Source organism: Cupressus sempervirens, chromosome 10 (genome assembly GCF_028749045.1).
Source record: "Cupressus sempervirens isolate cs-2001-9-10 chromosome 10, ASM2874904v1, whole genome shotgun sequence".
NCBI classification, from domain to species: domain Eukaryota; kingdom Viridiplantae; phylum Streptophyta; class Pinopsida; order Cupressales; family Cupressaceae; genus Cupressus; species Cupressus sempervirens.
In genome coordinates, this window is record NC_143127.1 from 806,779,933 (window position 1) to 806,852,021 (window position 72,089).

General features: G+C 33.5%; 3 protein-coding genes, 2 long non-coding RNA genes and 1 pseudogene across 8 annotated transcripts; 4 read left to right on the forward strand and 2 right to left on the reverse strand.

Annotated features, from left to right (window-relative positions):
* The first annotated feature begins 21,757 nt into the window (after positions 1 to 21,757).
* Positions 21,758 to 28,541, forward strand: LOC149536380 (uncharacterized). Its single transcript, XM_089805465.1, has 8 exons — positions 21,758 to 21,887; positions 23,871 to 23,917; positions 24,126 to 24,173; positions 27,203 to 27,316; positions 27,400 to 27,462; positions 27,595 to 27,636; positions 28,234 to 28,275; positions 28,363 to 28,541. The coding sequence occupies exons 3-8, from the start codon at positions 24,162 to 24,164 to the stop codon at positions 28,408 to 28,410; spliced, it is 321 nt and encodes a 106-aa protein (XP_089661591.1). The 5' UTR covers positions 21,758 to 21,887; positions 23,871 to 23,917; positions 24,126 to 24,161; the 3' UTR covers positions 28,411 to 28,541.
* On the forward strand, positions 28,427 to 30,957 carry LOC149536381 (uncharacterized). The gene is made up of 4 exons (XM_089805464.1): positions 28,427 to 28,761; positions 29,736 to 30,335; positions 30,447 to 30,572; positions 30,655 to 30,957. Exons 1-4 carry the CDS (start codon positions 28,429 to 28,431, stop codon positions 30,895 to 30,897), a joined length of 1,302 nt encoding a protein of 433 aa, XP_089661590.1. The 5' UTR covers positions 28,427 to 28,428; the 3' UTR covers positions 30,898 to 30,957.
* Positions 30,958 to 31,316: 359 nt separating this feature from the next.
* On the forward strand, positions 31,317 to 32,087 carry LOC149536382 (uncharacterized). Its single transcript, XR_016356644.1, has 3 exons — positions 31,317 to 31,584; positions 31,719 to 31,810; positions 31,887 to 32,087. It is a non-coding gene; the product is annotated as an uncharacterized LOC149536382 (long non-coding RNA).
* Positions 32,088 to 35,736: 3,649 nt separating this feature from the next.
* LOC149536383 (S-adenosylmethionine synthase 2-like) lies at positions 35,737 to 36,943 on the reverse strand (annotated as a pseudogene).
* A 757-nt stretch (positions 36,944 to 37,700) lies between these two features.
* On the forward strand, positions 37,701 to 38,727 carry LOC149536384 (uncharacterized). Its single transcript, XR_016358205.1, has 2 exons — positions 37,701 to 37,885; positions 38,232 to 38,727. It is a non-coding gene; the product is annotated as an uncharacterized LOC149536384 (long non-coding RNA).
* A 94-nt stretch (positions 38,728 to 38,821) lies between these two features.
* LOC149536385 (jacalin-related lectin 19-like) lies at positions 38,822 to 41,110 on the reverse strand. Of its 4 annotated transcripts, none has more exons than XM_089806817.1 (4): positions 40,957 to 41,110; positions 40,231 to 40,271; positions 39,595 to 40,077; positions 38,822 to 39,491 (listed from the first exon to the last, which is right to left on the reverse strand). In XM_089806817.1, the coding sequence occupies exons 2-4, from the start codon at positions 40,249 to 40,251 to the stop codon at positions 39,231 to 39,233; spliced, it is 765 nt and encodes a 254-aa protein (XP_089662943.1). In that variant the 5' UTR covers positions 40,252 to 40,271; positions 40,957 to 41,110; the 3' UTR covers positions 38,822 to 39,230. The 4 variants fall into 4 exon arrangements, with proteins under 4 accessions (XP_089662943.1, XP_089662944.1, XP_089662946.1 ...); XM_089806818.1 differs by having other exon boundaries at positions 41,012 to 41,092; XM_089806820.1 differs by having other exon boundaries at positions 40,193 to 40,271; positions 40,957 to 41,075.
* Between the last annotated feature and the right edge of the window lie 30,979 nt (positions 41,111 to 72,089).

Below are 72,089 nucleotides of genomic sequence, written 5' to 3' on the forward strand. Positions count from 1 at the left end.
TGTCAATAGCATCCTTGACTAGTAAGGTTTCTGTAGGTGCGATGGTTACATGAGGAGGGGCTGCTCTTGCTACTTAGCTATTTCCATGTCTTCCCCCTTAGTTGATTCCTCCTTTTCTTTCTCTTTATTCTCTTCCTCTCATTTCTCTTACTCACATTTCTCTTCCTCCTCTTTCTTTTCTTCTTCTTGCTTCTCTATTTTCTTTGCCTCTATCTTCTCCTTGATACTGGCTTCTACCTTATTTGCCTCTTCATCTTTATCAATAGTTGGCTTGTAAACTGACTTCCACAATGTTGTGGATTTATTTACTACATGCTCTATATTTAGGTACAAATTTGCCACCATGTTTCCTATTGGCCTTAGTTATTTGACCTCTTGTTAGGTCAGACATCACTTGGGCTAAGGTAGATTATCTGATCTCCTTTTCCATTTTTAGGCAATAATGCCATTTATTTTCAACTATCTCATATAGTTCCTTGGGCATGGTATTGTCAAGTTCTAGAAGTGTGTTTTTGAATTTTGCCATCATGGCATACACTGATTCCTCTACTTTATTTTTCTCTTCTCTATTGAGCTTATTAAAATCAAGAGTCTTTAAATAATTTAAATCTGCATTCCTAATCTTTTCACAAAGTTTATCAATTACATATTTAGGAGGATGGCTTACCACTCTGAATTAGCTATTGTCCTCTTATTCTATTCTCTCCTCATCAAAATCTGGCTATGCTACATATTTTCTTCTCTTTTTTTGCACTTCACTAGTCTATTCAATGGCCTTCATTTTCTCTTTTTCTTCCTCCTTAGCCTTTTGTGTTGTTTCCCTTGTAGTAGCCCTTGTTTTGGGTTTCTTTGGTTTTGCTTGGGTGGGCTTTGTTTCCTTTTTGGCCTTGGGCTGAGCCGCAGGCTAGGTTTTAGCCTTTCTCTTCTTTTTCTCGGCTTGAGTAGGTTCTTTCTCAGTTTATTCTTCCTTGCCCCTTCCTCCTCGTCTTCTCCTTAGCCTTATGTCAACTCCATATGACCTTACCCTTGTTCTTCATCTTCACTCTCATCTTCTTCTTCTTCTTTTGTTGCAACTACTATTTCAATATCAACTCCAAAATTCTTGTTGATTTTCCTTACTATTTTTTTCCCTCTTTACTATAGGGGCTATCTTCAAGTTTGTCTCAACCCTTGACTTAACCACATCATATGTGCCAAAAGGTTTCAGAAATTTGTCAATCTCTTCTGCAAGTAGGGTAGTGATTGCAGCCAAGGCTCAGTCCATGTCCAACTCATAACATAGTGGCCTAAGCCATCTTAATCTTGGCACTGCAGCTTTGATGTATGTGTAGTCAATGTCAACCAAAAAGAATATGTCATTGACATGTTACTCTACCAATGAAACTAGTATTCTCATTCTTTGCTTCATGGACTTCTTAAAGTCCTCAAAATAGTTGGCCATCTGAGCCTCAAAATTATCTCCCATTTGCTCTATGTATTCATTAATTTGTGTGATTGTAGACTTGTTGGAATTCCAATTTACCTTCCCAATTTAAGGGAATTCTTCCATCACATAGAAAAATATGTAGACTAATACTAATCCAAACTTACATTGTGCTCCCTTAGATCTTCTTATAGCTCCCAAATTTTCATTGATTTGTTGAAGCATTAGTTCTGCTAGATCATAGGTATGATCTTTCTTTACCAGCTTGTAAGTCACATCAACAACTATGCAGGATATGATGTTCAGTCTACTAGATTAGTAGAATTTGTGTGAAATTACTCTTACTGCAAAGTCAAGCAGGGGTTCAGTTATAGTGTCAATGGTTATTCCCCTATTGTTCCTCTTTGCTCCTGCATTCTTCTCAATGGCCTCCCTTTTATCACTTCTCAAAGTCTTTGGCCGATCTAGGGTTGGGAATCTTGTAACCCTATGGACTATCCTCTTAGTAATCTTAATGGGTCTTATCTCTAACCACAAAGAAACATCATGGATTTGGCTCAACACAATCCTAATCCATTCTATTTTGAATACTATAGGGAAAACTAGGGCATTTGTCAAACCCTTCTTTTCAACGATTGAAAATTCATCCTTCAGTATACCATTATCAAATAGCTTGTCATAGGATTGGAAGGTTTCAAGGTCACCTATGGCACCTATTTTATAGTTATAGCACTTCCTAACATCTTGTACCATGACTACCTTTGATGGAATAATGGATAAAGCACCGACTGGGTGGTTCTTATATGCAACTTCATGTATGGGTCTAAACTCAAGTTCTTTGACCTTGTTGCTGACTAGTTGAACCTCATGACTCTCTTTTCCTTTGGAATTTTTTGGAGCTAGATGCCATTTTACCAAACTAGGGTTTAAATATGTAATAAAATGTTAACACTGCATAGCTCGACACTTTATAAATAACTTTAAATCGATGAGTTTGTGCTGAATTACTATTTAAATATGTGAAAATGGCTATTAGGTTGCTGCTTGATCACTTCTTCACTCTTCTCGTCTTTGCTTCATGTTTGAATGGTGTAAAAATGAGTGAAATTCAACCTTATACAATCCAAAACCTAGCATTTATTGTATAATGCATATAGCTGTAGACTTGGCACTTGAAGGTTTTAACATTATTCGGCATCCATTAAATTTCATTCACTCGGCAATCACTAACATTTCCCACTCAGCATCAACTAGATTTTCCAACTCGGTGGTACTAACTAATAACTCAATTGCTACTGTCAACTTGGTATGTATTGGGGCTTTTACTTGGCATCTAAGGGCAACTCGAGAACTTCTGAAAAATATTCAAATTTTGACTTGGCATCTTTTCTCATGCTGATTTCTTCTTTGCAGTACATCTTTGTTCTTGGGACTGATGTAGGATATAGCTTTTCATATCAGTCCCATATGCCTATCCTTTGCTTAGTTGGATGAGGTGTGATCACTTGAACTCTTGGGTGAAGTGATCCCTCCATTGGATGTCCTTGCTCCATCCCTTCTTTGCCATGTCCTATTCATTTCTACCCTGATGTGTTCTACATTAACCTTTTCTTTACCCTTATTGACTTCTGACTTAGGTGCCTTTTCCCTTGTTGGGAAATACCTCTTGATATGTCCAGTCTTCAAGCAACTGAAACATGTGGTTTAGCTTAACCACCTGCTATAGTTTCCTCTAAAATGTGTTCTTATGCAATTTTTAGGAACATGACCATACTCCTGACAATAATGACAACTTTTCCTAGTATTGTAATCCTTATTGTAGTGGTGTGCATGATTGTTTCTCCTTGTAGGTTGATTAGGTGTCAACATAGGCTTTGGTTTGCACTCAAAAGCTCTATGTCCATACCTTTTGCAGTTGTAGCAGTGACCATCAAATCTTGATGTCCTCATGACTTTGGTTCTACAATCTTGTGTTAGGTGTCCTTGCTTGTTACACTTGTGACAATGACCCTTGTTCTTGGATATGTCCTGTTGATTAGTCCTCCTACTCCTACATACATTAGTAGTGTGCCCCCTTTTACCACAAAAATGACAAGTGGGTTTAGAGTTTTTACCTTTATCACTCCTTTGTTCAACACTCTTTTATGTTTCTCCTTCTTCAGTACTAGTGAATCCTAGTCCTAAAGTGTCATTGCTAGATCTAGGTGATTTCAACAATTGTTCAAAGTGCTTGAAGGCTTCACTTTATTTGTTGAAGCTCTCTGCTATCTCCCTTTCTCTTTTCAACTCATTTTGCAATTGTTCATTTTGCATACTCAGAGTGGAGATCTCAATTTCCTTCATGCTTAGCTCATGATGAGCATTCATCATTTGGCTAAGTGTATCTAGCTACATGTTGGAGATCTTTGTGAGTTCTATGGATTTCTCCTCAAGTCTATTTGCAAGGTTTCTTTTGTCATCCTCAAGCATGACCCTATCCTCAATTTTTCTTTTCTTTTGCTCAGTTATCTCGCATAGCATCATGGCTTGTGATTCTTGCTCTATTTTAAGAGATCTTATCTCTTCTACTTGGGCTCTATTTTTCTCCATCAGTTCTGCTATTGCTGCATCAAATTCTTTGGAATCTCCTTTGGCAAACACCTATGTGGTATCAATCTCCTTGTAGTGTATGTCATTCTCAGCTATGGCTATTTCCTTTTTCAAGGATTTTCTCAGTTCCTCTCTGGCTTCATGTAACTTGTGTAGAGCAAGGTGCACATCAATCATTTGATTGTCTATGATCTTCCCAAGTTTGAAGACTTCCATCTTCTGATATTTTCTCTAAACTATTAGGCTTCTCCTTGTGAAAACCAGTGCTCTGATACCAATTGTTGGAATATTCAAATGGGGAGAGTATTTCTTGGGGGGGGGGGGGGGGGGGGGGGGGGGGGGCGCTAAATCAAAAGTACCTAGCTTTTAACCTCTTCAAGTCTTTTTTAAACACATAGTTGAAAGTAAACTGCATGCATATAAACAAACATAAAGTAAAAGCATGCATCAACACATAACACAAGGAATTTGGTAACCTAAAAACCCTCCAAGAATAAGAAGGTAAAACTAGGGTGGGGATGATACTCACAAAATCACTGTAGCAATAATTGTTTGACCACTTCTAATGGTTTGCCCTATTAAAGGCCTACCCTGTTAAAGGTGTTACACTATGTCAATAGTGACCTGGTTAAAGGATTTACAAACACTTTACAAGAATTTTTACCCTATTAAAGGATTTACAATAGGTTTTTAAACCCACCTAATTCAATAGAATTTCCATTCACCTTCTCCAAAGGTTCTCCCACCTAGTTGTTAAGCTAACCTATCAATATAGGATTTTCAACATCCAATACAATGGCAAGAAAGTATTAGAACAATTGATCTAATAGCATGAAATCTTCAATTGTTGGTTTTAGGCACTTGATCTATTCTCTCTGATGTGACCCTTGCTTGATCTGATCTTTGTTCTTATCCCTTGTCCTATTTTGATCAACTGAATGTGTAATTGCTGCTCAATTCACTAAGTCCTTGAAACCCTTTCTGCTTGCTCTGTTCTGCAGTTTTGTATCTGCTTGGCAACTTCCTTCAACAACTTCTTAGCAAGTCAAAATTATGGTGTCTAAGTCTCCTTATAAAGACTTTTTGGATTTAGGGTTTACAATGAAATCATGAACTCAAAATTCCCACTCAAATCCTTAGATTTAGCCCATTGGTTGCATGTTGTCTCCAATTTTCTGATTGGCTGCATGTTGATATCATAGGTAAACATAAAGATTCGATCTTATCTTCTTATCACTTTGTGAATCATTCAAAAATGGTTTTGCATCTTAGTTTGTGAAGGCACAAACTACTATTATGATTCTGTGTTACTCAACACATATTGTACTACTGGTGCTTGACACATATACTATCCTAGTTTACTTGGCACCTATTACACGCTGTCTTGCTTAGCACATGTATATTTTTGGATCACTCGACACATATTACATTCTATATTGCTCGGCATGAACTGTGACTCGATACCTTTTGAAATTCTAGCTTGGCACATACTATAACTTGGCATGTATGGTGTACTCGACATAAATGATGAAATTGGTTAAGTGTGTTGACACTCGAATGTCAAAACCATTCTAAGACTAATAAAATAATGTGAGTGAATCCTCACTTCTCGTTCAGGCTCCAATTGTATTATCAGTATTAGTATGAGATTCTAGGGTGTTAGAACAACCACCACCACCTTCGTTCTAGACTTTGTGCCCTACAAGAAAACTGACCAGCTCCTTCTATTGTGAGACACCTAGTAGTTATAGTTTGATCTTCCACATCTTCATGATTTGGCCAATATGATTTAGCTTTTTATCTTGAGCCTCCAGGTGATCAATACAGAGGATCGTCATTGAGTTTTCTCTGGTGATAATGGTCAGATCATGAACCAAAAACTTTGTTGTTTCTTGTAGCAGTTTGATTTTGTAGAAAAAGGTCATCTCCACTTCTTTAGGGGGATTTTCATTGTTGTCCTCATTTTCCATGATTTTGACAAAAATACATTTTATGTCAGCAACCAAGAAATTCTTTAGACACCCAACCTATTTAAGAAACTTAGAACACTCTTCTAACCACTATTCCATCACTATGCTTCTCCACTCCAAATTGGCACGAGTGATGAATAGGAAGTCAACATTGATTTGGGCTCTAGAGACTTCATATTTGAATTTTTCTACATTGTATTCTTGCACTTCAGAAATATTGATGATGTATTCATCCCACTTGATCCTCTCTGAGTCCCAAACATTCATCTTTGACTCCAAGGTTGTTGTCAACTTATCTATGCTGGCACTGGTATTGACAAAATGGGAGAAATAATGAGTTTCCTGAGTGTGAACAATGCTCAACCATTCGCCATAGGCTTGGACGGTTGAGTGTTCTCTCTTAACCTACTTGAGGAAGCTTTTATTCAAGGGAGATTCTACATCAATATACAAAATAGCATTGGGCAAGGCTTTTGCATGTGGGCTCTACAACTCTTGAATGTATTTATCCATCTTCTGCATCGATTGCTTTAATTTTTCTTATATCTTCTATCCTTCCATACTCATTGAGAGATCCTTGTATTCCCGACATTCCATATTTTAATATTAGTGGCACTTGAGGAAGGACCAATGATGGTCTTCTCTGAGCCACATAGTCTTAAGGCTGTATTTCCTCTATGCTTTTCCCAGTTGCTAGCTTCATAACCTCTGCAACACACTGACCTGTTTCATCATCAATGTTTAACATAGCCTCAATCTTTTGCCTTTTGGTCTTAGGGGTCTTCCCAAGACACTTTCTCACCATGTCTCCCATGTTTAGAGTCACTAGTACTAGGCTTTTCTTCTTGCTCACTGATAGCTCAAACTAGTTAGGTACTAAATGGTTGTCCTTGGGAGAAGGTGTTTGTAATACAACTGATGAACTAAGGGCCACCGCAATCAAAGTAGTGGCATCTTTCATAGATTATTGACACCCCTATTCCCTCTCATCAATGAGGGATTCCCCTACTTCTTCTTGCTCTTCTACTATGTCAAGTTCTATCATCATAGACTTGTTTGGAGGCACACTCAAGTTCTTCACTTATTCTTGCTTCCTCCTATTGTGTGATTTGGTTGAATTGATAGAAGTAGGAAGATGAACTAAACCTTGAACAGGAGGTTCAAATTCAGCTGAGTTTTTCTTTCTTGAAATGGAGGAATCATCAACCTTATTAGAACTAATAATAGCCAAGTGTTAAATTGAACTATTATGAATTCTTTGAACACTACAAGTCATTTATCTTGGTTGCCTTTTGCACATGATCCATTGATTTGTTCTAGCTAGGACAGGTTGGGTTCTTGTTTGTAGGTCATCTTCCTCTAACCTAGTCCAGTCAATCTCTTGTAAGGGATAAGATTCTATCTTGTCACTATAGGTAGGGTCAATGATCTCTTCATCCTTCTCTTCAGTCACCCCTGAGACATCTAAAGGGAGGTTGAAATCTTCAATTTGTGCCAGAGTTAGTCTAGACCAAAGCTTCTTTTTTACTTTGAAGTCATCTTGATAATTTTCCAAATAATCCTCTAAGTGGGGAATGTGCTAAGTAGAAGAAATTGCTTTAGAGTACTTCACAGAGAATTCCTGACTGTCAAAATTAGGTCTTGCAGGGTAAGTCAATAAGCTTAGGGATTTGATCTTGGCTCTGAGTCTAACGTTGTCTTGAATAGTTTTACATTTATAATGTCCAAACTCAATAGGAAATGTGTACCATGAACGTTTCCTCGTCTAACAATATTTTTCCACTTCTACCAACTATTTTCATATTTCAATTAATATGAAATGATCTAGACAATGTCAAAGTAGCCTGATTGGTTTACCTTCATAGCCTCCAATGCAAAGATAGGTGAATCAGGGAAACCAGGTGAAGTAATTGCCATAGATATCAATCAACTGGGTGGCTTCTTTCGTTAGCCTCATGTTTTCCTTTCCTTGTAATTCAAACACCAATTTGGCTAAAAATGTGTCTTGAACTATTTTGAATCCACTCTAGTTTTTGTTCTTCTGTAAGAGAGTGTAATGTTGATAAATGGGAATACTCAAGTTCCACTCTAAGTATGGTAGACCTTTCCATTCTTTTCCACAAGCTAGGATGTAGAACAAGTAGGAGGTCATGTAAAAGCCAGAGGTTCCAAAAGCTTTGGATAATTCTTCTTGCAACCTACTCGCTATTATATCAGCCCTATTAATGTATTTATCTTCTCCTAAAATAGTTTGAATGAATAAATACATCTAGTTTTCTCAGTGGAAGGAATGTGGATTTCCCTTTACTATGTTAAGTAACGTGATGAGATCCTTGATTTCGAGGATCATATTCTCTCTAGTCACTGGTTTTGCAAGATGGGAGCCCCCTCTTTTAGACTTGAAAAGCCAACTTTTAGCAATGTTTTTGATTAAGTAAAAACCTTTTAGCAATGTTGTTGATAAACTCTATGAAACTTATAGAGAATTGGGCATAAGAGGAATTGATGGTCCAATCTTCATAGACTTCATGTTGGGGAATTCTCAGAGCACCCATGACAATTAATTGACTTACATATACTAGAATATCATTGTTAAAAGGCACAAATGCATTTTTCAACATCATCATATCTATCCATGCATGCTAAAACTAACTCAGGATAGGGGAAAGCTTATGGGAAAGTGAACACTGATAACAAATCACTGTCTAAGACTTTCTACGGGATGGAGCCGAGTTTTGGATTTGCAAACCTAGCCAACAACTTGCTCATATCTTCCTTGGCAAGGAAAGTGCCTTCTATATCAAGAAGGATAGTACTAATAACTGACTCCCTAAATTTGTCAGGAGTTCAAGTAGAAGGGAGTGGCCATCACAGAAATAAAACCAAAACAAAAAGATATAGAAGAATGTACAAATTTTCAAGAAATGTAGAAGGAAAAGACACTTACAAAATTAAAGTTTAGAGACTCATCGAGTTGAGCACATGTAGGTTGTAGAACAAAGACTTAAGCTATCACCACAAAGCACTAGATGAGACAAAACAATTTTACCAAAGTGGAAATAGCAGGGGAATGAAAACAAGGAAGGCTTCATTTACAACATAAGACTTGGGCTTAAAACGTGTAGATGGATGACAAGACATGATTTACGATCATCAACAACTCACCCAAATTTCGAACGTATCGTGACATACTTCTTCATTATTTCTCTTAACTTCTCATTAATGCAAATTCTTTCCATGGATTTAGCAATATTGTGATGCTGTTGAGTTGTCCCCTATGATAGGCGACACGAAAGACGTCAATCTTTATGACCAAGTGAACATGAACAATTGAACTATAAAAGTGTTCAATAATCAAGTTCAATAGTCACAATCTATTGGAGACTATGCTCATGAATAGACCGAACATGAAAATTGACCCGTGAACCTTGAACCTTGAACAACATGTTCAAGGTTCAAGTTCAACTTCAATGATGAGCGTTAGTATCCCAACATGACTGACTTTCATAACTCGACCAAGATGCCTGATGAACTTATGAACCTTGAACCTTGAAAAAGATGTTCAATAATCAAGTTCACGGATTTGTTTAACTGAGAGGCCAAAAAAAGGAACATTGAAAGAGTTAAGCTTTACAATGAGACTTCAATAAGAGATTACCTCTTTGTATAATCAACTATTACCATGATTATGTATAAAATAAATGTGGACCATACATGGGTAACAATATTCACAGTCTTTGTCTTTCTTGATGCTAATAGTCACCACCAAACATCGTATCTTCTTATTTAGAAGTCCAAACTCTTAATCAAATTCGAACTCTTTATTGAATGCTCAAGTGATTTTTTCTGAAATAAATATTTTTATTATTATTATGGTCATATCTTTCATTTCTTCCATGAAAGACACAATGGAAGATCATTAAGATATTGCTTCTACTAAAGGTCCCTCAATTTTTTGGTCAAAGGAAAATGCCAGACATCATTACAACTACAACTTAGGCCAAAGGTTCTCATACATTTCTAAATCTAAGACTACATATCTCTATCTACACCTTCTAGATCTATTTCTCAACTGACAATGTGGAATTAATCAACATAATATTCTGCACTATGGTATGCATAGTCATAACATATACATTTCTGCAACTCATATTCTTTGTTTTGTTTGATTGTTTATTCCTTGTCTTACATTTGTAGCATGCTATGATATTATGTTAATTTTTAGAGGATCATTGCAAATGTAATAGCACTACCTGATGTTTGGTATGTGATTTCCAAATGTAGCAATCACTTACATTTACATTGAGTAAAATCCATGATGGTACATGTCATTAATTTGATTATATATACATATACATATACATATACATATACATATACATATACATATACATATACATATACATATACATATACATATACATATACATATACATATATATAGATATATATATATATATACATATACATATACATATAAATATACATATACATATATATAGATATATATATATATGTACACATATACATGTAGACACACACATATATATACATATATATAGACACACACACACACACACACACACACACACACACACACACATGTCAACACACCTAATCTATTGTATCATCCCACTTGTTCTCCTTCAATCCCTTATCTTCTTGTCTTTGATTAATTTCTTCATTTCGTCTACATCTTATTGTGATTCCACACTCATGAATTCATTGGTTTAAACATCATATAAATTGGACTCTATTTGTGGTCCCTCTTCTAGATCTTTACACAGAATGGGGCAAGGGAAGTGGAGTTTTTTCCCCATCACGAAATCTAAGTTGTTTAGAACTCCAAATCCAAGATTTACAAACAACATACTTGCAAATTTTGGCTTCTAATATTCTTTCTTCACATTTTTTTCATGACCCCTCCCACATCCCAAAAAATTAAAAAAATTCTCCTTTGATCCCAAGATGTTATATCCAATCTAGACCACCCTAAGTTTGATTGTTTGTAGAATCTTGCAAATAGTCACAATCTTCATTCTAACATAAATATAAGAAATTGCCTAAGCAATATCAAAATCAAGCTCCCCAAAGGTACCAAGTGTTCTTCCAATTTTCTCCAGGGCTTCTTCATGCCAATATTTCTTTTGGAGATTATGTAATCTAACCCACACTTGTTTATCATGTTGGTTAGTTTTGGTCGAATTGAAGTTCCTTTTCCACATTTGTAGATATAGGGGGATCTTATTCCACTCTCCAAATACCATTTTGGAAAAAAATATCCTACTTATCATCTAACTCAAAAATGACAATAAAGAAGCCTTTTGAGAGAAATTTTTTGATCTAAGGAAATTCCCAAGACTCCTTAATCCATTTTCTACTTTTCTTTCCTTCCGGCCTGATTCCTATACAATGATGTATGATTGCTAAATTGTGTAGGAAACTTAGGTCACTATCAATCTCCATTGATGAAATGATTGTTGACATCTCCTCCAAGCATTCACTAAACCTATCGATCACTCCAGTCGTCTAGCCCATGCCTTGGTTTGCCACCAATTTACCCTTAATCAAACTTGGCTTTTTTCAGTGTCTTCTATTGGATGCAAGTCACTCTACTATATCTCTAATTTTCCAAGACCCTTTTTTTGGTTGAATATTATGCTATATGATAGGAATTAATTTTTTTAATAAAATTGAACAATTAAAATAATAATATTGAGTCTTACTTAATGTAGTAATTCAAAAAATCATATCAGTATATAAATTATTATTTTTAAAAATAACACAAAAATATAATACTCTATTCTTTATAGATCAAGGAATTTAAGATCCTTTAAGAATTCAAAAATAATGGTACACAAAATGTAGCACAATAAATATTTTTGTATACTATATTAAAAATAAATCACATATTAAACATTTAATTGCAAATATAACAAAATAATAAGCAACACAAGATGTCAAAGTTCCTATCTATGGTGCAATGTATTTAGATCTTAAAAAATGTATAGGACTTCATGAGTTGAGCAAAGAAAATTGTGAGTAATTAGACTGCATTCCTATAAAGGGTTCTTAGAAATATGTCATTTAAACAAGTTGTAGATGCACCATCTCCATCTTCAAAAATAAATTGTTTACTTTATGTTTTGAATAATATATGTGGGTTAGATTGTAATTAAAATTTGTTAAGCTTGTTTTGGTCATGTCTTTAAAGAACCATTTATTAACATATCAATAGTAACATTATTAATTTGAAATCTTTTTAATAATTAAAAAAATTAAAAAATTTTAAAAAATAAATTAAATGTGAAAATTATGTAACACCATTTAAGACAATATCTACATTTACATTTTATTATTATTAATTATTATTAATATAATTTATTTTTTGTTAGTTTAAAAAATTGTAAGTTAAATAAAATGCCAATAAACTATATTTTTTCATTTAATTATGTTTAATTCTAATATTGTAAAAGTACACAAGAGTCAAAACAATTAAAAAAATAAATCTAATTAACTCTAATGTGAAAAGATAAAGTTGTTATTAATGAATGACATAAAGTTGTCTATGAAATCAAAATGATGTGTTAATATGTTGTAAAAAAAAATTCGTTAATATGTAGTAATTGTAGAAAAGTAGAATTATTATTAATATGTGATAATTATAAAATATTAGAATATAAAGAAAAGATGTAAAACATTTAAAATTTTATTGAACTTTTTAAATTTTAATATGTGAGTGGTCAATTAATTGAAAAAATGAATTGAATACATACATAGTATCCCTTTGGTAAAGAGAAAATATCAATCCTCAAAATAACTTCTTCAGTAGCCCAAATGCCCCTCCCACGCAGGCCTGGAGTTTAATGATCAATTTCACTTTTAAAGGGAAGATGTCAAAAGTCATCTAAACGACCAAAGCCCTGATAAAACAGGCCGTGGACCTCATCTAAGAAAATGCTTCGGCATAATTAACAAAGTAAACTACACAAATCATGATACTGGACACTGAATAGCATCATGATAGTAATGTAGACAATGACATTCAAGTTGTAATTACGTATGTAGAGTATTCATTGATCAACAAACAAAAACACATTCACCTTGATAATAAAGACAAACTTATTATCTGATGATTACATTTATGGCTTCATTTTCACTTTTGAAAATTGAAATGACACTACTACACGGCAGAGCTATTTAGGACGATAAATAAAGACAAACTTTTATTTTCGTCTAAAACATATTTCATATTTTAAATCATATTTTTTAAATTTTAATTGTTTTTGAATAAAGACAAAAACGCGTTTGAGTTTAATAAATTTATCATTATTATAATCTTCAACTCTTGAGCGCACTAAACTGTAGGTGTCGACGCTGGAACTCATCGTCTGCTACATCTCCAACGGCAAGGACTGAGGCTAGACGATCGCCTGATTTTATCACAGAGGCGGAAACGGGTCATCATGCAAGGCCGTGATCTTGTTATATGTAGGAGGATGCCATTTTTTATTTTCTATGCCCTAGTTGTATTCTTCCATGGTTCTGCGCTTGATTCACGACCAGGCAGAGGGGGCACAGAGTTAATCATATAAGGCAGAGTGAGGGGCACAGGGGTAACCAGGCCTTCCTTTTATGTAATGCGCCGGTGAATCAGACAGGTATAATATTTCCTTACAGACCTGTAAATCTCATGTGTTTTCGTTTTGTAATGTTACATTTGCACATGTATTAAATTTATTATCAGGGTGAAACCCCTTTTTTTCATTTTACAGTAGGTAAGTCAGAACAGTGGAGCTATTCACCGTGGGAAATCGTGATATTGTGGAAAGAAACAGAGTGTCGAGCAGTATACTCTGTGGGAACCGACTGTGGTCTATCTAAAGGTCAAACGCTGGCGATCACCTGTTCAGGAAGCTACATCTTTTCTTGGCACAGACATTTGAGAATCAGCGGGACATCTGCAATTGCTGGAAGATGGGTAATAGTAACCCTAGATTGGAAAAGGGAAAATAAACATCTATATCTAAAACAGGTCAGAACCGTAACCATTAAACTCTCGTTGAGACTTGATATCAATTTTTTCATTTGTAAGATGTCGGTAGCTGTTGACAGAGACTTTCCTTTGATTGAATCAAGAATTGGATGTTGGGTTTTTTGAAATATTACCTTAAGTGTTTTCTTCCTTTTGTATTTGGAGAACTGTGATCTGTTAAGATCTATACATAGTTCTTTAAATTTGTTTTGTACCCAACTTGACGACATATAATCATATAGAGAATTCATATTACTTAGTGTGGAACAAGGAGGCCCATTATAGAGTTCCAATTGTTTATTTCCTTTGCCTTTGATTTGTATATATTTATATGTGTTATGAGAGTAGAAAACTAATGTGATTCTTGGTGAACTAGATTTGTGTCAAATTGCTCCACTTTAGTTACACACGTCTTATAAATAGGAATATATCTACATCAAGAAGGTTGTCCTCCTTGATCAAAGCATCAGCGTTTTGCATTTTTGGTACTCTGTTTTTGGTCTTCTGAATTATTTTTCTGTCTCCATTTGTGGTTCTAATATGGCTGAATAGCAGAAGAATGTATGAAAGCCAGAAATACTGCAGTGTAAAGTTGTGAACATAATTCTATAAGCATTGATTGTCTCATTTTCAAGGGACATCCTATTTATATGATTAGCTCTGTACAGGATGCTCATGTTGGCTCCTCTCATGCCAAATCACATGTTTAGTAATTCACAAGATTTTTTTTGAAGTTAAACAACTTCTATATGCCCTATTTGCCCGAGATTATCGTGATTACCTTACAATAAGTGCTATGTTTTGTAATTTATACCAAAACGTTGCTTCTTCCATGCAAGCCGTGTCACCTGTTTTCTGGATTATTGATATGGGTAGGGTGTGGAATGATTAAGGCTTGATCATTGGGTAACTGTTTATTTATCATCTCTAAGTTTTTTAATATATCCTACTTTTGAATTCTTTTTTGATGGGATATCACTTAAATATGGAATAGTGGGGTTGGGAGGGAGGCATGGGAAGATACCCGAGGAAAGCAATTGGACATAGCTCATGCTTTAGAAGGATTGTGAGTAGATGTAAAAACTGGGGTCTAGGCTAGTTCCCTTAGAATAGTAAGGTGTTTCAATGAAGTGGGTGAGGGTAAGGCTTCCTAATTTGGATCGATGGATGGCTGTATAGACAGGGCTCAATAGCATAAATTCCATACTGTGAGAGGGAGGCACATCGCTCGACTATTTCATAAGCAACCCCCTATTATTCTATGGCAAGAAGGATATGCTACCCCTAAAAATTCTATGCAACCGCTAAAATATAGGAAATGCCACTTGAAGGTGTCGGAGAGAAAGATAACAGTCATATTCACTATGTACCCAACTCCAAGCATGCACTGTTTGTTGTATGGCAGTGCTACATTGGAAGGGTAGCCATTCACAAGAGTTGGGGATGTAAACTATGTAATAAGATATTCATGGAAATTCTTTCACAAAAAAGAGAAAAATATCTCTAGGAGGGATGTCCACAAGTACTTAATCCTGTCAAGGTGCTTGTGGACGTCCATCAAGTACTTGGTACTCTCAAGGAGCTAGAGGATGGCTGTGTCTTTCCCAGAAAAAGAAGGTAACTATTTGTAATAATAAATATTATTATTTTCTTTCTATGGCCCAGCCCATGAAGCTTTTCCAGATTTTTTTTCTAACCAAACAAAATTCCTATGTTTTGATATTTCTTTGTGTTTGGGGGTTGTGTCCCTTCTGTTGGTGATACTATTACCAGTAACATGAATTGTTTGGAAGGGGAGGGAGAGCGGTGGGGTTGATGGGGAACATATAAGGATCCCACAAAAGAATGGGGTCGATCTCTTCGTAGAAGATTTCTTGATTTGGTTGTGGTGTTGAAATAGTGGCCGGATAGATCTCCTCATACAAGATTTCTTCATTTAATGGCGCTTGCGGTGTTGGAATAGTGGGATATACAGCATTTTGAGTATCAAGAGATCCCGTGTGGAGGAGTAATAATATTTTATCATACTTGGAACGCACAGTTGTGAGCTCTTCTCTCATGTTTTCCAGTTGGGTTTTCATCTCAGCAATCTGCTTCTGCAATTGTTCGATTGCATTTGCAGTCCCACGAATAGGGTCTTCTCTCCTCGCTTTTGCTTCAAACACCATACTCTCCACTGCTTCTTCTCTTTGTTCAGCCTTTATACCCTAATATAACATTTCATAAAAACTGTTAGATACATTTTCTGATTTCACCTATTCTTGTAAATTTAAAGCAATTAGATAAATGAAAGAAAATAAATAATAACCATAGAATAAAAGATATAATTTATAATGGTTCGCCAATTGTTTACATCTATTTTCTAATAGTCTAATCTACAATGCACTCATGCATAGACTGCACACAGTCATTTATAGAGAACTCTTCAAATCTAAGAAATGAAAGAAAACTAATGATGATATGACCGTTGATTTTTACATCCCAACAATTTGGATACGTTTGCTGCAGAAGAACTTGTTTTTTTCCAGAGCTACAAGTCTTAAACAATCATATTACCATTTGTTTGTAGGAGAAATATATTATATACAGTATAGAAAGTTCTTAATAACATGAATAGGCTTTCTTTATCACAGCAGGTCAGAATAACTATATGAAACAGAACTATTCTATAAAGCAGAAGACGGCTTTGAATTGTTTTCTTAAAACAGACCAAACAGACCTACCATAAAAAGCGGAGATTAAATGTAGAACATAGATATGTTGTTTATCACAATATGTTTTGTTATAGACATATATATGTGTTTATAGTTGGAATAAATATTGGGACTCCAATCGTATGTGACATTTACATGGGGAAGCCGAGATCATTCACGATAATTAGTGAAGTCTTTGCATGTATAAATAAGCTAGCTGAAGCGACTCGTTGAGAAAAGTCTGACGAAATATTAAATATTAGGAAACATTTCTTTCTATATATCATGTAATGGAACGTAAAACATTAGTAAACATTCGTATAGTTCCGATGAACAAATTTATTGAAGTATAAAAAAGACTAGACTGAATGAAGCTTAAAAAGTGTACAAGTAGCTTGCTTTTTGAATCATCAGAAGTTTAAAACAACAAAATATGCTTCCAGTTGTTACTTCATTGTGGAATTGTGTGAGGTGGATTTAAGTAAAAGATATATTAATATTTTTGGATATTTCTGGAACATCTATTTGTTTTACAGTAATAAGTAACAAAATATAGCCTGAAATATTGATATTAAAACTTTTTAATACAATTAAATTTAATAATTAATTACAAGACATGACGACCTTACCCATCACTACTACAGAGTGGATGTACTTACGACAGTTGTTGGAGACAATATTTTATTTTTGTCTTTAACACATGTTTTTATTTAATGAATTTTTTTAAATTTTTTAAACGTGTTCCGTAAAGACAAAAGGAAAAGGGCACTATAGTTATGAGTATCAATAATAGCTTTCAAATAATAGCGGTGTCATTTCGCATTTTCCTCAGCTCACGGCACCCAAACTCGACCTCTTCTCCTATGACGAATTCATGGAACTGTTGCTTCTTCTGGAATCAGCGGCAAGCACTGTGGGATCATCGATGCAGGGAATTAAGGGTCATCATACAGCTGGTAGTTGTTCAGATTTTTGATGTGAGCACGGATCAATACAATTTTTTCCTATGCCCTAGCTACGTTCACGACCATTCTCAATGCAGGGGTCCTTCATGAAGTGGGTTTTCCCTGTAATCCTCTGACCGCGCACTTAACTGGTGGTTGCTGCCAGAGGAACTCATTGTCTGCAATTTTTTAATTTTAAATTAGCGGCAAGGTCCAAGGCAAGAATAGTGGCTGAATTTAGCGGCAAGGACTGAGACATAATCGATAGTGCGGCGGAGAGGATATTAATCATGCAGAGCCTTGATCTGGCTATATGTAGGAGCATTTCAGCTATAATTTTATATGCCCTAGCTATATTTTTACATGGGTGTACAGGTGATTCATGACCAGGAAGAGTGAGGGGCAAAGGCAGGGTAGGATCTAAAGTTGGGTATAGTCAAGGACTATGCCCTAGAAATCTAGATCTACACATCAAAGAGGTAATAAATTTTCTTACCCATTTGTAGATCTCATGGTTTTTTTTTTAATGTTGGTATTCTGTAAATGTTATTATGTTTTATCACTTGTTGCGTTCACTATATGGGTGAAGTAAGAAAAAAAAACCCTTTTATTTTCATTTTTAATATTTGAAACCCTTTAGCTTGTTTCCTTAGTTGATTACACTAGTTTTCCTTTGACACCGAAGTTGAAGAACTGTTATGTTATGTCTTTGCTTGGCTGCTCTGGCAGCAGTAAGATTTTTTTTATAGCTTCCTTATACGCGCATTTGAGTGTGATCATCTTATTTGCTTCTAGTTTATTCTGAGACTCTTCAAATATTGAGGCACAATTGTAGATGCAGATTTCTAGAGTTCTGTTTAGCAGGTTTAAAAGAACCACTGTGCACCAGTTGAAATTTTTTGCATGCCCACAATAGTTTCTCCCCGACCATTGAATAACCCGTAAGCTGATTTGTCTTGAACGATTGGGTGTTACTTTTAGATGAAAATGTGTCCTTAGCAATTGCCATGCCATGTAAGACTTCTGATCCTCCCACTTCTCCATTTATCATAGCTGTCAGCTTCCCCAACTCTGGAAGGATGGAACCAGTCAAATTATTGTGGGAGATATCTAAAACATGGAGACTTGAAAGATTGCCTAATGTATGTGGAATCCATCCATGGAATTTGTTTGACCTCATAACAAGTATCATCAACTTGGAAAGCTTTCCTAACCAAAGAGACATGAACCCGAACAAGAAATTCCTGGCCACATCTAAAATCTGCAACTTCCAACAGTTTTGAACAGTAGATGGCAAGTTTCCCTCAAGCATGTTATCACTGAGATGAAGCTTTTCAGGTTGGCTCAAACTTCCCATATGTGATGGAATCTCTCCACTCAAATTATTGTTTGGCAGATTCAATCTTCTGAAAGTTGAGCAGTTGGTTATGCTTGATGGTATTTTTCCTTTTAAGTTATTTTCTAATAGATCCAAATCCTTAAGATTTTGCAAAAGAGCAAAGGAATTAGGGATACCACCTCCTAAATCATTTTGAGAGTATGATAAGAACTCCAGCATGGGAAGAAGCGAGCCAATCTCAGCTGGGATGATACTAGTGAATCTATTTGGGGATAGGTCCAACAGTTCCAAATCTGGTGCATGCACAGAAGGAATGGGAAGATAACCCATCAACATATTATTATGCAAGTCTATCCCTATATAGTAGCTTTTATGAAAGCTGGAGGGAAGTTCACCTTGCAACATATTGTTTGACACAAAGAACTCACAAATATTGAAGGTCCCCAAGCCAATGTAGAGTGTTTCCATAAAGACGGTTGTTGGAGAGATCCAAAAACCACAAACTCAATTGTTTTGAAAGGAATGTAGGAATGGGACCCCAATATTACAAGAACCCAATTTCAATCTCTTAAACTGCATTGGAGGTATCCATGTTGGTCAGCATGAACAGTCAATTTATTGTTCAAAAGAGGTAACTCAACAAGCCTCTTAGCATTATCAAATAAATGGAGAAAAAAGTGGCCTTCTAAACTATTGTTAGAGAGATTTATTCTATAAATCTGAGTCAGATGTCCAAGAGAAGTGGGTATGGTACCATTAAGCTGATTGTTATCTAGATAGAGCTCTTCCAAAGAGTGAATCATTTGTAACTCAGAAGGCACATTGTCAACATATTAGTAATAATACACCCTACTCTATTCTCAGCATTGTCTAATATTGGACCTTACCTCAATGGACCCCATGGTTTTGACCAACTGGCCATGTCAGTCCAAAGATCCGCATTAAGCCATTGTATAGACTCAAACCCTAGACACTTCAGTTCCCCCATATAAAACACCTTTCAAAACAACCAACAGGATGAACTAGGGACAAACCTGTGCATACCCGCGTAGATCCATGGCGAACCAAGGTAGATGGGCATGGAAAAAAAGTTTTTCTTTTTGGAAGTCATGAACCCTCTTTGCTGTTTCTGAATACCGTTTTGGTGGAATTCATGAGCACACCATTTAAATAAGATTTTATATATAAGTAGTTAGCAGACCTAGATCTACTTGAGCATCTTGAGAAAAAGCTCCATTGCTTTACAATGGAGCCTTATATTGTCATTATTTTCAGCTAACAATGAATTCTGTAGGAGACTACACCTTATCCACATTGATCATAGAATGTTTTAACAGTGCCAAAGAAATAAGAATAGTTTCTGATATAATTTTACCATCTCGTTGCTTCTTCCTTTACAAGAGGCATTAATTTTAACTATTTAATTTTTGATAAATTTTACCCTGCTTAAGAACTATGAAGTATAGATGGTCAGATAATTAGTAAAAACTATACATGTGTTTAATATATCTATTTGAAAAATGCTAGAAGATATCAATCTAGGCTTTCTCTAATATTTTAGATAACTTATCAGAGTTTTCCCATTTATGATGTATAAATAACCATTCTACTTAACCCTTTTCTAATACCCTTGTTCAAGCATTATATATGATATTAACTCTGCTTCTCTTGTTAAATGGCCCAATATTTGAAGTAAATGATGCTACAATGGTACGAACATTAGCTACGATTACATGTTTGTTGTGTGTTGGTAGTTTACATGATAGTATGTGACATTCTAATCTTATTTCACACTTCTAGACAAATAAATATATAATTTTTAGATTGTTTTTTGTACAGACCTATATATTGTTTTTTGTACAAACCTACATCGCACTTCAAAATTTAGCTATACCAGTGAATTGGTTCCTTGAACCCAAATCTGAACCTGAACCAGCAACTTAGGTTTTAGACAAGATGCTTGGACATTTTGCAATCTGAATTTGTAAGTGTTGACTTTAAAGTTCCAATTGGTAGTATTGCAGTTGCACTCTTGACCAAGTCACCATCATGACTGTAGTCTTTACTGTCTTTGTATTTCCATAAGTTATTTGTTCTATACTTGTTTCTGTGTCTGAATCCAGTATATTGTTCAATGTTTGTTTTTTCATATGTTTTCTCTATCTAATATGGTCCTGCAAAACGTCAATAACACATGAACTGGGGGAAGAATTCATTATTTTTTTTCTGAAAATGCTACTTCATTTGGCTATCTTGGAGGAAATTTTTCACTCTGGTAATTATGCCCTAATGACAAATGACATTGCATTATCACATAATAATGAAAACTTCAAAATTTGGAAGTATTCAAAGTTAATTACATCTTCAAATCGATCTAAATTATATATGTGTCATTTTAATTTGTTTCGCTCGCTTATTAATGAGGGTTTTATTTCCGATGGATCGGCTTGTAAAAGAATTATGACTTTTTTTCTTAAATTTGTGTGATTAATGGATCTTTGGACATGCTTGGAGTTTGAAAATGATGGTTTGCTGATTTTTTAATTTTAATCTAGAAAAAAATGGGTGGCTGGAATGTTCTCACATGTTAGAAGGTGTTGCATATAGGTGGTTTCGGACGTGTCTGGTGGTGGAAATCGCATAGCTTTGGACTAGCTGAATTTTTTTTTGTTGAGGTAAGACAGTTGTTGTAGCTGCATAAAATATGTAATGAGGTTTTAAGGGAAAGTTGTAATGAAGCATATGAAGAATATGATTAATTGACAGGTGACCTTTTTGAAGAGGAGGCAAGGGATACTAAAAAAGGCAAAGGAGCTTTTCGTAGTCTGCATTGCTAAGGTTCCAGACGTCATTATCTTAGCCAAAGGGAAAGTGTTCGAGTATGGCAACGTCAGGTATAATTTTTTATATAATTTCTTCTTTGCTTCAATGTGTTGTTATTTTGAATGATTTTAATGGTTTGTATTTCTTTTTGGAGAGTGATTGTTTAGTATAAATAGCTACAAAATGGTGGCATTCTTTGAAAATATGAAAAAAATAGTTTACATATGTGGAGAATTTGAAGGGATTTACGGTGTTTGAACAAGAAGCCGTGGAAACTTTGATTTATTAATGGCTGAATAAGTGTCTTTCTATTTTTAAATTAAATGTCTTTGTAAAGAGTGTTGTAAATCTTAGGGAATGGATGATTCTTTTAAGTAGAAATGCAGTATTTCGAAGGTTGTGCACTTTAAATATGTGAGACAACAGGAAAATGCTTTTTAGAAATTTATCAGGATTTACAGTAGTTGCTGGCATGAGTTTTTGATAGTCTTGATTCTGTTATATAGTATACTTTACAATATTTAATACTACCCTCTTCTTTTGGTTTAAATGATTGAGCCTTGTTTTTATTGTAACATATTATTCAAGTTGTGCCTTTTCAGTTTCCTATCGTAACCTGGCCCTAATACTACATTAATTTCCACGAATCAGCTTAAAGATTCAAATCCATAACCATCTGTCTTCTTTGAGGTTTTGGGCGTGGCACTATTCTTCCAAATTATTTAATTGCTAAAAATAATGTCATTGAAATGAGAGTATACCTAAACAAAGGCCCAGTTGTTAGCAAACTGGAAAATGTATTCCATTAATATCAGGTAACAGTGAGCACAGGAGAAGAAAAATTCATCTTCTCCTTCAACCAGATTCATTTCCCGTCCCTGCAATACAAAAAATAGACTTATCACCCACCACAAAAGCTAAATTAATTTTGATTCTTTGTATAGGATAATTTTTGGAAATAAGATGTTCATGTTTGATTACGAGGACTTGAAGAACTTCTAGAAAAGGTACTAAGATTGATGCCAAATTGATGCTTCCCAAAGATGTTGTTAGGGCTCTCTGGAAAGAGAAATGAATGTTTTGCTGCATTCCCCTCAGATAAAACAATGCCAAAACCCTTGCGGTTGTGATGTGCACTATATTTCTGAGTACCTCCATCACCCATCCCAAACACAGTATGAACGCCATTATGCTCAAGGCTGTATATTTCTGGCTGCCCAATATCCAGAAACAGATCCATATGAATACAATAAAAATGACCCAATAAGAGGGGCATATCAGCTCCGGGTATTTCTTAGTTTGGGACAGAGCCTTGGGGAGCAACTTTGATATATATTATATCCTGCAAGTGACATTGGGAAACAATTTATACATGAGAGGGTTTTGAAATATGCATGTCCGCTGTCTTACAATGAATATCCTGATTCCAGACAGGATATGTAGAATGCATTAAACTTCTAATCATTGCACATCTCATCAGTCATGCAGGAGAGGTAAACTAGAGTCACAATCACAACAATCAAGCACGGTATTGTAGTTGAGGATTAGAAAATCATTTTATATAATGTGATTCCTACAGACCATTTTGCTGGATTTGGATTACAATTTGTTTCATTACTAAATTATTTTCTTGTGGTTGTGGAAATCTATTCTTTATAAAAGAATCCTTTTGCAAAGAAAATTTCTTATTTTTTCAGGAAGAAACTCTTTTCTTATTTACAACTGTAGATCTAAGTTACAAATTGTCATCATCCTATATAAAGTTATTACTCTGATATTGCCAGTTCAATATGTAAAAATGGTGAAATGAAATTCATTGGGTCAATAGATAATAAAAATGTTCACTTGTCATAGATAGTTGATTGGTTGAAGGTAAATTGTTTCTTTGCAATCTTGTTTTCCAATGTTGTATTTCAATGTATTTCAGTTTTGTATTCTTATGTTTCTCATCAGTGAAGATGCTTTCTTATTATTTGATCACATGCGTTTCTATTTGCCGTGGTTCACTTCATACATTGGCTTACTATAAATTGAATATTTTTTTCATCTTGCAGGCAAGAGGAGTGTTTAAGGCTGTCTGAATAAAACCAGCTCACACAAGGTATTTATCAAATCAAAATAAACTTCTTTTATGAATACAAGATCTAATGACTATGATATGAGGAGAGTGTATGTGTGCATGAGTTTGGACACACGAATGATGACTCCATTTCTTCATTCTAATGATTACAATGATCGTAAACTCTATCAAGTTTTTTATTTTTCCTATTGAGTGTCATAGTCTTCCTAATCCAATTTTATTGTTGTAGCTTGCTATTTCAAAATATTCGTGGTGTCCACACAAAATGGTAGACCAGGTATTTATGTTGTTTTTGTACTCTTGATATCATTTTATTTAAATGAAATAGTAAATAGAATTTAATATTTATCTCATAGAGTAATATTTCATATCATCATTAATATGATTAAAATACTAAACTAGTTAGTTTTAGTTTTATTTAGAGTAATTTGCACTATTTATGAAATGTCTTTGTGACTGTGATGAAACCCTTGAAATTAGAAAATACCTTCAAAAATCTTACCATACAATGATTCTATGTGTAATAAGTCAGAAAAATACATTAATCTTACCTTTGGGATATTGAACCAACATAATCATAAGGTTTGAGGAGAGATTTTTGAAGAGAACTATGTTTTTTAGATGGTGCTTAGGTATGGTTGTGTGATGAGACGGTGGAGATGGTGCTTACCTATGGTCACATCCTTTTTTTGCTATAGAACCATGTTAAACAACAATACAAATCATTCTAACATATTATCTCGAGTTAGCTAAAGACATAAAAATATACAAATTAGGCTTTCCAAATTTTGATTTTCTCAAGTTGCAATCATGAGCTCTTGAAGAATATATACTATGCAAGTTAAAAACTTAGCACACTTATTGTTGATAGTACATGGTGGATTCAGGAAAATAGGACATCGTCATCATCTGAATATTCAGATGAACGAGCACCAAGACCTGCTCCAGGTACAAATGCATACTTCAATGAAATGATATATTGCACTTGCAAAAGGTGTGAAAATAGGAAACTAAAGAAGCGACGACTTGTTGGTATCCATAGAATGAAATATGGAGTTTATATAGAAGAGGTACATTGTAATAACATATCTTATAATAAAAATTCATACGCATATTGTTTAATACTCTATTTCTGATCATTTCATTTGATTTTTTTATTTATGAAAAGCCACTTACAACTCCGAACATCATTGAAGAACCAATGAATGATACTGATGATAGCCAATCCCAAGATGAAGAGCAAGATGCATTTATGGATGAAAGCACTTCACAGATAAATGAGGCTGGAGTTAATGAATTTATCCAAGACTTCTACACATCTTCTGAAGAAGTTATTGATTCACCCATAGCTCAGTTGGCAAGGATGCCTCTATTTCTAAATGCAGACACTTCTATACTAGCGACACTTATGTTATTGTTGAACTTGAAGGTTGCACATGGATTGACAAATACATGCTTTACTGACATATTAAGGTAGGATATATATTGCTATAAATTAATTCTCTTTGGTGTCTTCATTTATTTAAATATTTTGTATACTTATTAAAAAAATGAAATCATCATGTAGGCTTTTGGCAAACAAAATACTTCCAAAGGACAATAAGTTGCCTCATTCTCATAGAGAAGTATCTTCAATGATGAAAGACATTGGAATGGAGTACAATACATATGACGCATGTCCAAATGACCATATATTGTACTATGGAAAGAATGCAAATTTGAAGCAATGTCCAGTGTGTCAAACAAGTAGATATCGCCAAGATCAAGTGTCCAAGAAGGTTCCACATAAAGTATTACGGCATATTCCACTAAAGCCAAGGTTTGAGAGAATGTTCAAATGCAAGGAATTGGCAAAATATATGAATTATCATGCAGATGGGAGAAGTCAAGATGGTGTCATGCGTATGGCCGCAGATAGCAAATATTGGACAGAGATTGAGGAAAAATGGCCACATTTAAGAAATGAGCCAAGGAATGCAAGGATCTCTCTAGCAATGGATGGTGTCAATCCTTTTGGAGATCTTAGAACAACATATTCTGTATGGCCAGTTTTAATTATTAACAACAATCTTCCCCCATGGATGGCAATGAAAAAGGAGCATGCAATGTTAACTCTTATCATACCAGGTATTAGAACATATAAATTCAATGCTTTCTTGAAGATTTTATACAAATACTTCATTTTTCTTGAAACCAAATAATTTTGTTCTTTTATTTAGGGAAGTATCAAGTAAAGGATATGGATGTATACATGGAGCCCCTCATTGATGAGCTTCGCGAACTATGGAATGGTGTAAATATGTATGATGTATCAAGATCAATCAATGATAGAAACTTCCTCTTTCATGCAATATTGATCTGGACAATACATGATGCCCCTGGGCTCTCTATTTGTTGTGGTAATATACGAAAAATTTCATTTTGTAATTATTATTTTTGTTGTGCCATTCACTAACTCTAATTTCCATTCTTATTTTAGGGCTACAAACAAAGGGGAAACATGGTTGTCCAACATGTGGGCCAAAAACCTTACACAGGCAGTCAAAAGATCTCAATAAAACTGTGTATGATGAGTATAGACATTTCTTACCACAAAATCATTGCTATCGAGTGCGTGATAAAAACAAGTTTAATGGACAAGAAGTGGAAACAAGAAAGCCAAGAAGAATGAACCATGATACATATGACCATGATGAAGATCTTGCTGATTTTAATGAAGTGCTTGAAACACATGAGGAACCACAACGACAACAAGTCCATGAAGATGATGACTTCATTGATTTTCATTTACCTATAGTTGAAGGTGATGAAGATCATGAAAGCAATAGTATTAATTTATTTGTGGATTTAGGGCCTACTAATGATGGGTTATTTATGCCATCAGATGAGGACATTGCATCTGAGGATGATATGGTTTGATAACCATGCTCACTTTAAGATTATTGTAGGTAATAAGTACATTAATAGACACTTGTATATGAGTATTGAGTTTATTTAAAAAATAGTTTTATGTTTGGTGGAGGCACATGATATAACATGCTAGAAATTGTCAATTGAATATTTGGGAAACTTTACACAATCAAAATCTAGGAACTTTATGCAATCACCACCTACTCAAGATAAATGTAATATAAAAAACTCAAAAAAATGCATGTTGACCACTGCTTATGTTGATGATTAATGAAATCTGTATATGTTATTGTTAATGGGGCACTAAATTTGAATTTTTTACTAATATTGTTTGCATATGTTCTCTAAAAAATATGTTCTTATTTTTATTATATTGTCATTGTGTACATCTTCAAGAATGTGGCCCAAAGTGCTACAAATTCGTCTGTGGGGGATCCATTGATTTTAAATGCTTTAGTTGAAATGTTAAAAAATGGACAAGGGCAACAGATAACGATGATGGTGCAGGAGGTAAGCTTGAAAATTATTGTTTATAATATCAATTATCAAATGTTACCTTTTATATAATGTTATTTTATATCTATGGAATGCAGGCCATTTCAAAAGTCATTCCAACCCCTATTACATCAGTTAGTACATCTACTACTATAACAGTGGTAAAATATGATCAAGATTATTATGCATTTAATAACCTTATTTCAGTTTATCTAGTTACTATTTTTTGTGCTTTTTTATACACAAGAAATTTGGAAGTAACTCAATTAAGCATGTATTTTGCTGGTATGCAGGATTCAACTATGCCCACCAATACATCTATTGCTATGCCAAAGGTAGGATGACATGATTTTTTTGAGTAAGCTTGATTAAAATATTTAACTTATTATACCATCAAAATATTTATATTTGTACTTGCAGAATATTTCAAGGACAACTCCAAAAAGAATGCAATCTACTAGTGTACAGGCTCATGGTATACCCTCTATGTGTAGAACAAAAACACCTATGACACGAGTTGGATCAAGTGCAAAACCTCATAGCAAACCATCTACATCTAAAACAAATGTTCCTAACGAACCTGTTGAATCAGAAATGACTGGCCCTATTAGGAGCACATCAAATGTGGGTTCTTTAAGAATTCTTCCACCTACATTGGAACAAGTTTAGTTAAGGAGTAATAAAGACTCACAATTCCATCTTTAATATAATGTTATTTTATATCTACGGAATGCAAGTCATTTCGAATGTCATTCCGACCTCTATTACATTAGTTACTACATCTAGTACTATATTAGTGGTAAAATCTGATCAAGATTATTATGCATTTATTATCTGCATTTTAGTTTCTCTACCTACTATTTATTGTGTTTTTTTATACACAAGACATTTGGAAAGTAACTCAATTGACCATGTATTCTGCTGGTATGCAGGATCCAACTATGCCCACCAATACATCTTTTGGTATACCAAAGGTAGGATCTGATGACATTTTTGAGCAAGCTTACTTACATTAATTTCATCTTATTATACCATCAAAATATGTATATTTGTACTTGCAGAATATTTCAGGGACAGCTCCAACAAGCATGCATTGTACTGGTGTATAGGCTCATGGTATACCATCTATGTCTACAACAAAAACACCTATGACAAGAGTGGGATCAAGTGAAAAACCTCATACCAGACCATCTACATCAAACACTAATGTTCCTAATGGACCTGTTGAGTTGCGAATGAATGCCCCTATTAGGAGCACACCAAATGTGGGTTCTATAAGAATTCTTCCACCTACATTGGAACAAATTTCCTTAAGGAGTAATAGAGACTCACAATCAAGAATGTTAAGGATGTTACCAGATACTCCTGAAAATATTGGAATCAGACAAGAAATGATTAAACAAATTCAGCTATGTGATAGGGCATTACTGGAGACTGCAGGGACTACCTCAGATGAACAGGTAAAATTTCAAAGAGATATAATAAATTCTTGTTCATGTGAAGTTCATATATTTTTTTAGAAATATAGATTTCAATTGTTGTTACTTTTAAATTTTCAGATATTGAAAGGATTGGTTTATTCTTAGATTTGATTTATCACTGTTAACTTGGTAGTGTAAGAGATATATTTCAAATGGAATTTGTTCTTTCTTTTGTTTGCTACTGATATCAATGAACTGAAATAATATTTTTTCCCCATCAATGACTTCTCCTACCAACATCATGTTAGTATAGAAATATATAGGAAAATAAATAGTCTCTTGTTGATTAAATTAGTGCTGCTGTATTCAGTGATCAATACTTGCTATATAATTATTGAACGAGTGAAGGAGAATTGTTGCCGGATTGAAGATTTGATATATATATATATATATATATATATATATATATATATATATATATATATATATATATATATATATATATATATATATATATATATATATATATTAGATCAGTAATATCACTTCATATATTTATTAGCTATTATTGTAATTTTCTTTCTTTACTTCTGTACTTGAGAGTATAAGTTTGTATGCTCCAAATATATGTTGTTGCATATGGGTGTTTCGTATTTATATTATTTTACTGGTAGATAGACATGCCTTGTAGAACTTTATGTATTATATATATTTTTCAGATGTAAATAGCAAATCTGAAATTTTCTATAGCTCTTCGTGTAGCAGCAATATTTATTATATATGTGTGTGTATCAATGTTGACATACATGATATAATAGAGTAACAAGTATTCCTTTTTTGGCACATGATTATTTGAAAATTAATTCATATCCTTAGTATAGTCTATTTGTTAGCATTGTCTTTTCTTTGATTGCTCATTTATGGATGATGTCTTTGCACTTGTTCTGGATTTGACAATAGTTTAATATTTTGGTTGGGGTTTAACTGATTTCAAAATTTAATTATAAATACAGGAAGTAAATGAGCAAGTGACTGATGTGCCTGTAAGGGGATTTGTCTCAACCCCCAAGACTACAAAAGTATCATTAGTAACTACAAAAGGATTGCAAGAACTAACAATATTGCTCACCTCTGAAGGAAATGTGCTGAAGGATGAAACAAGCCTAAAATACTTTCACTTTATATATCGTCGTGTGGAAAATTTATTTGGAGATACCATCCAAAGGGATTGGAGGAATCAACCTATAGATAAAAAGGAAGAACTCTTTAATGATGTCATTACAACATTTGGCGATCCTGGTTTTAATAAAGATGTTATTCTAGATATAGCATGTAAGTACATACACTCAAAAAGAGATAATTTAAGGCTAAAATTGGTCAAAAACTTGAAGTATCCGCGTCCAGCTTGGATCACAAATCAAGTGACATGGGATGAACTTGTGAAAGATGCCAAGTTTAAGAGGAAGGTCGACGAGAATCCAAACTACAAGGCATCTATACAAGGAAGTAAAAGACGCCTTCGTGATACAAGCAATGCAACCAAAGCTCGAGTGTCAAGGATCGGTTCTCATAAATTAGGATCTGGTGGATATAATAGCATTCGTGCTAGCATGGTAAGTGAATATTTAATCTATTATATTCACTATCTTAGTAATAATTGTTTAAGTTAATTCGATTGTGTTAGTCATTGTACCTTATAATTTTATTTCTCTTTGTTAATATAGGTTCACCATTTTGAAAAGGAAGCAGTAGAGAAGGACTTGAAGTATGCTTTGCTACATGGTTCACAAGGCCTTCGACAATATATGATTGATCGAGGGGACAAATTAATCAATAGTGAAAAATTTGATGTATGTAATTTATATATTTTATGACATGGATTAAATTAATTGGATAAATTATGTTTTAATACTTAACTTGTTTTGTGTATAGGAAGCTGAAAATTCAAACTCGTCAACTGAAGCATCTAGTAGTGAGCATGAAGATAAGATGCATTCACACAATGCAATAAATGTTCCTGAAACTCAAAAGTCAACCATCATTGAATCTGAACAAATGGGAGAGAAGAATAATGACGAAAATGTTCAATGCAATGAGCAATCTGAAACGACAATCCGTCTAGTGCCTCGTAGAAAGAGAACAAAAAGGAAACAGATGCATACAAATATTTCGTAGAAGATAACATAAAAATAGATTAAATTTAATACAACTTTGCCTTTTACTTATAAAAATAATGCATGCATTATTTCTAGGCTTTGTTTCTACTACTGTTATTTGTGCACGTTGTGCTACATTCTATTCTTGGAGTTGCAAAAAACTTTAATAAATATGTTAAACTAATGAAGTAGCAGTAATTTGTGGTGTTTGAGAACATTCAGTTGGTAATAGTCTTTGAACTCTTTGCATATAACATATCTAATTTGATTGTTGTAAACACATTTTTTCATTAAATTGTTGAGGTTAACAGAAATTAGAAGAGATCAAGGTAATATTGCTATTCTTTTCTATTATTGTTTTGGGTCAACTTGCAGTTTTTAGTATGGGAGGTAATTTGAAAACAGTTGTTGTAATTTTATTTGGGTTTGACACATTTTTATTGTTGTTATAGATCATTTGGTTAAGCTCTCAAATGAGTTTGTGTTGACTGTACATTCATAGGAAACATCAAATTCTACATATACGAGGCAGTAGATTCTATCCATTATCTACCTCTCTAGTGAAAAAACTTCCATACTTCTAAATTTTAGAGAACATATTGGAGACACTCATACAAGGCTGAGAACTGCAGAGACTAACCAAGATATAAGTTGTGTGACTGGGTTGCAATAAATACGTAAGCAATTTCTGGAAAAGTTCAAACAGGTAAGCCATTACGCATTCTAATTAGGGCATTCAATAAACATATTCTATTTTTGTAATTACAAGTGGGTCTCTAACCCTTTACCTTATCATTGTTTGATCTCAAATGGATGAATTCTGACTTGTATTTACTGCAGGTTTCCCTAGGAGATGATGGGTAAAATGCAAATGGGTTGTGTGAATTAGGCAGCACATTCAAATTGATAGAGACTGCAACAAATCATTTTAGGTAGTTATTTTAGATTCCTCAACTATGATATATATGAGTTATAAATGTAATATTGAACTATTCTTATTTAATACAGTTATTTGAAGAGATGAGGTGGACCACGTGTGTTGGACTTGGATATGAAGTCCACAATGACTGGTGGTGTGCAAGATATCAATGGAGAAGATGTTGTAACTCAAAACCACATCATTACTCGTTGGAGTACATTACTATTGTCAGGCAATTTCGTAATCACATTTCTTACTGCTAACATTATATTATTTTAGAGATCTATGATATATAGTTTTACTGATTCTGAATTTGATTGTCTTCACTTGACAAGAGATCATTACTTACTGTTTGTAGGTAACTTCATCATTAATTTTCTTTCCGCTAACATAATCTTAACTTAGAGATGGCATCATTTTACTAGATATGTATATTACTGATTCTGAATTTGATTGTCTAGATTTAGTTACATCTATCAGCTCCCTACAATATATAATATATTTATGTAATGTTAACTTGATGTGTGTATTTATCGTTGATATGGACAAAATATTAACATGAAAGCGTTTATCAAACAATCAATGGGCATGACCAACCTAATTATGGTATCTTTAGCATTGCCAGTAACTGGATTATCATAATTTACAGACTATTAATTGGGATCAGCTTTTCAATATATATATATATATATATATTTTCGTAAAAGGTCCATACACCCGTACTATTATTAGATAGAAGAAAACATTACAACAGTAGGAATGTTTCCAAGCACAGTCAAAACAACATAAAGTACAATGTCATAATGAGACTGTCATTTAGATCATCAAGAGGACGAAGAAGACTGGGATGCTTGCTTACACATGGCGAACCCTGTATTGTCATATCAGCATTTGTTTAGATCTCGCTCTTTCAACACAACCTTTGAGCCATTCTGAGGGTAAATGATTAGAAAACCCAAGGGAGGAATCAAATCTCTAAGTAGAAAATCTGCAGCTACAAAACTCGACTGGATAAGACTCTGCTCTGTACTCACATTAAAATGGGTACGATAGTTGTGATCCAACAGACACATTGGGTGTTGAAGTTAGTAAACCTTTTGAAAAGCGGAGACCATATGAGAAGCAGGGGCAGGTTGTGATTTCAACATACAGCTGCACTCTACCTTCGAAAGAGTACCCTCTATGGTAAATGTAGGTTGCACTACTCCCTCAGGTACTGCTTGAACCTCCATGGGAAAATAATTATCTTTCCCAGAAACAAAAGTGGGAATCTCCAAATCTGCCCCAACCTTGGCAAGTCCTTTGACTGACCTACTCTCGTCAGAGGGTGAAGAACTCATAACAGAATCCTTGACATAAAAATGAAGCCCCTTGCATGATTTAAGTTGAACACTCAAATCTGGGTGCAACAGTTGAAACTGGACTTCTAGGGGATTTTGAAGCTGCAAATCCTCCTCTGCCCCCCTCAGATGGTAATTTATAACATTCATAACCTCCTGTTGGTTATTGATAACGTTCAAATTCTCCTGATGGTTATTGATAACATTCATGTCCTGAGAATCACCATTACCCAATTTGACATGATGTAAAAGACCCTCAGGATCAATATCCCTGGAATTTGTAGTGATAAGTTGACAAGACTTGTTCTGATCATCGTGGGAACAAGGGACTTTTTGTGGGGGTTTATTTCTTGAACACTTTTGTGCAAGAGAAGATGGATCAGGACAAAATCAATACCCTCTGCTGGAACCCCACACTCAAAAACCAAATGTCCCAGTTTCATTTGTCTGTCATTGACCATGTTAGGAGGATGAATAAAAAAACATTCAGCCAAATCTCTCATCATTGATTTGAGAATGATTACAGCAGGCCATTCAGCCAAATCTCTCATTATTGGGATCATGATGCATTGTTTCACAATTGGATATATGGTGATGTTTAAATTAGAGTACAACAATTAAAGTTTAAAAGAGACGTACAAGGGAAGACATACTGAGATTCTAGATTAATTTGGAATCCGGGTATTGGCTGCTGTATTTGGAGTCACTGTAGAGTTGTCATGTGTAATGGCTTGAGAACAAGCCATTTTTTGGGCAGTACTGCTGCAGTACAACTTACCATCCATCAGTTAGAATCTTCCACTTTAAGCATTGTATGGCTATGATGCAACTTCTTTTGTAGAACAGATCTCATTGATAGTAGAGTACCTAGTGCTCAAGATTTGACTCACCAAATGAAAAATATTCAGGAATCCAATTAAGAGAACTTCCAACAAGCCCAAAGTGGGTAGAACTTGTATGCAGATGGACATCAGACAGAGAAAGCATTTAAGAGGACAATTTGGTGCTTCTAAAGTTGCAGCTTTTAGACAATTATCTATGCAGGGAAGTGCAAAAGAGAGGCTTACACCATATTCCTATTGCACTTACCAAGTGATTAAAAAAGTGGTACAAGTTTCTTATGAACTAGAATTACCTCCCGACAACAGCAATCACTATATTTTCCATGTTTCACACTTAAAAAAAGCTCTTTCACAATAGATCAACCTATCCAACGAACTCCCTTCACTAGTTTCTGAAGGAAAATTGATACTTGAATCCGTTTTGGATGTAAGGGTAAAGAGAAAGCATAGTAAAGCTATTCCTAAATACTTAATCAAGTGTAAGGGACTACCACTAGAAGATGCAATCTAGGAAGGAGTTGAAATCTTCAAACACCCTTACCTGAAATTGACTGAGTTCAACCAATTAGGGGATGGGAGGATTTTGATGAACCCATAAAGTTGAGGCCACCTAATTTGGATGACAGTACTATCTGCCAACTATAAAATTTTGTTTCCTTACAGAAAAATCATGAAAATATCATATTGGTGCCAGTCATGTGGTCTTATATTGTATAGGAAGACAATAATCAGATTTGTTTAAACTTCTTGAAGAAGCCCAGTTTTTTTTTCCTCTAGTGACACTGTGAATGCATGAAGCGTTCATGTATCAAATTCAAGTTTATCAACCAATGACCACCCATTCCCTACATATACATGCCACATTTGATTTATCTTGGCACACAATTTATATAACATGGGTTGTGAAACTTTTAGACATATCTTTAATTACCCACTTCACACATAACCTCCCATCCTTGTTCCCGATTGATATCATACCTTCTCTATCAAAATTTCTTCCTTTCAATCTCATATTATATGATCATGTCTTATCTTTGAATTTGGAATATGACAGAGAGGTGGTTAGAGTAGCTTAAATCATTGAATGAGATGCTCTGAGATATCCCATTCACCACCTTCAATAGAAATATACCCAACTTCTGTATATAATTTTTATTCATTTGTAGAGCATGCGTTGTGACCTTAATGTTGGAGAAAAAACAAAGGACATCAGGCTGCTAGAATTGTTCCTCACGAGTATTATTATCTTTGATGCCTCCATATCATAGGATTTGTCATTGGTACATTCTTTATTCTGTCATTAATTAAACTTCATAGCATCTTTTCATCGTCACTACATATCATTACTTTGATGATTGCTCACAAGTCACAATAGATGGGCCTCTGTATTAAATCTTTAAACAAACTATTACTTACCATTAATTTCTATTTATGTTTTTCTGATATTGTATATATTTTCAACCATTGTTCCTTAGTTTTTATTCAAATCTTTCAAATCACTGTTCCACATGATGCCTGATAATAATATACCTATTATCTTTTGAAGCCTCTTATTTTCATGTACTTACACAGAAAAAAGTAGTCACAAACTCCATGTCCACTCACAGTAGAGTATGAGGGTAGAGTATGAGGTAAAGCATATAAACTTTCCTATTTCTGAGTTTCCAGTTTCATTCTCTGATATGCATGTACATTAAATTACTCCCTCAATCTTGAGATACAACTGACTAGGATGTGATCGTGAAGTTATTGGTATCTATGTAATACATTAAGTACACAATCATATTTTTTTTATATAAATTCATCAATATGCTTTGCCGTCTTACTGTTGACATCAATGATGAAGATCAACAATATCATGAATGCCCTTGACATCCTTAATACTTCATCAAGTCTCCAATATTATCTCTCAAATAGAGGCAAAAAATTTGGGCTCCATCACCCTTGAGGGCCATTACAATTTCCCAATTGAAATCCTGGTCATCTCTTCCAAATTGGCCATAGGCAGAAATCTTTTGGAACCTCAGATCTCTTCCCCTCTTCAAATCGAAGTTGATTGCAATCATGTCAGGCCTGAAATCAATGGTCTCCTCAAGTACGATGAGGATTTCCTTGTTATGGATCTTTCCAGTTCTCTGTGTGTCCACAAATATAGTCTGTGACACCACAATGCCATATAAAACTTGCATGATGCATCGTCTTGCAAGCTCAGTGGCCACAAAAATTTTGCCAGCCTGTCTGATTATATATGCTCCACTAAAATCCACCTTGGTTAGATCATTTCCCAAGAATGCCCCTCCTCCATGAGCTCCCCAACCTCCATATCTATCACTGAATGGGGTTCTATCAGAAACTTTCCTGATGGATTCAAGTGGAAGATAGTGTTCTCATCCAGGTACTTATCTGGGATCACTGGTTTAATGACATGCTCCTTGAGATCTGCCACAATCTAGTCATTGGTGACAGTTTTGTCATGCTGAGTGGAGATAAGAACGGTGTGCTCAACATTCAAGAACCATGACACCTCCTTTCTTTATGTACTCCATGGTGACCTGGGTCTTACCATCATGCGTCAACCAAGGGTAAGTACCGTACTGTTTGACCTCTGTCAGCTTGGCACTCAACTTGGTGGCCAAGATATGAGTGAGAGGCATGAGCTTGGGCATTTGATCAGTTGCATAGCCAAACATGTGACCCTAGTCACAAGCTCCACTTTCCTTGGGCCTCTTGGTAAGATGTTTGTGCACACCCTGGGTAATATCAGGGCTCTCAGGGCTCTACTACTTAATGTTCATTTGCACCTTGCAGTTATCAGCATCCAGATCAACATCGTGGACAGCTGGTGTGTACTGAGCCCATATCTAGGTTTCTCACTATGTTTTTAACTTTGATTCTGATTAGGTAACTGACCATCGATCTGAACTGTACATCTTGAACTTAGTGTAAATCACCATAATAATCCATCTTTGCTATGATTAGTACGATCATCTACATATGGAGCAATACTGTTGATAATGCTCTGATATGAAGGTTAGTTAAAATTAAGAATGGAGCACAATAAATTATTCAAAATAAGACCAGATGCACAAAATATTCAGTTAAGTTCAAGGAGACCAATAAGAGCAACAGTATCTTTTTAATCATTATATATGATTAAATATGGAAACATGCATATATTAAAGTTGTCTGTTTTAAATATGCCTATCTGTTGTCTTACAAACAACATCTTGAATCCACACATGATATGCACAATCCTATTAAACTTCTAATCATTGCACATCTCATAAGTCATGTAGGAGGTAAACTGACATGGTTTAAGTATGCTAATTACATAATAAAGTAAACATTTTGGATTTATTTTCTGAAATCTTAGATATGATCAGGAGTGCCTTTGAAGATTATGAAAATGCAAGAATTCCACGAGCCTCTGTTTTTGATGAAAAATCTCCCTCCATCGGTGTTAAATCAACTAATGCATTCTACAATTGTTTGTATTTTGTTGTTCTACAAGGCTAAATATTATAAGTGACTACAATCTGATGAGTTTCTTTTATAGTTATTTTTTCAGGTCTAATGGAATGCATAAGCAACCATCAAAGTTAGGCAACTATTGCTTGCAAGGTAAGTAAAACACAATGTATATTCATCCCACTCATTGACATACTACTGGCTTTGAATATTAGTGCATTTTTTTATTATGGAATGGCAGGTAGTGTGCATCCACATACTTGAAATTGGATGGGTATGTTATAATAAAAGTTGGAGCATTTGTTGTGAAGATGAACAATTTAAATCTACAGGATTTGCCCTTCATTTTACCTACATAAGGATAGTATGGAATAAGAATAATAACCATGGGGCACATTACCACAACTGCCAGAAGAGAAAGATATTCTTCATTGCCGGGTCAGTTCTGTTGCATTTCATTCATTTTTCTTATGTCTATCTGATTCATACATAAATATGGTGCACCATTTGGTATTTGAAACAATAATTTTCAATATCCAAATTAAGTTGAGTATTGAAGTATATGGTGTTAAAATTTTTGCTCAAATGGATGGGAATATTTTCCCCTCTAATCAAATTTCATTAAGTTAGGAAACATTTGAGATTGCACCATGGCTTTAATCACAGCTTTTTACTCTGTTGTATATCTACTTTGTTTGTTGTTATCAATTAAACTATACACATTGCACATTAATGTCTATCTTCCAACATCTAAATGTGATGAATGTTTTAATGATATCATTAGGTCTCCAGCTGCATCCTGTATTTGGGAAAAGATGTTTTATACTACCTCCAAAGACAGACTTAGAAGGGAGCTTGATGGTGTTCACTATGACTTGCAGGCCATAGACCTCACTGAGATGGACATTCATGTCATTAGGGACCGTGCCAATTAGATTGCAGTAAAAGTGCAGGAATTTTCAGATCTCATGAGCTTATAAAAAGAGTGACATATCACTCCAGAAATCTAAAGAAGAAATCTCCTTATCATTTTCTTCATAAAAATGTGTATTTACAGCAAGGATCTTTTGTACTACACCATTAAACTTGTTGGTCGTGTAATATGAAGGTGTTTGGGTTAGTTTAGGCACTTCACTATGAGGCTATAGAGTTAAGGGAAGTCATTGCGGTGGATATTTAATATCCATGATGTACTTTATTGGTTGTGGTGGAGCAACTCCACATCATTTTGTAAGAAAAGCATTGGAAATAAATAAATTAATACGAATTTTTCTTGTGAATTAAGTTTGTTATGGTACATTGTTGACTATCTTGTAAGAACTATTGAAAATAATTATAGTTAATATTTCTATTATTAAACAATAGATGTAGAGATTGTAAGAAAAAAATATTTTTAATAGATTCGTTTAATAATGTCTCTTAGAGACAATAGTCGGATGTAAATATGTATTGTCCCTTTGGAGACAATAGTTGGGATTGAAGTAAATTGTCTCTATAGAGACGAAATTACTTTTCATTCATATTGTCTTATAGAGACAATACTTTACGACAATTTTTAAGACACTCGGTTAAAGACAAGATGTGAGACGATACATAACTTTTGTATTGTCTCAGATAGAGACAATTGATTAAGGAATTGTCGTAACAAATGTCTTTATACCCCCTCCATGTTGTAGTGTGATAGCACATAGAAATCTATTTACTTGAGAACACACCTATAACACTTAATATCCTAATATACCAGGGTCGCATAGAGATGAAAAGAGAAGCCTATGACCGATCCTCACAAACTTATTGTCACATAACTCGATTGGATGTGCAAACCAATAGAGACCAGATATCTACTACAAGCTCGCCCATAAAAACCGACTGCATCATCTGATCTCAAATCGACCTCAAAAGTGGCCAAATCTACTACGCCAAATGGGCCATATTTTGCAACGTTGGTTTCAAACGACAAACTTTTGATCACTGTCCTCTTACTTTCTACGAGTCCACTACATCCACTTATCTTTTGAAGCTTTTCCTCTGGGTACCTGAACATCTGCACACCATACAATGTTTGAAGCAAATGAAAGCTAATGTTTTTTTAAGAGGAAAAACCCACAATGGTTATAAGAAACAACACTGAAATTAACAATGATTACCGTTGTATAGCCACCGCCTCCGTCTCCTCCGTGCGGAGCCCCCATATGAGTGGTAGCTTTTCCAGTGGCATAAGTAACTTGAATGGAAACCAAATATTCCCAACTCGTATAAATAGTAATTCCACGTATTCCTTCAAATTTTCCATCGTCCCAGTCGGATCCCCCGCCTCCACCGAATGGCCCCACTTTATGAAAGCTAATTTCACGGCATCTCACACAACTTCCTTCTCTCTTAATTAACGATGCTTGAACATAAATACGGCTGAGGTTCTGGCTGAACGCCTCCAAATAATCTTCTTCATTTAATATAGCAATAGCGTCACCATCTTCATCTGTATATGTTAAATTTAGCCTATCGGCGACTCCCTTCAACTTGAAGGTATCAAAAATCTTGGATTTCAAACCATGCAAAGATAGAGCTGGTTTTTCACCCGCGTAAGGTATAAACACCTTAAGCCTTATCATCGTCTCTTCATATTTCACCTGAAAAACCATTAATGCAACGTTGCCACAAAGACCGTCTAAGAGTAAGAAACACCAAATATTCAACGACAAAAAGCTTGATCTACATTGAATTCATTCTTCAAAAAATACTGACCCAATTGTTCCAGAACGAGTTTGAACCAAATCCCTTACCTTCATTACTATGCTTGACATTGTTCTGCTTCCAGTTGAATCTGACATTCATTACAAACTTGTCATAAAAAACAACTATAGATGTAGACAACACATGCTCGAGACAAATTATTTGGACAATTTTACATAAAGTTTTCGCTTTGATGTTCGCTGCAAATACAAATCTAAGAACTAATCGAAACAAAGACAAGACTGTTGTGAGAGAAACAGGGTCTGTAAAAGTTATTTGAATTTTTCTTAACATTTTACTGACTTTCAATCATCACTAGGTAATATATGAAAAATAATTCCTTCCAAAATTTTGAAAGTCTACTAAAAACCTCATATTATAGCTAAATAAGTCTCATCCCTTTTCAACAGAACCAACCGCAACAGCACTCAACCAAAGGCTGAAGCTCTGCAAATATGCCGCGCTATTCATATTCTTTTCACATAATTTTTTTATAAAAAGCAAATACATAACGCAAATAGAAAATATGCTTCGAACCCTTTTAATGTACCAGGCTTAACTCAGAGTTCCATTAATTTTCTTCTAATTTTGCCGGATCTACTGGAACTCTTAAACCCTAACATAGGGTTTCAATGTATTTATCACAAAAGAAATTAGAAATAGCAGGGATTTTTTTTTAATGATTAAACCTAATATCAAAGAGTTATGATCACAATAATAAACTATAATATTCACAAACAATAACATTAGAAAAGCGAAGCTCTCTAGAGACTTGCCTGCAATGAAGTCTCGGCAAAGATTAAAGAACAAAACTTTCCGATAACGAAGTACCTCACCAATGTTCTCCCTAAGTAGAACTCGCTTATGAGAAGTCACTAAATGGGAAAGATATACAAGGAAGATTGATGGTAGCGCGGGAATATATTTCTAGCTGTACAGAAACGTTACGACGTGATTGATCTTATAATATTCCATACGCCTCATTTACTCATAGCAGTGGGGATCATGTTTCCAGCTGTAAAGAAAAGTATAATTCCGTCGCAAGTTTGATCTTATCTCAGATTGAGGGTATAAATTCGGGGAAACTAGGTAAATAGAGAATCTGATGCGCCCCTCCGCCACCTCTTATATGTATGTCAGAAAGCAATGTCCATATTTAAGAAAGCAATATTCGAGTTGTAGTTTATAACTAGCTTATATATACCTCTATATATATTACGCCGAGAGTAATCGTTCTCGAGGCGCCTATTTTCATTTAATCCCAAGGTTATTTTAATCACAGTTGGGATTTATGAAAATGAAAATAGGCGCCTCGAGAACGATTACTCTCAGCGTAATATATATAGAGGTATATATAAGCTAGTGGCAATCGCGACGCAATAGGAAAAGTATTTTTAAATTTTTTTCTATTTTTTAAAGGTAAGTGCTGAATTATTTATTTCTTTTTAAATACAATTGTATAAACTTACTATAAAAATGTAATAGTGTAAACTTATTATAAAATTATTCTTGAATATTTTATTTTTTAATTCTATATATGGTGTTCATTTGCATCACTTTAATTCAGTTTTATTTTAAGCATATTGTTACGTAAAATGTTATATTGAAGAGTAGAGTTATAGTTAGGGTTAAGGTTAGTGTTAGGGTTGGGGCTATTGTTAGGGTTTGAGTTATATATAGGGTTAGAGTTATGGTTAGGAATAGAGTTACAATTAGAGTCAGGATTAGCATTAGGGTTAGGGCTAGGGTTATTTTTAGGATTATGAATCTTGTTAGGGTTATAGTTAAGGTTAGGTTTAGAATTAGAGTTAGAGTTAATGTTAGGATTAGGGTTAGAATTTGGGTTACAAATATAGTTAGGGTTAGAATTAGAGTTAGGGTTAGGGTTAAGGAAAGGGCGAGGGTAAGAATAAGGGTTTAGGTTAAACATATACTTAGGGTTAGGATTAGACTTAGAGTTAGGGTTTGAGTTAGAGGTAGAGTTAGAATTGGAGCTCGAATAAGGGCTAGAGTTAGAGTTTAAATTAGGGTTATAATTAGGGTTAAAATTAGGCTTAGGGTTAGGGTTAAAATTAGATTCATGGTTAGAGTTAGAGAAAGGGGTAGAGAAAGGGTTAGTTTTAGGGTGATGGTTAAGGTTAGGTTTATATTTAGAGTTAGGGTTGTATATAGAGTTACATCAGGGTTAAGGTTAGGGTAAGGGTTTGAGTTGGGGTTAAGGTTAGGGTTAGGGCTATGGTTTTCATCTAGATTAAAGTAAGGGTTAAGGTTAGAGTTAGAGTTTTGAGTCAAGGTTAAGGTTAGAGTTAGGGTTAGGTTACAGTTTTAGTGAAGGTTAAACTAAGGATTAGGGTTAGAATTAGAGTCTAATTATGGTAGAGTTAGATTTACAGTTAGGGTTATATTTAGGGTTAGAGTTAGAGGTAGGATTATGGTTTAAAAAAAGTAATTTTCTTTTTGGCATATTGTAATGTAAAATGTTATAGTCAAACATAGATATATGGTTAGGGACAAAGTTACCATTATAATTAATGTTAACCTTAGGGATAGAATAAGGGTTAGGGTTAGCATTAGGGTTAGGGCTGGAGTTAAGGTTAGGGTTTGAGTTATGGTTAAGGTTAGGGTTAGAGTTACGATTATGGTTAAGGTTTGGGTTAGAGTTATGTTTATGGTTAAGGTTATGGTTAGAGTTATGGTTATGGTTAAGGTTTGGATTAGAGTTATGTTTATGGTTAAGGTTAGGGTTAGAGTTATGGTCATAGTTAAGGTTAGGGTTAGAGTTATGGTTATGGTTAGGGTTAGTGTTGTAGTAAGGGTAGGGTTAAGGTTTGAGTCAAGGTTAAGGTTAGAGTGAAGGTTAGGGTTTGAGTCAAGATTAAAGTAAGGGTTAGGGTTAGGGTTAGAGTTTGATTATGGTCATGTTAGATTTAGGGTTATAGTTATGCTCATGGTTAAGGTTATGGTTAGGGTTAGGGTTATTATAGGGCTTGAGTTAGGGTTATTATAGGGATAGGGTTAGGGTTTGAGTCAGGGTTAAGGTTAGGTTTAGGATTAGGGTTAGGGTTTTAGTTAGGATTAAAGTTAGCGTTAGGGTTAGGGTTAGGGTTAGAGTCTAGTTATGGTAGAGTTAGATTTAGGGTTAGAGTTAGGGATAGAGTTATGTTTATGGTTAAGTTTAGGGTTAGAGTTATGCTCATGGTTAAGGTTAGGGTTAGACTTATGGTTATGGTTACGGTTATAGTAGGTCCAGGGTTAGGGTTAGGGCTTGAGTAAGGGTTAAGGTTCTAGAGTTATGGTTAGGGAAAAGTTTTGAGCCAAGATTAAAGTTAGGGTTAGGGTTATGGTTAGAGTCCAATTATGGCAGAGTTAGATTTAGGGTTAGAGTTAGGGACAAATTAATGTTTATGCTTAAGGTTAGTGTTACAGATAGGGTTAGGGTTAGTGTTAGAGTTAAGGTTAGGGTTAAGGTTAGAATTAAGGCTAGGGTTAGTGTTAAGGTTAGGGTTAGGGTTAGAGTTAAAGTTAGGGTTAGCATTAGGATGAAAATTAGGGTAAGGGATAGGGTTTGAATTAGAATTAGGGTTCTTGTTAGGGTTAGAGTTACAGTTAGGGTTAGAGTTAGAGTTAGGGTTAGGGTTAGGTTTAAAATTAGACTTAGAGTTGGGATTAGGGTTAGGGTTAGAAATATAGTTAGGATTAGAGATAGAATTAGGGTTAAGGTAAGGGTAAGAATTAGGGTTACAAATATAGTTAGGGTTAGTGTTAGGGTTAGGGTTAGGGTTAGAGATAAAGTTAGAATTAGAGTTCAAATAAGGGTTGGAGTTAGAGTTAGAGTTAGAGTTAGGGTTATATTTAGGGTTAGAATTAAGGTTAGGATTAGAATTAGTGTTAGAGTTAGGGTTACAGTTAGTGTTAGGGTTATGGTTAGGGTTAGCATTAGGGTTAGGGTTAGGGTTAGTGTTAGGGTTATGGTTAGGATTAGCATTAGGGTTAGGATTACAATTAGAGTTAGAGTTAAAATTAGAGGTAGTGTTAGTGTTAGTGTTCATATAAGAGTTAGAGTTAGAATTAGAGTTAGAGTTAGGGTTCAAGTTAGAGTTAGAGTTAAAGTTAGAGATAGAGTTGTGATCAAGGTTAGATTAGGGTTAAGGTTAAAGTTACTTGATTAGATTTAGGGTTAGGGTAAGAGTTATTGCTAAGATTATGATTAGAATTAGGGTTAGGGTTAGAATTAGCATTAGATTTAGGATTATAAAGGGTTAAGGTTAGGGTTAAGGGGAGAATTAAAGTTAGAGATAGAGTTACAGTTAGAGTTAGGGTTAGGGTTAGGGTTAGGGTTAAAATTAGAATTATCTAGTTAGAGTTAGAGTTAGAGTTAGGGTTTGTGTTATTATTGTTGTTAAGATAATTTTTGGGTTACTAATCATATTATAGCTGATAAAATTATAATTAATAAATATTATTACTCTAAATTATAATTATAATTTAGAGTTAGGGTTAGGGTTAGGGTTAATTGTAATCACACACTCTCTCTCACATGTCCCATTCTATAATTACTACCCCACCCCACCCCACCCCCCCCACCCCCTCCAATAATGTATACCCTCCCCACTCCCCCGACATTATTCTCTTTGTCCATCTCTTTCTCTACATATATACATCTCTCCCTCCATAATTATTGTCATTGTCTATCACTATCTGTCATACTCTTCCTCTTCCCATCATTGTCTACATCTCTTTTGGGCCTTATATATTCTTTTTCTTATTTAGCTCATCTCTCCCTACTCCCCTTCTATATATCTACATCTCCTGCCCCCTCTAATCATCTCTCTCTCTCTCTCTCTCTCTCTCTCTCTCTCTCTCTCTCCCCCTCGGCCCCTGCCCCACTCGTTCTCCCTTCTTATTTTTCACTACATCTATCTATGTCTACCTCATGTCTCTCACTCTCTCCCCCTTGTCTCACTCTTTCTCTCTACCACATCACCTCATGTGATCTCTCTCTCTCTCTCTCTCTCTCTCACACACACACACACACACACACACACACACACACCATCTTCATGTTTATATATCTCTAAAATGCTCTATGTATGTCTACCTCATTTCTCTCACCCTCTTCCCCTTCTCTCTCTCTCTCTCTCTCTCTCTCTCTCATTGCCTCTCTCTCTCCACCATCTCCATCTCCATCTATTTTGGACCCTTCTTATGCTTTTTCTCTCCATGGCTCATCTCTCCCCCTCTCCGATTTTCCTTCTACCCCCTCTAAGGTTATCCTCTCTCTCTCTCTCTCTCTCTCACACACACACACACACACACACACACATTGCATCATGTTATGTATCTCACTCTTTCTCTGTATCATGTCGCCTCATGTTAATTCTCTCTCTCTCTCTCTCTCTCACACACACACACACACACACACACACACACACACACACACACACACTCACACACACACACACACACACACATCACCTCATGTTATTTGTCTCTCTTTAAATTTGACTTCATTTGTAAAGTTTGTCCCAATTTATAATTTTTGTTTGTATTTCTATAATATAAAATCAAGTACATTTAATGGAACTTAATTATCTTTAATAGTTTTTTATACAATTAATAAATTTAGGTAAAATTTTATAATTTTTATATTTGATTTAAGTAACAATTTTATTATCTTTTCTTTCTTTAATATAAATATTATGTTAAAATTCATTTGTAAAATCTAAAATAATTTCTAAACTTCAATATTTTACAACCTCCAAAATCTTATTATTCTAATAATAAAATAAAATTACATATATAAAAAATATTTATTTTTAAGATTTGAAAAAATAATAAACTTTCATATAAAATGAAAATTGCAAGCGAAACAGTAACCAAAAAAGATTTACAGAAAGTTTTTCCTTTCTACTTTACAATTCATTACCAAAATAACAACAGATTTTCAAAAGAAAGAGAATATTTGTGAAAATAAAAACTTTCTGCAGTTATCTCAAACTGTTATTACTAAGTTTTTCTAGATTTAGTACTATTCTCTAGATGAACTCAGAGATATTAATAATCAATATTTGTAATAATAAAATTAAAAACAACATCAAGACTAACAATAATTATAAAAAAATTAAAAATAGCAGCAACAACAATAATAAGAAAAGAGTAATTTCTTTCAGTGTTTTGTCTCTTCCATGCACCGTTTAATCTAATAGTCATGCACAAATTCACCGAATAAGGAAGAGAATGTAACATGCAGTTTGAACTTTGAGTTTTTAGAATCATGAATTTACGCATGAAATAGGGAGAATCAAGTAGTTATAAATTATTAATCACAAGTTCTACAGCTGTCTATGTTTGTTATAACAACAGTTACATAGGAATCTTGGGCTAGTCTCATTCGATAAAATTAGATTAAGTACAAAGTCAGTCTTGATTGTAGTGTAGTTAAATAAGCATGTGAAAGTCCATATGAGGCATTTCTCAATATAAAATATGGCAATTGTAATCTATTTTAAGTAGACGAATTAATACAAAAATTGAATTTTTTTCTCCATTCTCGTTTTGCTGTAGCAATTGTGTTTTTGATATTTTTGATAAGTGTTGTAGCATGTTATATTTAACATTAAATTAATCTTTATTATTATATTTAATAGTACTTTCAAACATTATTAAAAAGACTCTAAATACAACCAAATCACATAATATAAGAACTAAAACATAAGTACCCATCACAAGAACAGTTAGAATGCCCAAAATTACTAAAATAATTGCACCTGCAACTGCCGTTACAGAAGCAATTTTGTTCCTCCAATCTGTTATCTTTCTTAGACTAAAGGAGCACAAGAGAAAGTGAGATTGATATTATGAGTTACAAAAGAAATTTGAATGTATTTATAAGCATTTCTACTCAGAGATTTCCTATAACATTGTGTTAATACCAAATTTCCCTTTTTTTTTCAATTGTATTGCTAAGAAAATCACCATGACCGCACTCTATATCCAGAGCAATTATCACATTGGACAAGTCGTTCAACATTGACATAATTATCTGCACCATTTTCCAATGAAGAATCCCATCAAAATGCCATACGCTAGACATTGTGACAAAATTAAAAACTGGTGGGAATGAGCCAGAATCTCTCAATCAGCACTTAACCAGATTAAACCACCGAAAGAATAGGTAGCAGGAAGGAACCTATAAACTGGAGCCGCAACAGAGCCAATTCCAAATGCATATCTAGATCCAGAGTCAGTCGTTTACCTTTAATCCATTCCCATTCAGTCCCAGCAATGTGCTAATAGCATCAGGAAGCTCCATGCATGAATGAAAAGAAAATGGATAGATCTAGTTAGGAAAGTACATATTGGACCAAAATATTTCAGAAATAGAAAAGAAGACACCCCTAAAACACTCCCATCAAGCACCATTAACAATGAAAAGTATTATAAAATATATAAATCAAATAGATTTTGAATACAAATCTAAATCTAAATCAAACATGCAAGACTAAACTATTAAATGCAAGCCTAAATAGTTATGAATAGAATTCTAAATCTAAATGAAATTAATTAAAATTGAAATCTAAATCAAAGTAGAATATTATAACTAATTTTGAATTTCAATTTATATCTACATCTAAATCTAAATGAAAATGTAAATAAAAAATAAAAATCTCACCTGCAAAAATGTTACTCCAAAACTTCAATCTACTCCTATTCAAAAACTCCAATCTAATCCTCCAATAACCTCCACCTCTTCCTTCCTGCAAAAACATAAAATGAAAATGAAATGAGGAGCCTTGGTTTTATAACTTCTAAGAGGCTTCTCATATCCCCCAACAGACATCTCTTCACATTCCATGAATTTGTTTCAAATTCCCCCACTCCCCGCAAAAAATAAGCATGAATGTGCATGCAAAATTATATTTAACAAAGAAATAATAATATTGAAATTATTTCGCCCCTATTTTTTCGGGCCCTATTTTTTTCGGGTCCTACTTTTTCGGGCCCTATTATTTCAGGCCTATTATTTCGGCCTCCATTTGGCTTCCTATTATTTTGGCCAGCTATTATTTCGGGAATTCTTTTTTAATATTTAATTTGGAAGTTTGTAACCGCTCCCAATTCTTTTTTATTGACAAAGAATCTTGGCATATTCCTGTGCTGTGATTGTATAGAACGCCTCTCGGCGTAAATATAAATCTTATTAATTTAAGTATAATTAAATAATAACATTTTAAAACCAAAAAAAAATTAATTTAATCATTATGATTTGACATGGGCTTCAATTGTCATTTCATATCATCAACGTCTTTTCAGTCCTTTCTCACCATAAGTTTGCAGGCATTGCATGCACTGTTATTTTAATGATGTGGGTTAGGCACTGGCTACAGTGCAACTTATTTGCATCTGGCATCGGCTACGGTGCAACTTATTTGCACCTAGCCCTCTCGCCCCTTCATATGAACTCGTTCGTAGTACGCTATCCAGTCTTACGAGTGTATGTTTTTACTTTGTACTGTTGGAGAAAATTCATTTTAAATAGCAGTTTTTTAATTTCACATATAGTGATAATATTTGAAGTACATCATCTCTTGAATACTTCTGAAATAAAAAATGTTATTTGACATGCATTTTTTTTGAGAAGGTACAAAGTAAATTGGCCAAGACAATGTACTATTATCGACGTACTATTGTTAGCTAGCATACAGAGGGACGAGGGGGCTAGGTGCAAATAAGTTGCACCGTAACCAGTGCCATTTGCACCTAAGTAGCATCACTCCCATCATGTTGAGGAGATAACCTCAAGTCCCAAATGAATAGCAATCGAAAAGTCACAACAAGAAATCTAAGTCTCAATTCAAAGGTACTAAATACACAAGGTAACATCTAATCATGAAGGAAATAAGACACGTAGGAAACCAAATGTGCATGTGGGAAAGTGTCATCACATGAGCCAACTCTAAGGCTACCCTAAAAATCTCTCGGGACCCCAAACCCCTAGTGACTCTCCATGACATCAATATCCTTTCAGATAGACAAGGAATATTGATGAAGCAAGGTCATAACCAAGCACCTTCTCTACTCCCATCCTAGTCTGTACTAGCACTTGAGGCATGGGAGAGGTATCAAAACTGACATCTTGTTAATTCATTTTGAATCCCATTTATGATCATATTATCACTAATTTATACTACTTACAATGATTTACCTAGGCAACTTCTTTAGGGCTTAGACTCCCATTGTAAGCCACTTCCCGACATAGACATAGATAACCTACCCTAAGCTCATAGAAATGCATCTCATAAAAATCACCACAAACATCTCAGGTTTATAAAGGCAACTACAAATGCAAATAGCTCACATAATAAATACCATTAATAGGTTGCGTCAAGAATCACGACACATGAGCTTAGAAAAGAATTGGTCATCATCATAGAACATAGAATAATCATTTTGACATGAATCACCTAAAAAAAAACTGAACTCCTCGCCTCTAGTGACATTCCTATTTGGCCAACTAAATGGGTTTTCCCTAACTAACCCATAATATGATTAAATACATCACCATGAAGATTTTTAGAACACAAGTGTAGTTGTCCAGCCATGTAGATGTCCATTATAATCACATAAGGTTTGTTCTCCATGAAAGTGAAGTTTTCATTTGTAAAAGTTTTTTAATGGACAAGGTTTATATCAAGTTTAGTTCAATCAAACTATAAGTCCCATTTTCCTATTTTAAGTGTCCAAATTCTCCAAATAAACTATTCATTTACTCAACATGATAATGATTCTCATCAATAATAATTATATCTACATACAAAATTACTTTATTACAACATTCCATAAAAAATTGCATCTAAAAATATTAAAAAATTTAACTATCATATTATTTAATAATAATCATATTTCAACTATATTAAATTCAGTTCAATAAAACCAAATGTAATATTACTAAGTCATTGTTAACCTTACATTAACTAAATTTAACTCTTAGTATATGTGTGTGTGAGAGAGTGACACGAAGGCCAAGGACAGATGAACTGCCATGCGTCGACCCCACCCGAAGTATCACTTCCTGCATGTCGTTGTGTAAGTCCTTAGATAGGCCTCGTCACCACTCACATGAATGGGATGAGAAGAGGCGCGTGGGTATTGGGGAAAGCGCTAGGAATACAACGCTTAGATGTAGCGCTTGGTTAGGGTATAAAGTAGTTAGTGTAGTTAGTATTAGTAAGTGCTAAGTAGTTAGTGTAGTTAGAAGTTAGTAGTGGTAAGTAGTTGTACTAGGAAATAAATAAATTTAGGCGTAAGTTAGAGATGAGTAGTATATATATTAATATATATATATATATATTTTAAAGAAAAATAACTTTAAAAAACTTTTGAAAATTTTCCCTTACAGGGACTGTTGCCTTTGGCAGCCACGCCTGCCTCCGGTAGAGTGCGGACTGCCGTGGCAACTGTTAGGGGTAAGGAGAAGAGGGGTGGATGGAGTGTCATGGCTCCCGCTATCCAATTTTTATTATTATTTAAAAATTAAAATTCAAAAACTTTTACAATATACCTCATGATTGCGCATGATTTCTTAGAAATGGGTAAGGCAAATAAAATACTTTCCACAGTATAAATATATTATTGTGGTAAAATATTTTATATGTATATTTTTTTGAACATGTTCTATTTACAGATCTGATACAAATTTCAGCAATCAATTTTTGGTTTGAATCCAATTTGGTCGATTAATTTATTTTTTAAAGAAAAAAGAACAAGAGCAATTTTCAATGAAAGTTTTCAAATCTCTTCTACCAGATTTATTGCAATAAAAGTAATGTAATTTTTCAAAGACTTTCCATTTCTTGCAGGCATGAAGAAGACAAAAGTTCTTGAGACATTTTTCAAAATAGATTTGTTTAGATTCCTACCTCAATCTGATGCTAATGGAAACCAATGAATCCTTTTGCCTACAATTCCAGTCTCCAAAAGCCCATGTTGAAAATTTCTGCCTACCAATTCTCAAATCACTTCTCCAAACCTAAGTGTGGAGAAATGAACTCCAATTATCAATTAAAAGGCCCATAATCCTAGTTACGATTTTTGTTTTCTAAATGGCCTCTCACTTAATTAATTTTCTTTTTATTTTATTTTAATTATAATTTCATGCACACTTAGTGCCTTTTATATTATTATTGTGTGTGTGTATATATATAGTTTAATTTCCACTTGCCTTAATTTAGCAAGCTGTTTTTAGAGAATAATATTATTATTGAGATTTCAAATAACATTTAATTTCTTTTATTGTACTTGTCGTAGGCTAGTACTATTGTATTCAATTTGCACTTATACTTATTTAGTTTAAGAACTATGCACCAATCATTGTGAATTATTTTTTGATTGGTCAAATATTCATAAAGTTTAATTACAATTTATTAATATAATTTATTATTGAAATTATTTCTCTCAATCATGATTGGTTCATTTGATTTTGTCTTATAAGACCCCCCCTTTGCAAAGGTCTCCACCATATTGCTATATTTTCAGCTATATTTTTGTTTAATTTTTTTTGTTATATTTTCAGCTAATTTATTATTCTCATGAAATTATTTATAAGTTTTTGATAATTAATTTTATCTACATTTTTATTAGTTGATACTTACTTTCTCTCATTTCAAAATCATATATAATATTAATATTTCAAATTCATCTTTTATTAATTTTTTTCTTAATTTGTTTGTTGATTAAATAACATGCTATATGTTATATTTTGTTTAATATTTTATTATAAATAGTGCATGGTAAAAAATATTAAGATATATTCATTAACAAACAATCTTCTCATTTTAAAAATTGAAATCAACTAACATTAACTTATATTATATTATTTTAGAATATATTTTATAATACTATACTACATAATTAAAAAGAATGATTTATTTATTTCTAAATCTTTCATCTACTATATTGATTAATTATAATGCTCATATTGAATAACTATTTCTACTACAATACATTTACGACAAGTACATGGCATTACGTGGTACTTGTTTTATAAAGTAATTTCTAAATTTACAAGGGCTAAAATTCAAATTATTATTATTTTTTCAACATTAGCTTTTTTGACATATTTAGTTATTTCTAATTCAAAAGTTGGACATTTTAACTAGGTCTTTTAATTAAACAGTCTTATATAATTATTCTCAATCAATCAAATAAAGTGTGATAATGTTTTCTTCCTAAAGTTTTTCCATTTAAATAATTAATCTCATTAATTCCTTTAGCTAACTACTTACACTTAAAGTCACAAAGTAGGCCATGTACTCAATAGAGACTAGACAACCAAACAAAATATAAAAATCAAACTCAAGGCTTAAGTCATTGAATTTGCATCACTTTAACAAATTTAGAAGGGCAGAGAATCAGATACTTGCCCTTTACCATAGGAAAAATTGGCTCAAGGTTGGGATTTGGACTCGAAAACTATCTCCTCTCTTTTATCATTGAGATATTGTGATAGGGCATGCTCATCCTGAAAATTTAGGGAAGTCGATGCTCAATACCTACAACTTGCATATATAATTGTAGGGAGTGGTATATCGTGTAGATCTCAACTAGCAGGTGACTATGAATCCCTCTCTCAACCACACCAATCATGACTAATAGAAAGACAAAATAGACATGTGCACCATACACATGCAAGTATGGGGTAAGTATCCATAATCAATATAACACATCATCATAATCTTAATTGCAATCATTATATAAAATCATCTAAACATCATCACATGAATAACTATGAATCATAATAACACAAGAAATATCTTGAGTATGAAGTATCTCATCAAATATATAAGAAAAACATGAAGATAGTGCCAATCCATTTCGGTAACCAACAACTATTACATCAAATAACATAAACTAACCTACAAGTGTTTGGCAATATAACTGAAAGCTAAATAGGGAAGGCACTACATCCTCCCCCCTAAAAGTAGGCTTACTCCATGAAGCCTACAAAAAAATAGGGATATAAATCTCATAATCTAGTTGCATCCTCCCAAGTAGTTGATGCCACGTCAGTAGGGCCTCATTGGACCTGTACCAACTTTACGGTCCAACCCCTAATGGTCAACTCATGTCGCTACAAAATGCAGACGGGCTCCAAAGCCAATTTCTCATTCTCTACCTATAACACATTCCAATCAAGAACATGTACCACATTACGAATATAATGTCTAAGTATAGAAACATAGAAAACATCGTGAATATGAGCCAAGTTTGGTAGCAATACAAGATTGTAGGCAATCAGACCTATCCTCTCAATAATCTCAAATGGACCCACAAAATGAGGTACTAGCTTCAAACCTTTTTCATAGTGGATCATATTCTTAAATAGACTCACATTAGGAATACCTTGCCTCCCACTATAAACTACTTACTTGTCCTATAAGTATATGCATAATTCTTTTGTCTATCCTATCTTGTAGAAACATGCTCACGGATGCACATTATCTGTTTCTCCATATCTTGAAGCATGTTAGGACCCAATAGGATGCAATCCTCTAGAATATCCCAAATCAAAGGTGTATGGCAAGGACAACCATATAATCACCCCAATTGAACTATGATACCCATTATTATATGTAAACACACCTAGGATTTAAGGTAATCCTCCCAAAGAGTCTGGCAGTCCATGACATACATCCTCAACATATCCTCCAAAACCTAATTCACTCTCTTTGTCTAACCATCAGTCTCTGAGTGATATGCTATTTTTAAATTTTGTTGTGCTTCAAGATCCTACTGCAATGAAGTCCAAAATGTGGATGTAAATACAAGATCCCTATTCAAAATGATCTTTTGAAGAATACCATGCAATCTCACAATGTCACACATAAAGACTTTGGTTATTAAGGTTATTGTATATGATAATTTCATCGATAATAAAGTGTGCCACCTTAGTCAACTAATCAATAGTGACCATGATAGCATTATGTCATTGGGGAGTCATAAGTAATCCCATAATGAATTTCATAGAGATAATATCCCACTTCCATGAAGGAATGAGGTTAGGATGAAGAATCCCTTCAAGATGCTAGTGTTTTTCCTAAACTCTCTAGCACTTAAGACATCTAGGCACAAAATTGAGGATATCAAGCTTCATTCCAAACCAATAATATAACCATTTTAGGTCTTCATATATCTTCTTGACACTTGGGTGTGCCAAGTAAGGTACATAATGGGCCTTAGATAGGATCAATTTATGAAAATCATCTAGTGGTGGTACATAAATCCTTCTTGGTTGACACAAAAGATTGTCTGACTCCAACACATAGCCCAAAAATATGCCCTCTAAAGATCTATCTAAGTCAATCTCTATACTCACTTCCTAATATATCCTTCTTCTAAATCCATACTTGATATGTGAATTTTATTAGCTACCTGGAGTTTAGGTAAGTAGTATCCTACCTTATTCATATTCTTATCTATGCCTAGATATTATTCTTGCCCCTGTCCTTCTTTATGCACTCTACTATGTGAATGAATTTCTTCTAGATTTTGAATCAAATCTCTTCTATAATTTCTCCATCATTCACATTCATCGTCCACATCCTTGGTTGATATGTAAAATTTACTAGCCACCCATGGTTTAGGTATTCTGCTTTTGACCTTATTCAGATCTTCATCTGAAACTATATTTTGAGGAACCAAACTCGTTTTGCAGTACACCTCACCTAGCCAAAGTTTTACTTTGTTTTAATGCGATATAAATTTTCTAGATTTGATTTTCTATGAACATATGTTATGGAATCATACCCATAATCTTTCCTTGATTCTATATCATATAGGTATGTATTCTGAATGTGACTATGAAAATGTGTGACTTACAGATTATATATTGATCTGTTAGTAATAATTTTATTGATATCAAACTGTTGGGTATCAACCCTAATGTTGACGAAGATTTTGATTTAATTGGATTCCTTATAGAAGGGTTCAATTCCTAGGACTTCTTCTATTGAATTTCCTATTCATTTCACTATTTTGTTATGAAAAAATTCAACTAGAACACTCCTTAGAACTAACCATGTAGGAAACATTAATTTATTTACACTTTGTACATTAAAATTAGGTGCCCATTTTATAAAATTTATGCTATAACCTTTATAGAAATAGAGAGATTCATTGATCAAATCATGCCTAACTACTTCCTTTTTATGGTGTAAGTAAACTAAACATTCAGAGAGGGTGGAGATACCTTGGCTTTCGAATGCTTTTTTTAACCATTTTGTAAAATTTGGTTGTTTTTCCCTAGGACCATTGTATCTTGCAAAGAGGCCTAATGTTTTAGGGTCAAAACAATAATCTTCACTGATGGTTATCTTTGATGTAGGTAACCATTACATCCTCATCATTCGTAGAAGAAAAAATTACCATGGTATTGCATGTGCATAATCCAACACAAGTGCCTTGGGATTTTAGATAGAAGAAGTAGGAGTTCAATTCCATGACAATGGACTATAAAGAGGACATGAATCATCAAAAAGATCAGAAATAAGTATACAAGAATACTCCCAAACCCATCTAAGAAAAACCTAGCAACCATTTTCAAAACTGGGAACTTTGATTTTTGAGTGAATTGAGCACCTTGCACACTTTCCTAAAGGTGCACAAGTGCACATTTGTGTAATTTGAATATTTTGTGAAGGAATTGTCTCTAAAGGTGTACAAGTGCACATATCCAAAACATTCAAAGGCCCCTAAGGCCCCCAATATTACCATGGTTTCCTCATCTTCTACCCATGACTTTCAAGTTCCAACGAGTGCCCAAGAAGCCACACTTCATGGATTTGCACTCAAAAGTGAGAGATACCAAATGTTTCTATATGTTACACAAGATAAGAACTAGATAAGATCAATGATTGGATGAAGAATATACAAGTTAGTTTTAAGTTCATGTTATCTATGTATGAATGTATCCAAGATATGCAAAGAAGAACACATGCCCAACTATTAGAAGTGAATAAATACTATAGTGCAGCAAACTTAGAGATTTTTTATGATGACTCCAAAATACAACTATGCTTAGTGAAAATTGTTAGAGTTTTAGGTGACTTTAAAACAACCCTAGGATCAAATGAAAGACCAAGATAACTTCCACAAGAGATTGGCAAGATAATTGCATGAACATGCAAGAATGCTATTATTGATAATGAACTTGATTGACATCTAATAGATTTGATTTAAAATTTACATAATAAGCCTCCTTATATAGGAGAGGCAATAAGAGACCACCTAGAGTGGAATTCTCCTACACCATGTGTTTAATTGAGGTGCAAACTTCTAAATACCTTAATCACAAACTACTATGCAATGCATTATCCTAAGTAAGCTTAATTAAGTGTAATTAGTGAATATTTAATTAAACTAACACCCCCCCTTAAGTGCAACTTAAGGGAATGCACTCAAACTCAAAATGCAAGATGGGTCCCTGCTACTAGGCCATTTTAGGTACCCATGTACAATATGAAATGTAATAAATAAAATCTAATCTCTCATAAAGTTGAGAAAGAGAGAAAACCTCACGGGAAAAACTCACCTCCAAAAAAAGAGATGAAAATAAGATGCATGAATGGATGGAGTACTCAAGATCCTCCAAAAATTTCATACATCATGTATATACAAAGAATGATCCCCCCATAGGAAGGAAATAAGGAGATATGATATCCCCCCCATAATGAAGAAGCTCCAATAGCTATGACATCTCTAGTCTCCATGTCCCTAATATAAAAATAATTGGGAGTGAACTCAACAATTTTACCTTGTACCCCATGAGTAATTTGGTAAATGGAAAGGATTTTAGTGGTCAATGATGGTACACAAAGAACATCATTAAATGTACCCTCTCCCATAGGAATATAACCTTTCCCAAAAACCTTTATGTATGTATTATTACCCATCAATATAGGTGGAGAAGTACAAGGCTCAATAGAATAAAATAGATCCATAGAAGATGTCATATGATGTGATGCACCTGAATCAAAAAGCCATTTACCTTGCTCAGGATGTGTGGAAGCAATGAGTGCTTTTCCTTTTCCTTTGGACAATGATGTAGATGTAGAAGCTACCTGATGTTGAGAAGAATGAGAAGATACTGATGAAGGTAACTAGATATTGTTCTTTTGAAGAATGTGAGTGAGTTCATCAATCTTCTTATGGAAAAAATTATGCTCATCATGTCCTAACTTTTTGCAATAAGCATATTTATCTCTATTTCTTCTAGATGGTTCCTCTCTTGAAGAGGACATGGATTCAATATTAGGTTTTGAAGGAGATTCATCACCTTTTTCATGTTTCTTGGGATCCTTGTGTTGTTTGTTTCCCTTTCCTTTGGGAGCCTTTTGTAGAGGAGTCATTTGCAACCAACACTTCATACTTGGAAGACTTCAATTGACCCATGTGTGCTAACTTTTCTTGTTCCCTTGTGAGCTGAGCTGCAAATTCATCAAGAGAAGGCATTTTGTATGCACTGCCAAGAGCATCCATAGTAGCATAGAACGTGGCAACAAAGACTGAATATTTTGGACCTAGCTTGGAAAGAATAGATAATACCAATTGCTCATTATCTTTAGTAATGCCACAATTAGAAAGCTCTAAAGTAATAGAATTGAACTTAGAGAAAAATTCTTGAATATTGTCAAAATCACATGGACTTAGACCTATAAGCTCATTCTCCAATTTGAATTTTCTTATTCTATCATGCTTTTCAAAGATCCCTTCTAATGTTTTCCAAGCATCATGAGGATGTGTGTAGGATGCAATATGATATATCAAATCATGAGAGATGGTAGATCTAAGAGAACCAAGTTCTTTATCTCTTTGATCAAACCATTTCCTTCTTTTTGCATCACTTGTAGCTCGTTCTAGATCCTATCCAAGAATCATTCTAGCCAATCCAATACTCATCAACTAATTAGAAACAACTTGTTTCCATTCATGATAGTTATATGGAGTGAGTAATGAAACTTTTGAAAAATCCATAATGAACCCAAAGAATGACTGAAATCAACTGATAACTCCTTCAAATTATTGATTCAATTAAGAAAATTGAAATCCAAGTATTCATCAAGTGCAAATATAGCCAAAAAGGGTCTATTTCTGAAAGTGATATGTCCACTCCAAATCACTAAAATTTGATTATAGATCTGGAAAGTAGAGGAAAAATCATGCACTTTCAAAAAAAAATTACACCTGAAAATGTTACCAGATGTATTGCAATTATGTTTTTGTTGAGTAATACATGGTGATGGATGTTTTTGGAGGCTTGGTTTTTCCTTCAATGAGGGTTTCCCAGGGTATATCTTGTGTCATAATTTTTGTGGGTATGTCGTCTATTGTCTTGCATGTTGATTTCAATTGCATATTTTTTTCAAATCTATTATATGGGTTATGTGGAAATAGTTATATTCTTTGTTGCAAGTTTCCTTATAATGCTTTTATAGTTGTTGAAGTTCTTTACCTTATTCACCCATATATCACTAAATTTTTTCCATTTACACTTTCAATCTATTGTGAAAGATTATGAAATATCCAAGTTTACAATTTTGAAATCACCAAAAAATTCATAAGACGTCTTCTATAAAAGGCCTTGAACTAGTCTAGGAGGTTATGGTATAGTTTCACACTCAGGTAGGTATTGTAGAGCCTGAAGTGTAGGGAATTTTGATCTTTGAATATCATTCTCATTTGTTGTCCAATATGAGTTGGAAGATCCCAATGTTGAGTAGACAAGCTCATATGATTTACAACTAGTCAATTTGGGCACTAGGAAGGCTATGTGATAAACTTGGGGTTTATCTTCTTCAGTCACATTTCCCCCTTCACTACTTTGTATGCCCTTTCTATAGTAGGATGATTTTATCCCTTAGATTTTCCTCTCTTTAATAGGAACATGTACTTTCTATTTCTCCCTCAAATAGGAATGGGCTTTCCTCTCTTGAATAAGAAGATGCCCTTCCTTTCTAAGGAAATCCTTAAGTAAATACTTTGATGATGATACAAGGAGCAACCATATAATCTTTGATTTCCTAAGTTTTGTATGTCCTTTATATTTAAATAGGAATATGGTATTCCTCTTTGAGGAAATCATTTATGAATATGTAAAGAATCACCACATTATGTTTACATGGAAGTTGTCCTTCCTTTATCAATAAATATTTTATGAATACGTGAGGAATGCACACATGCTCTTTCATCTCCCAAGCTTTGTAGTTAGATGAAGATGTGAAGAGTGGCCACATAGCCTTTTTTTTGTGAATATTTGTATGTCCTCAACTCTTTTTTCTTTTTCCTTACCTAATATTTTCTAGTCCTTTTTATGTGAATAGTAAGACGTCCTTCCTTTCTAACTAAATATTAGTAGAACATTTGAAGAGTGACATGTAATATTTCGCTCCTCAATATTTGTATGCAATTTCTATGTACTTTATTTGTATAAAGATATGAAGATTGATAGTATTATCTTTTGTTCCCCCTTTTGTGGGATCCCTTTCCTTTCCCAATCTTTCAATATCATTCCTATGTCCTTTCATTTGAAAAATATGTGAAGAGTGACCACATAATGTTTTATCTCCTATCACAAACATTGTATTTTATTTTTATTTCCTTTCAAAATATATTTTTGTTCTTTTTTCACTTCTTTTCAAAAAACATTGTCTTATTTTTCTTTCTTTTCATTTATATTCTTGGAAGATGTCCTTCCTTTCTAGGATTAGAAGGAGATTCTTGTTGCTAATCTTGGAAGATGTCCTTCCTTTCTAAGATTGCAGGTTGACTTTGATGCTAAGCTTGGAAGATGTCTTTCATTTTTAAGATTGGTAGATGACTCTTGTTGCTAAGATTGGAATATATTTATCCTTTTCTTCTATTCTTGGAAGATGACCTTTTTTTCTTATGGGGTCATCCCATGCAGCCCATTCCCACTTTTCATCACTAATGGATTAGATGAAAAGTGGGAAAACATTTTTGGGCCACTTCGAGTAAAGCATTGGCTTCCATCGAAGCCACAATATGGCTTCAATTGAAGCCATGTGGAGAGGGCTTCAATGGAAGCCAATAGCTTTGCTCGAAGTCCAAGTGGACAATGGGTCTACTTGGGCTTCAAACAAAGCCGTGAGATTCCTTCAAAGCCTTTATGGCTTTGAGTGAAGCCCTAAAGGTTTTGCTTGAAGCCCAAGAAAACCCTAATCATGGTAGCTTTTAAGTTGATTTACCACTTTTCAATGTCATTTTCATGGCGTCTATTTTGGACCAGTGGTTGGAGCAAAGTTTGTGATGTTTGCAATTAGACCATCATTCAAAATTAGCATATTCAACCTCCTTTGAGCATTAAACATACCAGGTATATGCGTCTTTGTATTTTTAATGAATATTTAGTTATTTTGATGAGTTATTAGTAGTTTAAAAAAAAATAGTTAGTTTTATGAATTTATTTAGCTTTTTATTTATTTTTAGTATAGAGTAATTAATTTTATACTTATATGTTTTATTTTAGTTTAAATGTTAGAAATTATTGTTAAAATTGTAGTTAATGGAAGAAATATTATATGTTTAGTTTATTTAAAATGCTAGGTAGATAAACAATAAAAATAGAACATATGATTAGATTAAAAGAAAACCAAAAATATGATTATATTTGTAGAAAATAAAAAATAGGATTCACCATGTATAGAAAAACAAAAATAGGATTCGATGCAAAAAACTAAAAATATGATCTAAGATGTAGAAAACCAACAATAGGACTGGATGTAGAAAACAAAAAATGATTTAAAACTTAGAGATGAATAATAATTAATAAAAAATTACCTTCAATATCTAGAAACTCTCTCTCTCTCTCATCACTTTCTCTCTCCTCAAAATTTCTCTCTCCTCATACTTTCTCTCTCTCTCTCTCTCTTCTCACTTTCTCTCTCCTCAAAATTTCTATCTCTTCTCACTTTCTCTCTCCTTAGACTTTCTTCCTCTTCTCACTTTCTCTCTCTTAAATCACTTCTCTTTCCTTACTTTCTCTCTCATCACATCCTATCTCCTCACACACTCTCTCTCTCCTCACACTTTCCCTCCCTTCACACTTTCTCTCTTCTCACTCTCTCCCTCTTCTTACTTTCTCTCTCCTCTCACTTCTCTATCCTTACTTTCTCTCTCATTAATATCTCTCCTCACTCTTTTTCTCTCATTACACTTTCCCTCTAATCACACTCTCTCCCTCTTCTTACTTTCTCTCTCCTCACACTTTCTTAAGCTCTCCTCACACTTTCTCTCTCCTTGAACTCTCTCTCTCTCACACACTTTCTCTCTCCTCACACTTTATCTCTCCTTTCAAATCTCTCTCCTCTCACTTCTCTCTCCTTAAAATTTCTCTCTCATAAATTTCTCTCTCCTTACACTCTCCCTCTCCTCACTCTTTCTCTCTCGTCACACTTTCTCTCTTCTCACGCTCTCTCCCTCTTCTTGCTTTCTCACCACTTTCTCTCGTCACACTTTCTCAAGCTCTTGTCACACTTTCTTGAGCTCTCATCACACTTTCTCTCTCCTTGAACTCTCTCTCTCTCTCCTCACACTTTATCTCTCCTTTCAAATCTCTCTCTCCTCTCACTTGTCTCTCCTTAAAATTTCTCTCTCCTTACACTCTCTCTCCTCACTTTTTCTCTCACACACTTTCTCTCTCCTCAAACTTTATCTCTCCTTTCAAATATATATATATATATATATATATATATATATCTCCTATCACTTTTCTCTCATCACTTCTCTCTCCTTAAGGCAAATCGTGAGGGGTTCAGAGAACACTGTTCTTTCTATGGATCGATGTTCATAGATTTGGAAGAAGAGGATCAAGGATATGCTGGTAATGAGAAGGAGGAATTGCCTCTCTCATCAATATCTCCCTCATCACACTCTCTCTCCTCACTCTTTCTCTCTCATCACACTCTCTCTCCTCACTCTTTCTCTCTCATCACTTCTCTCTCCTTACTTTCTCTCTCCTCATACTCTCTCCCTCTTCTTATTTTCTCTCCTCATACTTTGTCTCTCACACAAGCTCTCAATCTCCTCACACTCTCTCCCTCTTCTTACTTTCTCTCTCTTATTGAACTTTCTCCTTCTTCATAATTTCTCACTCCTTTCTCTCTCATCAATTTCTCTCTCCTCATTAAATGTAGCTTGGGATTCTGTTGCTTAGTCTTCCTAGCCTTGCATCAAGTGGTATTAGAGTGAGATTTTTTTTCTTGCAAAGTTTGGGATCTAAAGAACCTTGTCGAGGATTGGTTGTAGGGTGGCAGACCAAGTTTCTATCTTATAACTTGAAGAAGGTTACAATTCTTGTTGGAACTATTGGCAAAATGGTTTGTGGTAGAGGAAATGTAGATAATGCTTTTGTGGACACATTGAGACAAATTACAACTAGGATTGAAGTTGTTGAAACATCCCATAAAAGAGGAGTACATCTTGATGATATTAGTGGTGAAGAAGAAGCAGTTTCACCTAATCCTAAACCCAAGATTGAAGATGGTGAAGAAAGACTCTTAAAAGCCTCTAGAAAGTGAATTCTATACTTTCTTTTGAACTATCCCACTATAGTGGAAAGTTGGATATTGATATCTTGTTGGATTGGATCTCCAAGATTGAAATTCATTGATTATGAGAGTATTTCTAAAGATAGAAAGGTGAGCATAGAAACAACTAGTTTGAAAGGCCATGAATCTCTTAAGTGGGAACACTTGTAAACTAATAGACAAAGAAGAGAAAAACAAAATATCAAGACTTGGTTAAAGATGGTCATTAAGTTGAAAAATAAATTTCTTCCTATTTAATGTAAACTTTAAGACAGAAAGATATATATGTGAAATATTATACTGAGGAACTCTATAATTTGGCTATTAGATCTGGACATGTTGATGATGAGGTTGAGAAAGTTGCTAGATATTTGAATGGTTTAAGAAATTTTATACAAGATAAGATTGGATTTGTAAAGATATAATTTTTTAAAGAAACATACTTGTATGCCTTGAGAGCCAAAGAAATTTTCACAAAGAAACATGATTAGAGATAGAGAGCAAGAGGTCAAATATTTCAAAGGAGCAAATGTAGATCTTGTAGAGAAAGTAGTATACATGACAGTAGACTTCATGATAGAGGTAAATCTAAATGGAAATATGATAATGCTAATAGATGAAGAGGTAACAACACTAGAGGTAATTCTTATGCCTATCCCAGGAATAACAATAATGGAAAGAGGGAATATAGATCTTGGTTTAAGGGAACTTATTTGAAATTTGGAGAAGATGGATATAGATATTTTGAATGTACATTTTCTAGAAAGAAGACAGGTAGTAATAGCATGAATGCTTTGATTCAAGAGGAAGTTATTAATTCTCCAAATAAAACTAATAAGGGAGAGAACTTGATGATGAGAAGATCTTTGTGGAATGAGTAGTTGGATAATAAACTTGTTTTGACAAAAAGTCTCTTTTAAACTAGGTGTAATATTGAAGATAAATGTTCCAAAGTGATATAGTGGTAGTTCTAATTACTTGACATATTATCTAAGTTGTAGTTGCATAAAATGATGCACCATAACCCTTATCACATTGTTTAGATCAAGGATGAACATAAATTACTAGTAAGTGAGTAATTCCTTGTGAAATTCAAAATTGGGAACTATTTTGATGAAGTTTTTTGTGATAATTATGCCTATGAATTGTTGGCATGTACTTTTGGGAAGACCTTGGTAGTATGATAGGAAAAGTTTACATGATGGTAGATTGAATTAGTATACTATTTGGGCTAATGGGAAGAAACAAGTATTGTTGTCTTTGATAGATAAATGTGAAGAGAATCACTATACTATAGTTAGAGTTTGTCTTGTTGAAGGAAATTAGTTTGTTAAAAAGATGGAGAGACAAAATGTTTTCTTCTCTTTGATTCCTAAAAAGAAGTAAGAAACAAGATGAACTTGAGCATGCACTTGAGGTCAATTATTTGTAGGATGAATTTCAAGATATTATTTTTTATAATGTACCTGATGGATTATGCCCTATGAGAAATATAAGGCATTGTATGCATTTGATTCCTAGGGCTAGTTTGCATAATAAGGCACCACATAGACTAACACCTACAAAGAATGAAGAATTGAATAGACAAGTAAAATAATTTCTTAAGAAAGGTTTGATCAAAGAAAGTTCAAGAGTCATTGTGCAGTAACTATTGTATTGGTGCCTAAGAATAATAGAGAATGGAGGATGTCCAGTAATTCTAGAGCTATAAATATAATAATAATTATGTATAGATTTTCCTTGCCTAGAATGTATGACATTATCGATAGACTCAATGGAGGAAAATACTTTACAAAGAATGATTTAAAAAATGGATATCATCATATTAGAATAAGAGAAGGAGATTAATGGAAGACTTTTTAAAGACTAATGAAGATTTGTATGAGTGGTTGGTTATGTCTTTTAGTTTAACTAATGAACCTAGTACTTCTATGAGGTTGATGAATGAGTTTTTGAAGAAGTTCTTGGGTAATTTTTTGATTGTATGTCTTGATGACATACTAATCTATAGTAAGACAAAATAACATCTTATACATATATCAAATAAGTGTTCTGGAGGTTGAAAGAGGAAAAGCCTGATAAATTTGAAGAGATGTTCCTTTATGAAAGAAGATATCGTGTATCTTAGTTTTTGTTATTTATGTTGATGGTTGAAGATGGATCTTGAGAAATTAAAAGCCATTCTTGAGTGACCTACACCTAAGAATGTTGGATAAGTTAGATAATTTCATGGATTTGAAATTTCCTATAGAAAGTTTATGTCAAAAAATTTAGTAACTTAGTTTGTAATGCTATGATAAAGAGTAGGAGAGGTGATTAAAATGAATTCAAATGGACACATGGAGAAAATAAAAGCTTTGAAGTGTTGAAGGAAAAGGTCACATAATTGCTCGTGCTTGCTTTATCCAACTTTAATAAAGTTTTTCAAGTTGATTTTGATGCTAGTGGGAGTGCAATTGGAGCTATTTTTTGTCTAGATGGTAAGCTTATAACCTTTTATTGTGAGAATTTGAATGATTCTAAGAGGAAATATTCAATTTATGACTAGGGATTCTATGTTATTATTCAAGTTTTAAATAAATGGAGACATTGTTTCATGCCTAGAAAATTTGTATTGTAAACTAATCATAAAAACTTACAATATTTGGGAAGTCAAAGTAAGTTGAATTAGAGACGTATAAAATAGGCTGAGAACATGAAAAACTTATAGATTTTTTGATGCCTTGAGTAAGAGAATAAGATTCTGGACATAGATGAGGGTTGAAGTACTTGGTTTTAATAATCTTAAGATCTTGTATGAAACTAATCCTAATTTTGCCAAACCTTGGAAAGATTGTAAGAACCTTGCACAACTGATGAGAAAGATAAGTAGGTTGATTATTTTATTTAGGAAGACATGTTACTTAAAGGATCTCAAATGTATATAGCTACAATATCTATGAGAGATAATATCATTAAAGAGAAACATAGTGATGGACTTGTAGGACATTTTGGGATTGATAAGACATCAAAGTTGATTTTAGAAATATACTTTTGGCCAAAGATATAAAAGGATGTTTAGAATATTGTGAGAGCTTGCAAAATTTGTCAAGTTGCTAAGGGAACTAGTTAGAAATTTGGGTTGTATACACCTTTTCCTTCCTTGGAAGCCTTGTAAAGATATTAGTATGGACTTTGTTTTGGGACTACCTAAAATTGAGAGAGGTAATAATTCTATCTTTTTAATGGCTAGCATATATATTTTTAAGACACATTGCATTTAATTTTTAGAGAGATTGTGAGATTACATGGATCAAGATTAAGACTAGTATTTTAGATAGAGACACTAAGTTTACTGGATACTTTTGGAGATTAATTTGGAAGAATTTGAATACCAAGCTTATGTTTATTTAGTATTACATTTCATCTATAAAAAAATGGATAAAATGAGGTTGTGAACAAAAGCTTGGATAACTTGCTAAGATGTTTGATTAGAGACAACCCTATTGATTGGCACTTGGTCTTGGCACAAATTAAATTTACATATAATAGTTTAGTTAATAGAAGTACTAAGAAGACATCTTTTGAGATTTTTCATGAAATGCACCATAGATGAACTACAGAGATAAGACACATGAATAATGAATTGAAACATATTGCTAAAGATGATAAATTTGTGGACTTTATGAAGAATTTGCATGTGGAAGTAAGGAGTAAATAATAGTAATCGACTAGAATATAGCTTGAGAGAGTATATAAGAAGAGGAGACATAGTACTTTTAAGATTAGCACTGAAGTAATGGTACATGTGAAGAAGAATTGATTTTTTGTTGGTACTTATAGCAAGTTGAAGATGAATAAATTTGGTCCTTGTAAGATTTTGAAGAAACATGATAGTTGAAATACATTTCGAGTTGAGTTTCTTGATGACATGGTTATGTCACTAGTTTTTAATATTCCATACATTTATGAGTACTATGAATCTAATGAAGACACACCTAATAAAACTGATTATTCTCAAAAGAAGATAGAGAAAATTGACAATATTTTGTATACTAGAGTCAATAAAGGAAACAAAGGAAGATAATACATGGATTACTTAGTGAAATGGAAGAATACACTAGTGGAAGATAGTTCTTGGATATCACAACATAAGTTGGATCTTTATGATACTTCTCATAATATGAGGGTTTCCTCATGAGGACATCAGTTCTTTATTTACCCTTGGTGTCTGATGCAAGAGCATATTGGGTACTTTGGCAATCTTGCATCAACCAAAAATATTTTCTTTCAATTTCTCTTCTTTTGTTTGAGGAGTAGTCATTATTGTTCAAGTTTTCTCTTTCTGCATAGTTAGCTCCTTATTGAGGAAATATCACAAATAATGTATCTAAGCCCATAAAGAATAATACACTCATTGTTTATATGTGGCATGTTCTTTCCTAGTAGTTTGAGTGACATATGGTTTTGGTTTCATCAAGGTTCTGTGTGGTATCAAATCTTGCTATGGCCTTGGGGTTTGTTTCTTGGACCACGTATGGACCTATCTTTGTCCCCGCATAAGTTAATTTTCTTATTTGCAAGTTTGTTATTCTCCTTTGGGGCAGGACCTATATTTTGGAATATTTTTCCTAAAAAGTTAACTTGTGATCTTGTTGGCTATATATTTGAGATCTTGAGTAAGGATAGGTAATAATGAAGTTATATAGAAGGAAAATACTAAGATTTGGATCTGTTAACCTGAGTTCCTAAGCTTTTTGATTTTATATTGAAAATTTATGGCTAAAAATAGGTAGGCCATATGCCTAGTGTGTTAGTGGAAGATTGTTTGAGATATATGCATTAGAATTATCTATAATTTCTTGTGGCTTTTCCTATAAATTGGCTTCTATGTGTAACTCTTAGTGAGGGAAACTTAGGATTCCCTTCCTTGGGCTTCCTAGTCTTGTATCATAAGTTCATATAGAGAAGGGAGTATATACCTCAAATATTTTTGTAAATTTTTGTACACAAAATGGTTTAAAGGAAGAATTTATAACCATTTTTACTTTGTAGTGAAATTGACTGAATGAGAGATATAATATACTATTGTATTTTACGAATTCCATCATGTAAGGTATAATATAACCACTATTGAGATCACAAAGAGAATAACGAAAATAAAAGGTCTCCAGATTGAATATTGGGAAGAGGCTATAGAAACAATAACCTATTTGAGAAATAGATGTCCTAAAATGGTACTCAATGAAGAGATTCATCTTGAAGCATGGGAAAGACATAAATGGATGAATAATAATTTAAGCATGTTTAGGTGTGTATCATATGTGAAAATGCCAAAAGTGTCAAGGAAAAAAATGACAACGAGGGTATGAAGTTTATCTTCACTAGCTATAGATTATCATGTGAGGCATATAGATTATAAAATCCAATCACTAAGAAGATAATCATTTCAGAAGATGTAGATTTCACTAAAAAAGAAACATGGAATGCATCAATTGACACATCATCAATAAATCCAAGTAAAGTGCCCATTATTGTTGAAGATGATGAGTATTATGATTATCATGATGAAACAACAACAAATATAGAAAACTTATAGGAGATCTTGACATATCACAATAGAAATAGGCTAGTAATAAACCATAGACAACTAGAGAATCCACTCATATGGCTCTTGGTAGATCTAGGTATGTAAACATAGAGATCTTGATAGCTTCAAACCACTCTTAGTGTCAATTGTACAACATAGCAGCAACAATAGTAGAATTTATGATCCCACTCTCACCTTTGTTTTGTAAAGAAAGATCAAGAGTCTAAGGGAGATACAAAAATATGAAAGTTATGAAGAAGATTTTGATGATAGCATCAATTTTATATCAAAGAAGTTGTAAAAGAAGAGAAATGGTGTAATGCCATGGATGAGGAAGTACATGCAATATAAAGAAATGAAACTTGGGAGCTAAACAACTTTCCTCTCAAAAATAATATTGGGGTTAAATAAGACCAAGTGCAACACTACAGGAAAATAGACAGACATAAGGCACATTTTGTAGTCAAGGAGTACAAATAATACTTTTATAGAGAATTATGAGATGTACACTCTTGTTGCAAGAATAGAAATTGTGTACATTGTCATAACAATTACAACCCAACACAAATGGGAGGTATTCCAAAGGTATGGGAAGTCGTCCTTTCTTAATGGTGTGTTGAAATAAGAGGTGTATATAGAGAAATCACCTTGTTATGATGTTCTTGGTGAAGAATACAAAGTGTATAGGCTGATAATACTATTTATTGGGTTGAAATAAGCTCCATAGGCATTATACAACTATAGTGACTACAATTTTATGGGAAATAGCTTTAGAAAAGAAATGGTGAATGGGAACTCTTTGGACAAATATATTATGGTAAAATTTTAATTTTTTTCTTATATAAAGATAATTTAATTTTTACTATGGATGATAATTTCCTTAGTACCAATTTTAAAGAGGCCACGAAGAATGAGCTTGAGATGTCATAATTAGGTATATTGACATATTTTATAGGCCTAAAAGTAAAACAAACACATGATGATATTTTTATCTCTCAAGAAAGTTACGAAAAAACTATTTTGGAAATATTGAGAATGTTGAACAATAAGGAAACCCCAACACCAATAATTGTAGGTCTAAACTTGAGGAAAAAAAATTGCAACAATAATTTCAATCCAACATTATTTAAAATTTTGTTTTGAAGTCTAATGTATTTAAGTGCAACTAGGACTAATATAATGCATTTAGTAAGTTTGATTTCTAGGTATATAAAGAATCCAAAAGAAATCCATTGGCAAGAAGGAAGAGAATCTTGAGGTATGTGAATTGGAAAAAAAAATGGTAATTTATATAATATTAAAAATGATTTTTGATTGGTTGGTTACACAGATAGTAATGGGATAAGAAGTTAAGATGATAGGAAGAGTACTTTTGGTTCTATTTTTAATATAGGTTCAAGATTAATATCGTGGGCTTTGAAGAAGCAACCCATAATTACTTAATTAATCTATTTAATTACGATTAATCTTAAAAAACTTGAAGGAAAAACAAGAGGATGATATTGTAATATTTTGTATGATAACATTTTCTCAATAACTTTGAATATTCCTATGTTTCATGAAAGAAGTAAACACATTAAAATCACATATCAAATTATCAAAGAACTGGTTAAGCTTGGTGAAACAATATGGAAGTTTGCAGGTTTAGCAACAAGTGGTAGACATATTCATGACCAAGCCATTAAATATTACAAGTTTTGAGCATCTAAGGAGAAATAGCATAGATGTTTTTGATCAAGCATGTTCATGTTTTTGTAGACTCCGAACAAAGAGAGAGTGTTCGATTTTATAAAATAAAATTAGATTTTCTAACTGTCACTAATGTCACCCCTGTTGCACCCTGACTTTTAAACACCCCACTTCCTTTCTTGACATTAATTTCAAGGAGCTTCTAATAGATCATAAGTCTCCAACACTTTCTAGTAGCTATTTCTATTAATGGCTTTTGAGAAATCTAGTCTTCTCTAGGTTACATAGCTATTAATTTAGAAATCTGAGTTTTTTTTTTGGAGAAAGTGGGTATCATTAATAGAAGGAATAGTTTCCATATTTGTGAACAACCGAGTTCAGATTTGTGGTTTATAAGAAATATTAAGGAATGGTCTTTGTAGTCTAATTTTAGTAGACAATATTAATAAGCTATTGTGTGTATTTTTTTTTTGAGTAATAATTGGTCTAGGCATTCTATATGCAGCCTCATATTGTTGTAAATTTTAGTTCTAATATATAGTTTCAAAATAATGGTTTATTTTATAAGTTCATAATTTCTATTTTCAAATTTGTAGAGGTTAATTTCATATTTGCAGTAGAAAAAATAAATAATATTGCATATCTCTAGCTCTCTCTATTTGTTTTTATCTCCATTAATACCACTATGCATTCCAAATATTGGAAAAAAAATATAATCAATCTATAGGGTATGTGCAAGATCATGGTGTACCAAACTATGGCCTTAAGTGTCAGTGAAAAATCAACAAATCAGGGTTATGTCAACTTGAAACATAATTTCAAAGTGGTTATGGAATTTATATCAAAAAGTTGTAAGAAAATAATCTGTAGAAAATTGAATGTAGTTTATAAACTACTAGGCCTTATTTGGAGAAAAAAAATTTAATTGGTCAAAAGTTTGGATTTTAGTGCAGTACTACAAAACTTTCAGGGAAAAAAGAAGTAGGTGTATGTCTGACCACCTTAATCAAAACCAAATGATACTATTTTTTTAAATATAATTATAGACATAAAAATTAGACTCATACCCAAATGTGACGCATATTTTTGCGTATTTTTATTCCAAATAAATAATTAAATATGAATTTTCTACTAAAACTTTTTAAAAAAAAAACTCCCGTGTCTAACCACCTTAACTAATAGTAAATTTTACCAATTTTTTTTTAATTTTTAATTTTTCTTATACTAGGCAAAGCATAGAATGCAATGCAACTTTTGGATTTAAAAAATGTTATACAATTTGAAAGTTATAGCTATTTTTCAATCAATATGTCAATCAACACTTTACAATAATTTTCATTGAAAATTAACTAATAAATACTTATCAAACTCAAAATTTGACAGCAATTATATCGATGGAATCTTGAGAGTGATATAAAAAAACTCTTTTCGTTTCATTCAATTTAGATCAAAATAACATTGTCAGATGGCTACTCGAAGTCTGAGTGTCACTTAAACCCTTCGCAAACACATTTTTTGGGTTGACCAAATAGGCTTGGTAAATACTAGGCCTAATCAGATATTTGATTTGAAATTAGATATCCGATTTGCAATTAGATATTTGATTTGAAATCGGATATTTGATCAAGCCTGACAATTTTCCACACCAATTTGGAGGGAAATTTGAGAGGGGGGATTTTTTTCAATTTTAAATTTGGAGGAAGATAAATTTAAGAGGAAATAAATTTAAGAGGAAAACTCTAGACTATTTTAGAGGGAAATTTATTTCAGGAAAGTGTGGACATTAATATTATTATTGTTATATTATTATATTATAGTAATATGTATGATTATTATTATTAAATATAATGTAGTTATAAATATAATAGTTATTATTATAACTAAATATAATATAGTGATATATATGATATGTATTATTATTATTAAATATACATAGTAGTATTATATGACTAAATTATTATATATAATAATATATATGGTTATTATTATTATTAAATCTATAATCTAGTAACATATATGATTATTATTGTTATATAAAAAATAAAATATT

What these genes read in the sequence shown, in the direction of transcription:
- LOC149536385 (XM_089806817.1), bottom strand. Translation starts at nt 40,251, where the DNA reads ATGTCAAGCATAGTAATGAAG. An exon ending in TGTCAAGCATAGTAATGAAG is followed by an intron (nt 40,078 to 40,230) that starts GTAAGGGATTTG and finishes ATGGTTTTTCAG; the next exon opens with GTGAAATATGAAGAGACGAT. An exon ending in GAGGCGGTGGCTATACAACG is followed by an intron (nt 39,492 to 39,594) that starts GTAATCATTGTT and finishes TATGGTGTGCAG; the next exon opens with ATGTTCAGGTACCCAGAGGA.
- LOC149536380 (XM_089805465.1), top strand. An exon ending in TAACGATGATGGTGCAGGAG is followed by an intron (nt 27,317 to 27,399) that starts GTAAGCTTGAAA and finishes TATGGAATGCAG; the next exon opens with GCCATTTCAAAAGTCATTCC. An exon ending in CATCTATTGCTATGCCAAAG is followed by an intron (nt 27,637 to 28,233) that starts GTAGGATGACAT and finishes GCTGGTATGCAG; the next exon opens with GATCCAACTATGCCCACCAA.
- LOC149536381 (XM_089805464.1), top strand. Translation starts at nt 28,429, where the DNA reads ATGTCTACAACAAAAACACCTATGACAAGAGTGGGATCAAGTGAAAAA. An exon ending in ATAGCATTCGTGCTAGCATG is followed by an intron (nt 30,336 to 30,446) that starts GTAAGTGAATAT and finishes TTGTTAATATAG; the next exon opens with GTTCACCATTTTGAAAAGGA. An exon ending in TCAATAGTGAAAAATTTGAT is followed by an intron (nt 30,573 to 30,654) that starts GTATGTAATTTA and finishes TTTTGTGTATAG; the next exon opens with GAAGCTGAAAATTCAAACTC.